At 42.7% G+C, this 72,089-nt stretch overlaps 2 protein-coding genes across 3 annotated transcripts; one reads left to right on the top strand and one right to left on the bottom strand.

Annotated features, from left to right (window-relative positions):
- Nucleotides 1-21,144: 21,144 nt before the first annotated feature.
- SERINC1 (serine incorporator 1) lies at nucleotides 21,145-32,723 on the top strand. The gene is made up of 10 exons (XM_032215004.1): nucleotides 21,145-21,320; nucleotides 24,957-25,118; nucleotides 25,654-25,814; nucleotides 27,431-27,510; nucleotides 27,935-28,072; nucleotides 29,186-29,355; nucleotides 29,457-29,547; nucleotides 30,134-30,275; nucleotides 30,370-30,600; nucleotides 31,030-32,723. Exons 1-10 carry the CDS (start codon nucleotides 21,282-21,284, stop codon nucleotides 31,166-31,168), a joined length of 1,353 nt encoding a protein of 450 aa, XP_032070895.1. The 5' UTR covers nucleotides 21,145-21,281; the 3' UTR covers nucleotides 31,169-32,723.
- Nucleotides 32,122-58,734, bottom strand: HSF2 (heat shock transcription factor 2). Of its 2 annotated transcripts, none has more exons than XM_032215002.1 (13): nucleotides 58,196-58,734; nucleotides 48,821-48,929; nucleotides 46,131-46,258; nucleotides 45,807-45,931; nucleotides 45,485-45,560; nucleotides 44,112-44,173; nucleotides 43,943-44,027; nucleotides 39,156-39,316; nucleotides 38,272-38,535; nucleotides 37,582-37,687; nucleotides 37,281-37,334; nucleotides 35,378-35,462; nucleotides 32,122-35,159 (listed from the first exon to the last, which is right to left on the bottom strand). In XM_032215002.1, exons 1-13 carry the CDS (start codon nucleotides 58,346-58,348, stop codon nucleotides 34,879-34,881), a joined length of 1,689 nt encoding a protein of 562 aa, XP_032070893.1. In that variant the 5' UTR covers nucleotides 58,349-58,734; the 3' UTR covers nucleotides 32,122-34,878. The 2 variants fall into 2 exon arrangements, with proteins under 2 accessions (XP_032070893.1, XP_032070894.1); XM_032215003.1 differs by lacking the exon at nucleotides 58,196-58,734 and adding an exon at nucleotides 58,033-58,159.
- Nucleotides 58,735-72,089: the final 13,355 nt, after the last annotated feature.

Genomic DNA, 72,089 nt, shown 5'->3' with positions numbered 1-72,089 from the left:
GCAAGCGTTCAGTTTTAGCAAAACACTTCATCAGACAAGAGACTTTTAAAACAAGGAAAGCAAATGGAAGGGGAGGGAGTAGTGATTGGTGCTGAAGTCTGTACAGCCCAGAGTCCTGTATGATTCAGATTAAGTAGAAATTGCCTGCAGCTTTACAGATTAAACTCTAAAGCTCACATGCTGGTTTTCAATAAACTAATTTGATCTATCCTATGATTTTTGTATTTTTTTGGCAAAGTTGTCAGTCTAGGAGCAAACAATTATACCCCAAACTAAGCACAATTCATAACTTCAAAGTTCTCCCTTCATTCAATAGGATGACAATCTCACATTCCATTAAGCCATTCTTTGCTCAGCTGTGGTTTTAAATAAACAATAACTGGATTCACATTATGCTGAGGCTAAACAAGCCACAGTTTGGTTTAGCCCACACAAATGTGTTTACATTCATATAAATGCACTAAAGGCTTCCTTGGAGGCTTCCTTTGAAAAAATATATGATGAACACCTGTTGATGTCTAACCTGCATTTAAAATGTTCCCACTGGCTAGAATACATCTTCAATTTAAACACATCCTCTTTCTGTCCAAGATTAACAATATTCAGGTATCCAGACAGGAGGCATGATCACCGAACCCCCAACCGCATCCAGAATCCCAAACATAGGCAGATTGTGGCAGAGATACAGGTAGTCCTCGATTTATGACCACAATTGAGCCCAACATTTCTGTTGTTAAAGGAGACACTTGCACTTGTTAAGTGAAACATTGCAGTTGATGAGTGAATTTGGCTTCCATTGACTTTGCTTGTCAGAAGATTGCAAAAGATGATCATTTGAGGTTGGGACAGGGAAACGGTCATAAGTATGAACCAACTGCCAAGCATCTGAATTTCGATTACACGATGATGGGGGATGCTTGCAAAGGCCAGGGCGTAACTTTGAAAAAGCTTGATAAGTCACATTTTTCAGGGCCCTTCGAGAGGTCAGTAAACGAACTGTTGTTAAGTCGAGGACTACCTGTGTCCTGCTCCTTCAGGGATATGTTCCTTGAGGACAAAGTCGACCCTTTTCAACAACTCCCAACTTGTTCTCCCCCCTCCTGAGTCAGAAAGGACCACATAATAAACGCATAATAAAAGCATAATGAAAGTCAAAGTCCTGAGCTAATGAGAAGCGGGCAAAGGGAAGGAGGGAAGGTAAAGTTGTACACTTCGAAGGCGCTGACGTGTGGCGCTGATTCTTCCAAGCAGAAAGAAATACTGGAGGGAGACGGAGCAGCGTAAGTAGATCTCCACGGTGCCCTGGCTTAGGAGCTTCGACGCCCGCCTCCCTCTCACCACCGCAAAACTTTAGGGTTTGCCCCAGCCTTAAGCGGGCAAACCCTTCTCCGAGACTTACCACTTTGTCGTTTCAAGGGAAAAAAAGGGGGGGGGGGAGGAAGCTGAGGGAGCAGACGCCAGCTGCCCCGAGACGGGATCCCGCCACAGCACTCCCCGGCCCGCCTTCGTTCTGCGTGCACGATCTCCAGCGTCCACAACTCGCCGCCTGGGTAGGCAGCCTCGAAACTAACAACCAGGAAGGAGGCGGTCAAACATTACTAGCGGCTGGCGATAGGAATGAATGAGGAAGAGAAGGAGGCGGGCGCTCGATCTGGGTGGCTTCTGAGTGGATCCCTTTAAAACCTTTCTGCCGGCTTCTCTCTCTCACACACACACACACACACTCCCCATTATCTTACCCCAGGGGGAAGGGATTTCCGCCTGGTACAGAAGCTGGACCTGGGGAAACAGCAGGACAGAGGGGAGGAAATTCAGAGCCCCTTTTTGTTAGAACGGTTCTTTAAAAATCTAAAATTGGCTCTGTTTTCTAGTATTGGGGAATCTGGATGCGTTCTGGAAAAGGGTAAGGAGCAATTGGGTGAAGATCCACTCTGATCTTTTATTCTCTGAAATGTCAGCCCGTTGGCAGATCTCAACTAATTTCTTTGAAATCTTACACAGGGCTAAATCCCACTGAAATCAGCTGGACTCACTTCAATCATTCTGAAGGTGTACCATAGTGGCAATTCTACCGCTCTGTATGCGTATTGTGGCAGAAAAAGCTGTTTGAAACCACAGCCATGTACAATAATGAGTCTTGTGTACCATGTAGTCTACAAGAGAAGCACCTTGATGGCAGTTTGAAAAGCTCTGCTCTTTGTTGGCATCCACCTCCTACAGATGAGATATCTGTAGGATGCCTGTTGGAATGGTTACGGGGCATGGCACAGTAACTACAGTCGTGTTTTGGGACCACTTCCTTCCTCTGGTGTCTGGGATGCCTGCAGGATATGGTCAAAAAATTCCCCTCACAGGCTGATTCTGACAGCTGGCTAGGAGGCCTTCTCTGTTCATTACAAATTCATGTACAGCTTTCATGACCTCATTGCTCTATGGGTAATCCTCGACTTCTGACCACAATTGGTGCAAGAATTTCCATTGCTAAGCAAAATGGTTGTTAAGTAACACCTGTTTTACAACCTATTTGCCATGGTTGTTAAGTGAATCACGTGCAATTATTAAGAGAATGTGGTCACTCTTAATGTGGTCATTAAATAAGTCTGGCTTCCCTCAATGAGTTTGCTTATTAAAACCAGCTGGGAAAGTCATAAATGGCAATCCTATGATCCTGGGATACTGCAGCCATTGTAAATACATGTTGGTTGCTAAGCACCCAAATTTTGATCAGATAACTGTGGGAAGCTGGGATAATTGTAAGTGCAAAGACTGGTTGCAAGCCACTTTTTACAGTACCATTGTAACTTTGAATGGTTACTTGTAAGTTAAGGACTACCTGTAGTGACTGAATGCCGTCTGCCCCATATCCCAAAACTCATGGCAGACAGCCACCAGTCATACCACATACTGGATTGTGGGCAGTGCTTGAATAAGCCTGCCTATCAAACTGAAGCTGCCCTAGTCTAGAAGACATGGTCACCATGGCATGAGTTCCCACCAACCCAGACCCCATGGTCCCAAGTAGAACAATATACAATGTGCACAGTGCTGTTTTCCTTCTTGGTCTGGAAGGATGTTAATTCTGGCGACAGGAAAGTTCGTGCAGGCAAGGAAATGCTAGCCAAGTAGCTGCAGAGTAAGTAACCAAAGACTTGGCCTGAGAGATCCACAAAATGTTGCTGTTAAACCCTCTCCACAGAAAGGACAGGCAGAAGGGAAGCTCTTATGCTTTGACCTCCCATTCCATATTTGGCTTTGCCTCAGCCTCCCTTCAAAGCAGTGGCGAAATTCTTTTTTTTTTTACTACCAGTTCTGTGGGTGTGGCTTGGTGGGTGTGGCAGGGGAAGGATACTGCAAAATCTCCATTCCCACCCCACTCCAGGGGAAGGCTATTGCAAAATCTCCATTCCTGCCTCACTTTGGGCCCAGCCAGAGGTGGTTTTCCGAACTAATCAAGGTTTCAGCTACCGGTTCTCCAGAACCTGCTGAATTTCACTCCTGCTTCAAAGTCTAGATCTCTTTTGTTCCCTAAAATGTTCCCCAAAGTGGTCAGTATCAATGAGACTATTCAAGATGTCAGTGTTATTGTTATTCATAGTTCTATTAGTTAACATAGTTTCACATAATATCTGGGAATGGATGAACAGTCTGAAAATTCATGAAGTTGAGCTAAAGTGTTTGGGGACTCCTTACCTAAAAGGAAGATAAGCGCTAGAGCCCCTGACTTGATTTCTCTTCCCACTGAGCTTCACTTCCCAGAGAGAAAACCAACCACCTGTTCTTTTCTTCATTGTGCATTGAGCCAGGACTTGGTGAATATAGGCAGGTGATTTGAACTGGAGAGGTTAGCCAGTTGCCCAACTCACTGCGCACAAGTATGAAGAAAGAATTGCCAGGAGAATTGGGCACTGTCTCCTACTTTAGCCCACCTACCTATCCCCCCCATCCCCCACAATGACCTGTTAGGCTAACCAGTGCAGTGGAGGGAGAAAAATGGGAAGGACCAATGGATAATGAGTGAGCATTAGCTTCCACTGATGTTGTGGGGAAAGGATAAAGCTGGCAGTAGCCAGCGGTGGTCAGCACTATTGAGAAGCTACCGGTGGCACAGAATTGGCAAAAATTGAATCAGCTCTGCTCCAAGTAATAAAAACAGTGAAAAGTAGGACCATGCAAAAGAGTAAAAGAGAATTTTGCTGAATGCTCCCTTGGCTTGTGATTGATCTGATTGATTTTTTTCACAAGATGCCTTGAAAGGAAATGAATAGAAAAAGTGAAAGAAAAACCCCTCCAAACAGACTTCCCTATGACTGGAAAAATGGAAGTTGAAGCTGATAGGAATTTTTTCCCCTTTCCTTGCTGTTCATACTGAAGTCACTTCTGTGTCTTCATAGATGGCTCTTTTTATTGTTGCTGCTGCCTGCAAATTCTTCTTTTAATATTTTGTGACTTCTCTGAAATAAAACTGCACATCAGGCACAATTATTCTGTTTTGAAAACATTGCATTTTGACTACAAGAATGATAATCCCTTCCTCTAGTAAATTTTCTCTTCTTCAGCAGATGCTGAAGAATAATTTGTATTATTATTATGAAGAATTAATTTGTAGTGAATTCGTAATTAATTTGTAATTTAATAAATTTATATGTCGCCCAATCCCGTAGGACTCCGGGCGGCTTACTAATACGAGAATAAAACAAAAAATAAAAATAGGGAAAAGACAAGAACAGGTTTAAAAGGGACACAACATACCCTCAACTTAGATGGGGGCTGCACCTTATACATGGGTCAACAGCCCCAGGCTTGCCAGAACAGCCAGGTTTTGGTGGCTTTCTGGAAGACCGAGAGAGTAGGGAGGGTCCGGATCTCTGCGGGTAGATCGTTCCACAGGGCCAGAGCAGCTACAGAGAAGGCCCTCCCCTGAGGGGCCGCCAGCAAGCATTGTCCGGTCAACGGCACCCGGAGGAGGCCCAGCCTGTGAGTTCTTATGGGCCATTGGGAGATTGCGCATGAGCGAGAAAGATGGCTGCCGGGTTTGCCGCTCGGCTTCTGCACTGACAAAAATTTTGCAAAGAGGAGGATTTGGCATTCTGGAATTGACCCAAGGCGAGGCGAGGCTGCCGGAACATCTAGTGGTCCTGGGGCTGGCAGCAGCAGCGGAGAATTGATCCCTCCGAGCTGCCAGCTCGGAAAGACGCCGAGCTCTAGAAAGCGCCGAGAGACATCGTCATCGCTGGCCGCCGAAGCTGCTGGCCACAGACACCGCCCGTCTCTTTCTATCTAGGCCGCCTAACATCGCGGCTCGAACGAAACGAAATAAACGTTGGGAAGCGTTGCGGATGGCGGAGATTGAATCAAATAAAAAGAGAGCTGGTGAGAGGGGGAGTTTGGGAAGCGTTGCGGACGCCGAGGGACGCTGTTTGTTGCTGGCCGCCGACATTGCCGGCTGCGGATGCCATCTGACGCCGCCTAACATCGCGGCTTGAACGGAAGAAGCCTGTGGAGACTGTGGAGATTAAAAGAGAACAAAGGGAGAGCTGGTGAGGGGGAAATTGGCCCCTGGGACCGAGTTGAGGGAGTGGGGGAGCGTCCTGTGATTTGGAGCTGGCAGCGGATCGGTAAACCTCAATTCTCCGAGCTGCCAGCCTCGATGGACGCCAACATTGTTGGCTATTGACACTGACCACCTTTGGACTTGTTTCTCTGACACGTTGGGCCCTTAAGAACGCTGGGCCCGGTCATTGAATGGAGCGTCCCCCCCCTCCCCTTCCATCGGAGACAAGCTTCCTTCCCTCCCTCTTTTGACTCTTTTGATCCTTGGAAATGACATTAAGAGAAGCTGTTGAAATGAACGTACCCATCAGACTTCTTTCTATCATGGTTAACTTCCCGGTTCTCATTATTGCAGTTGACTCTCGAACTCACTCTACCCCCCAGCCCCTCCCCTCCTTGGACTATACTGAACTTTTCAGAAGAGCCCCCCTCAAGGTGTGGCCCTCCCTTAGGAGAGGGCGGAAGACACCTTTGGACCACCATAAGCTTAGTACAGTTTTTGTGAGCCTGCGCAATTTTTAATTTTTTTACTTTTAATATGGTATGCTGAGTGCATGGGATTGCCTGGGATGATATGAATGATCTCACTTTTATTACTATCATTGCTGTAATTTTGTGTTTTAATTATTCTGTGAGGACTGTTTGAGTGAGAGCTTGGGTATGACTGATTCGGAGGACCTGCCGGGGTATGCGGGGGTCACCGGGGTGGTTGGGGGGACTACAACCACGGGAGAGGGTCGGAGCATTGCAGTCATAACAGGGAGAGGCAGATATGGCGGGGACTTTAGGGCTGGCCATTATCGGGGAAGGAGGGCTCACTACATCACAGAGATCCCTCCTTCCGGCCCTATGAGTCCCACTCCAAGGTCAGATGGCGCGAGTAATCGGGACCCTGGTCTCAGGCTGCTGTCGCTAAATGCCAGGTCTGTTGTTCACAAGGCTCCCCTCGTCCGGGACTTAATTTTAGACGAGAGGGCAGACCTGGCATGTATTACTGAGACATGGCTGGGCACGGAGGGAGGAGTCCCCCTCGTAGAAATGTGCCCAGACGGATTTCAGGTGCTTCATCAGCCGAGAGCCCAGGGAAGAGGTGGCGGTGTGGCTATTGTTGTCTGGGAGTCTTTAGCACCTCGTAGGATCCCTGCTCCGGAGCTTGTCGGGTGTGAGTCCCTACTGGTGAAGCTGGACCTCAAGGGTCAAGTGGGTCTGCTGCTAACGTACCTGCCTCCCAACTGCGTTGCAGCAGCCCTCCCCTCGCTCCTCAAGTCGGTAGCCGAGCTAGCAATTGAGTTTCCTAGGCTTATGGTTCTGGGGGACTTCAATTTGCCTTCGCTCGGCGAACACTCTGATGGAGCGCAGGAGTTCATGGCCTCCATGACAGCCATGGGCTTGACCCAAGTAATTCGAGGCCCAACCCACTCAGCGGGTCACACACTCGACCACGTATTCCTCTCGGAGCAGTGGATTTGTGATCTTGGTCTGAGGGGTAACGAGATCATACCCCTGTCATGGTCAGACCACTGCCTACCGAGGCTAGACTTCCGGAGGCCAAACCCCCACCTTGGGGAGGAGGAACCGACCAGGTGGTTCCGCCCCAGGCGACTTATGGACCCTTTAAGGTTCCAGATGGAGCTTGGGGTTATTCCTGATACTCTCGCCCACAGTTCGGCGGAGACCCTTGTTGCTGCCTGGCACTCGGCAGCATCAGAGTCTCTTGACCGGATTGCGCCACAACGGCCCCTCTGGGCCGGCAGATCCCGGAGGCCCCCTTGGTTTACCGAGGAGCTCCGGGAGATGAAGCGCCGGAGGAGACGCCTAGAGCACTTGTGGAGGTCCGATAGGTCCGAATCGAACCGAGCACTTTTGACAGCATGCACCAAGGAATACATCAGGGCATTAAGGACAACTAAAAAAACACACATTGCCACCTTGGTTGCGTCCGCCGAGTCCCGCCCAGCCACCCTGTTTAGGATAACCCGCTCCCTCCTAAATAGGAGGGAGGCGGGGGACCCCTTACAGGGTAAGGCTGAGGAGTATGTCCAGTTCTTGGCGGACAAAGTTGCTCGGTTTCGGTCGGACCTGGACTCCACTCCCGCAGATCCAGCCGAGACACAAGGGAATAGCTTGGCAGACCATCTCTGGGTTGAGTTTCAGGATGTTGCCTCCGGGGATGTGGACAAGGCTATGCGAGCTGTGAGCGCCTCCACCTGTATACTGGACCTGTGTCCCTCCTGGCTGGTTGCCAACAGCAGTGAGGTGACACGAGGCTGGATCCACGCGGTTGTTACCGCTTCCCTTCGGGAGGGGCACTTCCCCGCCGCACTTAAAGCGGCGGTGGTGAGACCCCTCCTGAAGAAACCATCCTTGGATCCAGCCGTTCTTAATAACTATCGTCCAGTCTCCAACCTTCCCTTTGTTGGGAAGGTTGTTGAGAAAGTGGTGGCCTTCCAGCTTCAGCGTACCTTGGAGGAAGCTAACTATCTTGACCCCTTCCAGTCCGGCTTCAGGCCCGGCTACAGCACAGAAACCGCTCTGGTCGCATTGACCGATGATCTCTGGAGAGCCAGAGATGGAGGCCATGCGTCCATCCTGGTTCTCCTTGACCTCTCAGCGGCTTTCGATACCATCGACCATGGTATCCTTCTGCGACGACTGCGGGAGGTGGGAGTGGGAGGCACTGTTCTGCGGTGGTTCTCCTCCTACCTCTCGGACAGGTCGCAGTCGGTGTTGGGGGGGGGGCAGAGATCGTCCCCGAGGCCCCTAACTTATGGGGTGCTGCAGGGTTCGGTCTTATCCCCCCTACTATTCAACATATACATGAAACCGCTGGGCGAGATCATTCGGAGGCACGGGATAAAATACCATCAATACGCGGACGATACACAGCTGTATCTGTCCGCCCCGTGCCAACTCAATGAAGCGGTGGACGTGATGAGCCGGGGTCTTGAGGCCGTTAAGGACTGGATGAGAGCTAACAAACTGGTACTCAACCCAGACAAGACCGAGTGGCTGTTGTGTTTCCCTCCCAACAATTTGGCCAACGTTCCATCAATCAGGCTGGGGGGTCAAAATTTATACCCCTCAGACAGGGTCCGCAACTTGGGAGTCCTCCTGGACCCACAGCTGACTTTTGAACACCATTTGTCAGCTGTGACCAGGGGGGCATTTGCCCAGGTTCGCCTGGTACGCCAGTTGCGGCCCTACCTGAACCGGGAGGCTCTCACAACAGTCACTCGAGCCCTTGTGATCTCTAGGCTGGAATACTGCAATGTGCTCTACATGGGGCTGCCCTTGAAGAGCATCCGGCGACTTCAGCTAGTCCAGAATGCAGCCGCGCGAGTGATTGTGGGCGCACTGCGGTTCGCCCACATAACACCGATCCTCCGTGAGCTGCGCTGGCTACCTGTTGATCTCCGGGTGCGCTTCAAGGTGCTACTCACCATTCATAAAGCCCTTCATGGTAGTGGATCTGACTATTTGAGAGACCGCCTTCTGCCAATTACCTCCCTTCGTCCCATCAGATCGCATAGAGTAGGCCTCCTCCAAATTCCATCCGCCAGTCAGTGCCGACTGGCGACTACGCGGAGGAAATCCTTCTCGGTTGCAGCTCCGACGCTTTGGAACGATCTCCCCGTGGAGATTTGCACCCTCACCACCGTCCAAACCTTCCGCACAGCCCTCAAGATCTGGCTATCCCGTCAGGCCTGGGGATAAGATCCTAATCTTGCCCCGCCGAATGCCGAATGAATGTTGTGTTTTATTGGTTATTTTTCTTTATTCACATTTCTTTTGTGTCCTGTCTTACACTCCCCTCCTATGAAATGTAAGCCGCCCTGAGTCCCCTTAGGGAAAAGGGCGGCCTATAAATGTCAATAAAATGAAAATGAAAAAAAATGAAATGTGGCAGGAGGCGGTCTCGCAGATATCCAGGTCCTAGGCCATGTAGGGCTTTAAAGGTAATAACCAGCACCTTGAAGCGTATCCGGAGACCAATAGGGAGCCAGTGCAGCTCGCGGAGGATAGGTGTAACATGGGTGTATCTAGGTACACCCGATATCGCTCGTGCGGCTGCATTCTGGACCAACTGTAGTCTCCGAACACTCTTCAGGGGCAGCCCCATGTAGAGCGCGTTGTAGTAGTTGAGCCTTGAGGTGACGAGGGCATGAGTGACCATTCGAAGTGCCCTCCCAGTCCAGGTAGGGCCGCAACTGGTGCACCAGGCGAACCTGGGCAAAAGCCCCCCTAGTCACAGCCGACAAATGGTGTTCTAATGTCAGCTGCGAATCCAGGAGGACACCCAAGATGCGGACCCTCTCTGAGACTTTCACCCCCTAGGCTAATGGATGGCAAATCTGGACTATCCTTGGGGGGCAACATCAATAGCCACTCGGTCTTGTCTGGATTGAGTGCCAGCTTGTTTACTCCCATCCAGACCCTAACAGCCTCCAGGCACTGGCACATCACTTCCACCGCTTCGCTGAGTTGGCACAGGGCGGACAGATACAACTGTGTATCGTCTGCATATTAATGGTATTTAATCCCGTGCCGGCGAATGATCTCCCCCAGCGGTTTCATGTAGATGTTAAATAGGAGGGAGGACAGGACCGAGCCCTGCGGCACCCCGTATTTAAGGGGCCTAGGGGTCGACCTCTGTCCTCCAACCAACATCGACTGCAACCTGTCTGAGAGATAAGAGGAGAACAACTGTAAAACAGTGCCTCCCACTCCCACCTCCCCCAGACGTCGCAGAAGGATACCATGGTCGATGGTATTGAAGGCCGCTGAGAAGCACCAGGATAGAGGAATGTCCTCTATCCCTGGCCCGCCAGAGATCATCAGTGGAGTAACCAGGCCTGAAACCCGACTGAAAGGGATCTAGATAGTGGAAGGTTGCAGTCATAAAAAACTTTTTTCCAGAGTACAAAAAATAATTTATTTATAGGTATTTGTGTGTCTGTGTTTGTGTGCGTTTGTGTGTGTAGGAGGGAGAGGGGGGAGGGAGAGGGAGGGAGAGAGAGAGGGAGATTTCCAGGTAGAGAACATTTTTTAAAAAACATCTTGAAAACTCAGTAATGCTTTCCAAATTTAATATTAATTTATCCATTGCCATTTCTTTTCTAAAATATTTTAGATCTCAATTCAGCTTCAGTTAGTCATGAATTACAGCTACAATCCCCCCTTACCTGAAAATTAGGTCTCTCTGAAAATATATAGTATTATACTGCATTCTCTATCAACATGATAATTTAATGTGACTGCTGATACAAAATGAGAGCCAAATTGGTGTAGTCATAATTAAGGCATCAGATTAGAAACCAGAAGATTATGAGTTCTAGCCCTGCCTTAAGCACAAACCCAGCTGGGTGACGTTGGGCCAGTCACCCTTTCTCTGCCCTAGGAAACAGACAATGGGAAACTACTTCTGAAAAATCTTGCCAACAAAACTGCAGGGTCTTGTCCACCATGAGGCAACCCTGACTCAAAACACACCCCAAAACAAAAAATTGAACATGAAAGTCTGGAACATCCGAGATGGCAGCAAAAATGTACCAAAAACTAATTTTGCTTCTGTCTAGTGTCTTAATTTTTGCAGTCCTAATTTGCCAGCAGTATAATTTAGTAGTTTCTAATGAAAATTTACGATGGCTATTTTATAACTGGGATAGAGCCTGAAGCATAATAATTATTTACTGCATGAATGTATTCCTAAACTAGATGAGGGCATGTGTTAGCAGTTGCCATTTCATCACGTTGTCTTATCTATACATAAGCATGCTTCCAACAGTGAGCAGGCAATTATAGTGTCATTTGGAACTACAATTATAGATAAAGATGTGCATTATAAGTGACTACCATGATGAAAAACCAAGCAGATCCTTTGATAATTAAAATAATCATCATCTCAAATCAATCGTACTGACAGAATGAGGATGTCATAAAAAGGGGAAGGTTCCCCCCCTTTTATTTCTAATTTATTCAATTCTGATGAATATAAAACCAACTGGGATTAATTAGTTGCAAGTGGAGCTCTACTAGCTGAGTACATTATTAAAAATGGCTGTGTTTGGCTCATTCTTCTTGATAATAAGGAATGTGTCAAATAGTTTGAGAAAAATGTATTTAAATATATTCATGAGCCTCTTATCAAATTGGCAGGGGAAAATTATGAAATGTCAATTTAATAAATGTATGTGATTGCTAGATGTGTATCTCCCTGATTATTTTGTAACATACATAAAAGATAAGAAAATATAGAGGCTTAATTGTTATCATTGCTTAAATATCTATTCTACGGCTAAAGGGCCATAAAATTAAATGCTGTTAAGTATTAATACATGGAAAAGCAAAATAAAATCTTATTCTTTCCATCGTATCAAAGTGAGATAGTACAAAATAGAGAGCTATCTCAGATGTTAAAATAGGCTTAGAGAAAGCAAATTGGAAACTTCAAATATGTTACAATTCCACATTTCACAGACATAGAACAGGATAATAATTATTGGATTCACACATTGCATTAAACCATAATGTATAACCCCAATTAGTTTGTAAGATGACTTCCGTTAATTGGTAGAGTTTTTTATACCTTAGTAAGTTATGCAAATTGTGTTTTCTTCTTTTAATCATAGTTAATTAAATCATAGCTTGGTGCAATTTGCAAACCAGATTCAACTGAAAGTTATTTGAATTTCATCATAAAAATCAGAATACCTTTCATTTTGTACAAGATCTGATAAAGAAGTGATTAAAAAAAAATCAGATTGTTGTAATGAATGACCAATGATCAAAATGCAGAAGAAATATAAATTTCTGATCTAATAATAGAACAAAAAATGTCAGTTTTAAATTATGAAATTTCTAAAATAAGAATACAATAAAATGCATGCTTTACTCATTTAGGATGTGCTTCCTCAGAAACAATTGTACAAATATTGTATTTTTTTTAAAGATCTGGGTTAGATCTGGAAGAAAGACGTAAGATATTGTTCTTGATTTCTTTTATTACCTTCCTCATGTGAGATTTGGTCCTTTTGCAAACAGGTATAGGAAGTTCTTTCTTGCAGCGTGGAAAAATAATCACAATTTGAATGTTAGGGCATTTATGATTTTAACATCTTTGTATTGATTTAACAGACTCCTCAGTAATGCTGATACTTTTCCCTAAGCTATGAAATACCCCATTCCACTATGTGCCTGCAGGTAGAAATATATTGACCCAAGATTAATGATCTAATCAGAACAATTACAGCTGGAATACAGAGTATCTGACTAACTGTGAGTAGTAGCTGGATCATAAATGTTGTGGTTTCAACATTCAAGAATGGTTAAATGTATTATATGTTAAAAATCCCAGTGAGAGTTAATCTAACTGAAGTCAATCAAAATTACTTCTAAATGTTCAGGCACTGAATTATAATTAAAATTCCTCTCCTTTAAAATAGTTCATCCTGCAATTTCCTTGATTATGAATGTTCTTTTCCCTTTATAAGTGTCTCTTTCCTAATTCTCCATTTGATATTGTGAACTTCAACTAAATATTCTTTCTGTCATCCCTGAATCAAGCATGATTCTTCTTTCCAACAAATTCAGCAAAATTCAAGGAAACAGAGATCTGGACCCAGACAAAATGCAAGTAAGCACAAATCCAAGGAGGGTCTGAATATGGTTTTAACAGTACAGAGAAGCTCAGACTGGCACCCAGATTCCATGAATAACATACCAAAACATTGCTAGCCAAAGGGCCCAAACAGGAGTCTTTTTAAATCAGCTTTCAAAGACAAATATCACAGGACTTTGTGGATCACAGGATCCATCACTGAGGATTCAAAATATCTCTTATGAGCTTTTTAGATTTTATTACATAACAAAGTACAGTAGACCATAAAAGTTTCTATTTTCAGTTTTGGCCATCATTCCATTTTAAGATTGATTTACAATCAGAGGGAAACATTTCACCACCTACTCTCTTCATCCAGCTGGAAAATAGGTGGCAAATAGCAAGTGAGTAATTGAATCAAAGGCCATGAGATCTCTTGCTACTCACCAGTGGTGAGTTACGACCAGTATGCCCTGGTATGGGTGTACTGGTGCTTTCTGGGAGCACCAGGTACCATTCTGGTACGATGCTCCGGAGGGCCCACCCACCCACGCTCCTTACTGGTATTTGAAGTTTTTAGTGCTTCCGTGCACGCGCACAGAGTGTAGGGCACCTGTGTGACGCTCTGCTGAGCAGCAGGAGCATTGTGGAGGCATCGCAGAGCGTCGCAGGCGGTAAGTACACATGTGCGCACTGCGCGTGTTCATGTGGTGGATGCCTGGCCCCGTTGCACTGTACCTGTTGCACTGAGATCCAGAACCCACCATTGCTATTCACCCATGCAATAAAGAGGCGTTCACTACAGCCTTGCATTGAATCCACTCTGCTACATTCCACCATAAATAATTATTTTAAACAACTAAAACAATGTAATAAATCCCACTATATGTTGTTATGATTGATATATAATTTATATCTTACTTTTCCTCCAGAAACTCAGGATGGGGGTGGAAAGGAAAATCTCCCTTAATTTTATCCCAGGTACATGCTGTGAAGTAGATTGTTGGAGAGTTGCTACAGTTGTTGATATTCTTATTTATAGTTTTTATTATATGTATTTCATTGCACATATGTATGATCCCCAATGGCTCTGGGTTTGCTTACAAAAATCTAATTTGCGAATGAGCTACTGTTGTAAGAACACACAAAACACTTTTGCTTTTATGCATTTGATCCAATAAATTCCCTTAGCTACAAGTCTGCCTTTTATGAGTTATCGGAAAGTACAGTGATATAAGCTGCACTTTGACTGCTTTTCCTTTGTCTGCAGAAACATCAGGCTCCTCGGGATGCATAATGCTTGTTTCAATGAAAAAAAATTAAGAAAGAAAGAAATAATATTAACTAAAAACAGAATATCTGTGTTCTAACAATAATTTATTCGTGCAAAAGAAGCTTTGTTAATCCTTTCAACAAGTAGGAAAATAAACTGATTTCACTTTCAGGACATCTTATTTTCAGTCCAAGATCGAGCTTCTGTCTTTCTTTAAATGTTACCAACCAAGATTCCGTCTGAAAAGCCAGAATATTCCAAAACTTTTCTAGAACCAACCAACCAAGCATTGCCTCTATTATAATGTGTGATACAATATTTTGTGTTACTATGAGCATGATTAATATAACATATTTTAAGCAATTTAACACTTACTGTAGCTCCCTTTCCTCCCAGACTTTCATCACCTCTCTCTCTTGCTTCCTGTTTGCTCTCATATATCACCCCTCTCTACTAAATCATTGCTTTTCTTTTGATAACTAGTTATATACAGGGTCCTCTGTTTTCATGCTGCCAATTGATCCCAAAATCGTAAGACCTTCACTCTGTATCGTTGGATCCCAATGCAATGGAGGAGCAAATAGCAACATTCCCATCCAGTTTTTTTCATGGACTACATAAGTAACTCCTGATGTGCTGTTTAATGGTACTTACTGCATGTAAGGTGGTCCCGATACATCAGCTGAATGCTCGATTGGAAGCATTCTTCTTTAGAGGACCACTATTTCAAGCTTCTTTTGGTCTCTAATATGTAGGTTTTTTTCCAGGAGGAACTTCTGAGAAGTGACACTCTCATAATTCATTTTTGGTCAGGAAACTGATTAAATGCTCCAGCAATAGGTTTGTAGAGATCAATTGACTTCTCAAAGTCTTCTTCTGAAAGAACAAAAGTGTGGTGTATAGGCATAATTTGTTTCTACCATCAGAATCTACACTGCAGCAACAGATACTTTGGTGATAATGGTAACATACCTCTTCATTCATTCATTCCATTCCATTCATTCATTCATTCACTCAATGACTATCAATCAGGGGATCATACAATCTGTCACCATCACATTTACTGAAGTGTAAAGAAAAAAGTGCTCTAATACTATCAGCATACTCTGGAGGATTCCAGAATAGCAGTGAAGTGGAAAAGCAATTTTTAATATTCTTAGTTTAGTTTTATTTGGTTTTAATTTAATTGGCTCACCAAAGAAAACAAATGGCAATAAATATAAATGTCATATTCAGTGCTACCCAAAAAGCAATAGCAATAGCACTTGGACCATTTCATAGTGCTTTACAGCCCTCTTTAAGTGGTCAGCATATTGCCCCTAACAATATGGCTCCTCATTTTACTGACCTCAGATGGATGGAAGACTGAGTCAACCTTGAACCAGTAGGGATCGAATTCCTGGCAGTGAGCAGTGAGTTAGCCTGCAATATTGCATTCTAACCACTACCTTCACAGCTGTAATTATCTAATTATCAAGTATTAGAATAACATGTTTTAATAATTAAAAAGCTTGTTGTCTGGTGTTTTTTATAGAAAAAATCCTGGGATTGTGTGTTATAGGCACAAGAATTATCGAACTGTTCTAAAGTCCTTTGCCAATTTGCCAAAAAGGCTTATTTAAGCACTGATGAACAATATAATCACAATCCACTGTTAAGACCAAGTGGAATTTATCTTTCCTGTGTAATTATTTTGCATGCCCAACTTGGATAATCTGTTGCAAAATGGGAATGATATTTAAAATTAAATGGTATTGCCTGTAGCCTGATCTATTAAGCCATCATCCAAAACAACAATAGCAGAAATATCTTCCTGCAGCCTAGTTATCATCTGTTCTCCCATTAATTCCATTTTTTCCATTTCACCCCCAATGTGTTAAAGATGAATTGCTTCCTACACCTATTTATTGCTTTACAGCATTAAAAGCTACTTGCCTGGATACCCTCATATGAAGTTGTTAGGTAGCTTCTGAAAGCAGAATCTAATATCAAAATAAGCACCTATCTCAATCAGAATAACACAAATTGAATTATACCCTTTGGCCTCATTATGAGGAATTATTTTCTGTCGTTTGAGACAACTGAGAATTTTGAATTTATAAATCTTGCAAGATAATACAACCCTATGCCTTTTCAAACTGAACTTGTCCTTTCTATAAAGTATTCTTAAAGCTATCATTGCTAAAATCAAATTATTCAACCATATAAAATATGTTCTAGTTTAAATGTTTTCAACTGCATTATACTTGTCCGCATCCTAGATAGCATGATTAATGATAAAATAATATCAGTATTGATGATGATTCCTATTCTGCCTGCAAGTACAATTCCTGTAAATATGATCGTATTGCTTGTACTGCAGTTAGAAGCAAGCAAGAAAAAAGGCTAAATCTCACAATAATTTAATTGTGGGATCTTGGCTCTGTCTGTATTTGTATTTGTATTTATTAATATTTGTATGCCGCCCTTTTCCCCAAGGGGACTCAGGGCGGCTCACAATTCAAGGGGAGGGGGAGACAAACCGAGTTACATATAGGATAATACATCATTAAAAGCACAACATTCATACAATTCGGGTACGGTGAAGGTCTTTAGCCCCAGGTCTGTCGGGACAGCCAGGTTTTAAGTGCTATGCGGAAGGTCTGGAGGGTGGTGAGGGTACGAATCTCCACGGGGAGTTCGTTCCATAGGGTCGGAGCTGTCACAGAGAAGGCTCTCCTCCGCGTAGTTGCCAGTCGACATTGACTGGCTGATGGAACTCGGAGGAAGCCTAACCTGTGGGATCTAATTGGTCGAGTGGAGGTAATTGGCAGTAGGCGGTCTCTCAAGTACCCAGATCCAATACCATGAAGGGCTTTATAGGTGACAACTAGCACCTTGAAGCGTATCCGGAGATCAACAGGTAGCCAGTGCAGCTCGCGGAGGATAAGTGTTATGTGGGTGAAACGAGGTGCACCCACAATCGCTCGCGCGGCCGCATTCTGGACTAGCTGAAGTCGCCGAATACTCTTCAAGGGCAGCCCCATGTAGAGCACATTGCAGTATTCCAGCCTAGAGGTCACAAGGGCACGAGTGACTGTTGTGAGAGCCTCCCGGTTCAGGTAGGGACGCAACTGGTGCACCAGGCGAACCTGGGCAAATGCCCCCCTGGTCACAGCTGACAAATGGTGTTCAAAAGTCAGCTGTGGGTTCAGGAGGACTCCCAAGTTGCGGACCCTGTCTGAGGGGCATAGTATTTGACCCCCCAGTCTGAGAGATGGAACACTTGGCCAATTAGTGGGAGGGAAGCACAGCAGCCACTCGGTCTTATCCGGATTGAGCACAAGCTTGTTAACCCCCATCCAGTCTCTAACAGCCTCAAGGCCCTGACTCATCACGTCCATCGCTTCATTGAGTTGGCACGGGGCGGACAGATACAACTGAGTATCGTCCGCATACTGGTGGTATTTTATCCTGTGCCGTCGAATGATCTCGCCCAGCGGTTTCATGTAGATATTAAAGAGTAGCGGGGACAGGACCGAGCCCTGCGGCACCCCATATGTTAGGGGCCTAGGGGTCGATCTCTGCCCTCTGACTAACACCGACTGCGACCTGTCTGAGAGGTAAGAGGAGAACCACCGTAGAACAGTGCCTCCCACCCCCACCTCCCACAGTCGCCGCAGAAGGATACCATGGTCGATGGTATCAAAAGCCGCCGAGAGGTCCAGGAGTACCAGGATGGAGGCATAGCCTCCATCCCTGGCTCTCCAGAGATCATCGGTCAATGCAACCAAAGCGGTTTCTGTGCTGTAGCCGGGCCTGAAGCCAGACTGGAATGGATCAAGATAACTAGCTTCCTCCAAGGACCGCTGGAGCTGAAAGGCCACCACCTTCTCAACAACCTTCCCCACAAAGGGTTGTATATACTGTGGAAAGTCTCATCTTAACTGTCTGGGCTATTAAACATTTTCTGGAGTCCCTAACAGCCTGAACACTAAGACTAAAGTCATATCAAGGAATAATATAATCAGGAAATTGATAAATTACACATGGGGAGTCCAACCATCTACATTGCACACATTGGCTTTGGCCTTGCACATCTCTGAGCTGAGTATGCTGCTCCAATGTGGGGCTCATCTGCACATGCAAAACAAGTTGATATCACCATCAATGACAGTGATGTCTCAAACCCACACCAATTTAGAAAAATTATCCTTTCACTTGGCATTGCCCCACCTAAGATTAGGAGAGAAATAGCAGCAGACACTGAAGAAACTAAGCAAGAGAATGATCCTTGACATCCTCTGTACAGACATATGGCCCAAGCTCGACAACTCAGATCTAGGAACAGATTTATGGCAAGAACAAACATTCTCGAGGATACACAGGAACAAATCAAATTAAAAGATGGAAGAAGGAGACCATTGAGCAAGGAATAACATTAAAGGAGGATATGGCTGAAGAATCCGACCTCCCTTATACTACTTGGAGGACCTTGAATAGGTTGAGAGTTGGAGTGCTTGAGTGCGAAAACCCATATGCTCAAGTGAAGGCAGAAAACAACATGCTGCATAACTCTGGAGAGATACAGAGCTGGTATCTGCTGATATGTCGACGACAATCAGAAACGTACTTATTTTTGGCCAGTGACAAAGTCGAGAAGGTGGCTTCATTCTGAGAGTTTAAAGTTCAATCTTGACACAGAAGAAGAATCAATAGCTCATATTTTAAACAATAAAAGAGACTATTTTAAAGCATTAAAATAAATAAGCCAATCCCTTTCTCAAAGCTATTTCACTGTTCAGATTGTTTCCTATAGAATATACAGTATATGAACTCATTTACTTTTCAAACAATGATTGTATGGCTTCATTTATACACTTGACAGGAAAATCTAGTTTGACAGTGTAATCCTATGCATCTGTTAATCATCAGTAAACTCTAATTTAATCAGATTTAGTTTATTCCCAGATAAGTGTATCCAGGCTGTTGCCTTAGAATCCTTATCTTCATTTTACAAAAGGAACAAAGCAAGGTACAGTTGTCATGGAAGTCATTCTAGTGTTGATAAAGCTGACAATCACCTTTACTCTGTTAGAAAAGTGGTTTCAATGTGAATAGTATTTATATCAATAGGGAACTATGCCCACACAACTGAACCCTAGTTATTAACAGAAATACTGAGGCAAATGTCTTTTGAAATTGATACTTTGAATGAAAAAAAATCTGTTTCAGGCATTGAAAGGAAACTATTTCTTGTCCAATACTGACCTCTGGGTAGAAGGGCAGAATTGCATTTTCTTAAGTAGCGAGCCATAGACCATTACATTTTATACTGTTTAATAAAATTTGTTAATCAGAAAAAGTGCTATCAAGTCCTGATGCTTGGTACTCTAAGGAATTTTGGGATTGCCTTCTAAAGAACAGGCAGAACTAGTAGGAAGAATTAAACCTGAAAGTATTGTTATATGAACATAACCAAGATGCACATTAAAAGGTCAAGAGTATAAATCTGTTTATCAATCTATATGATGTGGTCAATGCACAGAGTGCTTTGTAAATCATTTTGAGTATTGTTTCTAACCATATATATTTTCCACTGCCATTGCAATGAAATTATAGTTCTTTTTCACACTTCCTCTTTCCAGTAAGCAGCAACCTATACTTGTACTAGGAAAGAGTAATAGAAGTTTTATTTTTAATCAGATGTTCTTTGGGAAACTCTTTAATGTGTAAAATGAAGCAGGCGTTACCAATTTCCGATGACAATGTAGTTCTTATCCATATGCAATTTGGGAAGTAACTGGATAGCCTGCCTTTATTCTGTTGGGCAAGCTACTACAGTACAGTACAGATCAGATTAGAGAATAGATGGCTAGCCAAAAGCACATCGCACAAAGCTCCTTCGATTTGCAGCAATGGATGAACATCCAGACATTTCTATCAAATGCCTCATACTCCCAATGCGGGTTTTCAACTGCGTTTGTCTTTCATGCCTTGCGTTGCCTTAAGGGGATTATCAGGCCTGAGGAAAGGGTGTGTGTGTGCAGCCAGTACATTGTTCTGGGGCCCATAGAACTCAAAGGAGCCCATGAAGGGGATTAAAAAAAATTTTTTTAGAAAACCAAATTTTTAGAAAGAAAAACAATATTGAATATATACTTCAAACTCTATACTTTTGTGTGTATAGCAGAACCACCTTGCAGCCTTGTTTGACATCATCTTTATTAATCTGAAACTCAGTGAACAGTTATTTATGTAATTTATTGAATTTTAATTTCATTACTTATTTAAGTTTGCAAGTTTTGTTTCATTTCGTTTATGAATATATATTATACTTCACTTCAGTTTATGGTTATGAAATGTCATCTCAAAAATCTGGAGCTCAAAAACGCTGAACATTGTAAATGTACAATTATATTATTGATTTATGTGTCCACGTGTAATGAGGGGCCCCATTATAATCTTGTTCCAGCACTTAATAATCCTCTTGGCGGCCGTGGGGATTATCGCTTTTTGCTTTTATCCGAGACCGGCTGCTGTTGCTGCTATTGCTGCATTTCTGTATCGTTTTCCTACAGACAAACAGCTTCCACTTCTTCCGGGAAGGAGTGATGGTGCGGAAAAGGACAGGGTGGAGGGGTTGGGACCCGGTTAACAAGAACCCGGAAGATCAATTCCTCTCTCTGTCTTTCTGTCAGTTCAGACATTGACTCCGAGCCCGAGGAGGCGGCGACAGGGCGTTTCTTTCTCCGTCGACCTGGAAATGACGCTCAGCCGCGATCGCTGCTGCTAGAAAGACGGGCTGGAGAGTAAACAAGCCCCAGCTGATCCGTCTCGCCGTCTCCATCTTTGAAGGGCCGTCGCACTGCGAGGAGCAAGATGGGGGCGGTTCTGGGCTTGTGTTCCTTGTCCAGCTGGGTAAGGAAGTGTTGGGTTATACCCCCCACTTTTCCCCTCCGTCCTCTCTTTCCCGGGGTCGGTAGATCTCGGGGCGCGGGCTCTCTGGAGGCGCAGGCGCGCTGCGGGGCTGGGTTCCCTCTGCCCCTCTCCCCCCTTCACTCTCGGGCACCCTCCCTTCTTTGTTAAAATAAAACAAGCTCTTTTGGCGTTTCTTCGTTATTGGGTTCTCTCGTTTTGGGGGCATTCCATCTCTTGTCAAGTTAGAACTTAATAGCGTTCTTCATGCCTGGCTAATGTCATAATAAAAGTCTAGTAATGGAAAAGGTGGGCGCAGTCCGCTTCTTCCGCCTCTGCGGTACCTTGGCATTCCTTTCTGCCGGGCTTTGTTGTGAACGAGATACGCTGTGGGTTTTATTTGTTCCTGCTTGCCCGTCCGCCCGAAATACCGATTATTATTATTTTTTTACTTTTCTGATGGTGTGGCTAGAGTGAGGGGAGAAAAATCCTAAAAGACCTTTAAAAACGCTTTAAAAATTCAGTGTACAAATTTACTGATCGGTTGAAATCGTTCCTGACAGATGTACGCAATTCGCACATCCTAGTATGATATTTTTAAGAAAATGCTGTAGTCAGGATCTTCAAGCTGCTTCCATTTTCTGTGCCATTCCCATATCCTTTAGAAGCCATATAAAAGCAGTTACATTTTCCTCTTTTAATCGACTCTCATCAGAATGCAAAGAACAAGGAGTAAAAATCATTATAATCCTTGACTTCCTTAGGTCTTTCCATCACAAGACTCCTCTTATCCCTACGCTTCACTAAAGAGAAATTGTTAGATTTTCCAGCCACTAATTTATTTCTTACTGCATGCCTTTGTACTGTATGCGTTTGTCTGGTTATACACACAAAAATGTATATTGATTTTATTCACAAAAATAAATAAAAATCCAACAGTTTCTTGGAAGGGGAACGGAACAAGAAATTAAGTCAGATTCCCTTGGAAGATCTGAAGCTTGAAGGCTGGGAGGTGGGACGAAGCCTGTGTTCCTGCAGAGAACAGATTACACACTGGTTCTATAGGGAGCAGCAAAGGAGTTTGTACTGCTTTGAAGATATCACAGTTAAGCGATGGAATAAATCATTGCAGCACTTTGGCTCAAAGAGATCTAGAATTGTTTTTGAATTGATGTGGAGACTATGTATGGAAAGGCCTGCGGTCTGTTAAAAGTTGAATTATTTTTTTTTTGGTCCCAAATATAGTTTGGCAACATACTCTATTGTCAGATGTGATAGGATTATTGTAGGCAGGCCTTCTCTTTAGAAAAAGGGAGAAAAAAGGACTTGCCTGTTCTCAGGATAATCTCTGGCCATTTCCTACTCTTTGTTGATTAACATTTGGATGTCAGATGTGGAATGACTCTTTAGTGGACATCCAGCTCAATCCCAACTCTGTAGTAGTTTAAATATCCCATCATGATCACACCCTAATACTGTATATGCACGAAGGTTGGGATGAGAAGTTAAATCAATAACTTTTGATAAAGACTAAGTATAGAGCCATCCATTTATATCTTAAAGTTAAATATAGACAATTTGTGGTATTGAGGGAAGGAACATAACCTAGGACAGTAATTGTTTGCCTAAACTGTGTTATAATATATTCTTGTTTTCTGAAGTTAAGATAAAAGGATAAGATTGGGAAATTTAATAGAATGTTCCTTCAGTTTTTGTTCACATCTGGAAAATTGCTTGTGTTAGGATGAGGGCTTTTCTTAGACAGAAAATTCTCTCAAATATGTTTACTATAGACATAGTATCTAGTTGTATTCAAATATTGAAGTACAGGTAGTCCTCGATTTACGACCACTATTGAGCGCAAAATGTATGTTGCTAAGCAAAACATTTATTAAGTGAATGTTACCCCATTTTATGACCTTTCTTTCTGCAGTTGTTAAGAGAAACACTGCAGTTAAATTAGTAATATGGTTGTTAAGTGAATTTGGTTTCCCCTTTGACTTTGCTTGTTAAAGGGCCCACAAAAGTGATCACATGATCCTGGGACATTGCAAGCATCAAAAATATGAGTCAGTTGTCAAGCATTTGAATTTTTATCATGTCACCATGGGGATACTGAAGTGATTGTAAGTGTGAAAAATGATCATGTCACTTTTTTCAATGCCGTTGTAACTTTGAACGGTCACTAAATGATCTGTTGTAACTTGAGGACTACCGGTAATAGTTTCATGGAGTAAAAGATAGAAAACAGGCTATACCTGGCATGCAAACAGGATTATTTGAGTTGAATTAGATTTAAGTCAAAATAAACATTACCAAGGCTTCCTAAGGATTTCCCTCCAAAGACTCTTCAACATGTAAAATTTGTAAATCCGATTATTTCTTTCAAACCCAGCATAAAATATACATATCATTAATATTTATTTTACAATCCACTCTGAGCAATCTATAATTTCCATGTTGAAGCAATCCAACATTCACCGCATGAAAATGGTACTTGCTCCCTAGTTGAGATTCTGCTTTTTGTTGACTCTGGTGGGTACTCTTAGTGAGGAGAACTTTTAAGAGCTTTTTGTGAGTACTCCCTTCCCTGTGAATTGGCAGGCATAGAAACACATAAGAACTAATATTGCAACATCAACTCTGCTGTTTCTTGCTTGTGACTTAATGCTCAAAGAGGCCAATAAACACCTGCTCAAATTTCATATTTCTAGTACATAAACATAGTTCTTCTAGGAACAAACTGAAATATCTTAGGATAACTGCACAATAAGGTGCCTATCAGATATATTGGATCACAACTCCCATTACTCTCAGTTACCATATTGTGAAGCACATCCAGATAGTTGTAGATGGGAAAGACTGATTTAAGATCGCTGGTCACAAATTATAGTTACTGTATATACTCGAGTATAGGCCTAGTTTTTCAGCCCACTTTTTGGGCTGAAAAAAGCCGCCTCGGCTTATACTCGAGTCAGTGAAAAATTTGCCCGAAATGGAGGAGAAAAAGGGGCGGGGCCATGCCACTGGGTGACACTCGTGAATGGCCCAGTGCCCCTGTGAGTTTCCCCTCCCTCTGTGTCAGTTTGCCACGCAGCGCGCACCGCACCATCCCCCCTCCTCACGTTCTAATGTAATGCAGGGCTGTCTTACGATTCCCCTTCCTCCCCCTCCTGCCGCTCTGCAACGATGTCCCACCTCCTCCTTGTTATGGCAAGCAGCCACATAGCGATGTCCCACCTCCTCTGGTACAGTGATCCAATGATAGGAATCACTGTGCCGTGTGTCATAGGAGGCGGGACATCGCTCCCGCGGCTGCACGGGACATCATCATCATAGCGGGACATCAGCATCATGAGGTGAGTGAAGTATTTCATTGAATACACCGCTAGTTTACTGTTTTTCTTTGAAATAAATATTCAAAAACATTATTGGTATCTATTTTTATTTTTGAAATTTACCGGTAGCTGCTGCATTTCCCACCCTAGGCTTATACTCGAGTCAATAACTTTTCCAGTTTTTTGTGGTAAAATTGGGTGCCTCGGCTTATATTCGGGTCGGCCTATACTCGAGTATATACGGTAATTATTTTCAAATATTGTGAAATCAGCAAGTCTTCTTCCTTTTTTCTTTTATCAGATACCATGTTTGTGTGGTAGTGCCCCCTGCCTGCTGTGTGGATGTTGTCCCAGTGGAAATAACTCCACTATAACAAGATTGATATATGCATTCTTCTTGCTTCTTGGAGTCAGTGTTGCCTGTGTGATGTTAATGCCAGGAATGGAAGAACAACTGAAAAAGGTCAGTTCATTACTGAAACAAGTCTGCTAAAATTATTTTGGTATAAACCCTGGTGTCTTGGGTCTATTTCTTGTGAAGAATTCTTGCTCTAAGTAGTATGATATATTATTGATCAAACCTGAGCCATATCTTTAGTAGTATAATAAAGGCCATAATGCTTATGTTATGTTTAGGAGAAGAAAGCTTACGTTTAGAGTGATAAGGAGAAGCTCAAGCTAAACAGGAAATCTTAAAATGGGAAAGAGGTAGTATCACAGCCCTGCTGAAGAAAGCACTCAATTCCTGGAAATGTTGTGATTTTCAAAGCCTGATTGCAAATGTGTGCTTATACATGGCTTTAGAAAACAGAACAGTTATTTATTTGATGTGCAGTTTTAATATTATAAAATTTGTGGAATGAATCTATTCATGTTGGAAGATCTCCAGTTTCTTTAGAGGAAACAGAAAACAGTCATTGAGACTTTCTTATTACAAAGCAGACATTTCACATTTTCTGTGAATTCATTTTAATACTTTTTATGCTTCTTCATTACAGATACCTGGGTTCTGTGATGGCCAGGTGAATTGTGATGTTCTGGTAGGGTATAAAGCAGTGTATCGTGTATGCTTTGGTTTGGCCATGTTCTTCCTCTTGTTTTCCCTGTTGATGATCAAGGTAAAGAGCAGCAGTGATCCAAGGGCATCAGTCCACAATGGGTAAGAAAGAAATAATTACTTGTCTAATTTGTACTCTCTCTGTTTCACTTGGTACTTTCCAAGTACTGTACATTCCAGAATCATGGTGATTGGAAATTTTGAGAATTGCAATCCCAACACAAATGGATTGTATGATGTTGGACAGAACTGCCATGTCATAACTTGACACATATAGTCACAGATTTAAAACAATTAGAGATTATAACATGTTCCTACAATAATGATCCAACATAAATGTGGTAGAAGCAAAACACTTCCAACAGTGTTAATCGTTTTGCTCTATAAATTCAGTGAATAAAATGGTCAGGTGAAATTACTTAATAATATTATTGCTCTGTAATTGATTAATTTTTAAAATCTGTCTAAAAAACTAGAACTCAACAATTATGTAATTTTCAAAATACAGAAAACCTATGTTTTCACTTACTGAATTATGGTTATGTATTATGACTGCACAAATGCATGGATCATTAAGTGTTTCTGTAAATTTAAACTTCTTGAGACAAAGGAAAGGAATTGCTATCAGTCTATACCAGGATAAGTAATTTTCTAGGCCAGGCAGCTCCCTAGAACCTAAAGAAAAAAAAAGATGAGGGGAGTGCATGAGAAATAGCAATGGGAATCATTCAATCCCCAATTTCAAAATCTTTGAAAACAGACCAAAATCATAACATTTAAATTTGCTAGTACAATTCTCAGATTAAAGGAACAAAGTAAAAAATGGATATGACAGAAAAGAACCTTCTCGTATGTCTTTCCCTGTCTCCCCGCAGCTGAAAAATAAACAAGTAATTTCAGTAGGCTATTGCTATGCTTTCTCTGATCCGTCGGAAGATGCATCTGCTATCCAAAAAGAATTGATTGTTTGCATGCATCTATTCATCTATCATGGGGACAGTAAAACCAAGTCACTTAATCTGAACTTGAATGGTAATTCTTGTATTTTCACAGCACTGAATGCTTGTTTCCAATAACCAGCCAAATCTTTAGTGCTGGGCCTAGCTTAACTGTAGCATTCAATGTAGCTCACTCTTTGTTGTATACATTGGATCAGTCACACTTTCTTTCAGTCTAACCCAAAACACAGAGTGGCTGGATGGCGGTTGCAGGAAAAATTGGAGGAGGGAAGGCAATGTATACCACTTTGATATGCTTTATAAAAGTCAGGATAAATCTAATAAAAGAGTAGATTTTACATTATATATCCTGTACCTTGTTGATGTAAGCATTTTCTCTAGGGCTATGATTGTTTAGATAAGTTTCTTTTATAGAAAACCCACAGTTGTGATTTTTCTTTACCACGACTCTGTAACTTTGAAACCATGGATACGACAGGGAATAGTATATAATGTCTTTTTATTTGGAAAATTCTGTTCTGGAGCTCAACTCCTTGGAGGAATACATTATAAAAGTTAGACTTTATCCACTATACTGCTGGCTACTGAATTTACATGTGGTTGGTTATAGTCTTATAGCATTTTCTACCCTGTATAAGTAATGTTGTTGCTGTTGTATCAAATATAATGGAATTGATAACCTAAATATTTCTTGGATATTATGCATTTAAAAATATTAAGTATTACTGTCACTTATATTGGATATGATGATTCTTTCAGATTCTGGTTTTTCAAGTTTATCACAGCAGTTGCAATTACTGTGGGAGCATTTTTTATTCCAGAAGGACCTTTCACAACTGGTAAGGTTACATCTTTAATCTTTTCTGCAAAAGTGTTTCCTGAGGCTTTCTTAGATATAGAAACCTTATTTAATCATTGTTCTATTCTGAACTGTTTTGTTGATGAATGAATGGACCATTTGGCTGAACCCTGTTTCTCATTCCTAATTAAGCTACTTAGAAACATGTGTAACTGTTTTTTCCCCGGTATGTCTCCTACTATTTTGGTCTCTCTCTTAACCCTCTTCCTCCTGTTTCAGTTTGTGTTTTCCCTAAGGTCCATGAAGGGTATACTTAACTATTTCTTAGCTTCTTAAGTCTACAGACTTAAGGTACATTGATTGCTCTGAATTAGACAGTGATTGCTCTGAATTAGACAATAATAATGTTTTGATACTAAAAATAATCCTAATGTAAAATTAATATTCTTTATTATTATTTTTAGTATGGTTTTATGTAGGTATGGCCGGAGCCTTCTGCTTCATTCTTATTCAGCTGGTTTTACTTATTGATTTTGCCCACTCTTGGAATGAATCGTGGGTTGAGAAAATGGAGGAAGGAAATTCAAGATGCTGGTATGCAGGTATGGAACAGTTTGTTGTTAAATATGACAGGATTGGTTTCTTTGGTCTCAAAACTGAAATGTAAGATGCCATAATCTTAGTTTTAGGAGTTATGAGCTCAATAAAGTGTGAGGGGTCCTTGGTGCTATCTGAACTTGCTTGTTTTCTTGTAGACATTTCATTTCTCTAACCTGGTACAACCCTAATTTGGTAATTCACAACCTTAAGTAGGTAACATCATCAGTGCTAGTAAGGAGTGCTGTTTGCTGTCAGTTTATATTTTGTTATCTTGCCTGTGAGTTGGGATGGTTTAGAGATTCTTTGGTTGGGCTGTTTACTGATGGCTCTTTGGCAGTTTCTTGATTGGGGTATTGCTTACTTGATTATTGGTCTTAGCTACAAATATTCTCCTTTATTGGTCAGAAAAGTGTGCTCTTGGTTTTCATATTATTGTTTTGGTTTGTTCCTTTGGGTCTGGACACATTCCTGCAGTTTTCTTGGCAAAATGTCAGAAGTGCTTTTCCCTTTTTCTGCTTCCTAGGGATGAAAAAGTTAACTGGCCCAAGGTCACCCAGCTAGATTTGTGCCTAAGTTAAACCAGAACTCATGGTCTCCTGGTTTCTAGCCTTGGCTCCCTACCCCAAGCTGACTCTACTTTCGTATCCCAGTTACCTGCAAAATAATAACATCCACCCATCACCAATCCAAAATAAGGATTTTGCATTTTTCACAAGCCTCATGATACCTGATACAGGAAAATGGTAGGAATGCATTTTAGCCCAAATAGTATAAGAGATTTCCTCCCACGTACCAGTTGTCATGTATGAATTTTCTCCTCCTGCAAATTTTACAAAAGGCCACATGCTGAATATATACATTACTAATCATGAAGATCAGATATCATTTTGCTAACCATTCCAGACTAGCATTCTTCAGCCTGGTGTCTTCTAAGCTGTATTATGCTTAAAATTCCCAATCATTATGGGAAAAATGTGAAGGCACCAGATTTTCTTGGGAATTCATCAGTTATAATAGTAGTGTAGTTTCGCTTTTCTTTTTAAAGCAGCCCAGTCATGAATTTTTTAGAGATGCTAATACAATCTGAATCCCCTTTTATGTTTTGTTTTAAACAGCATTGCTGTCTGCTACAGCCCTAAACTATCTCCTGTCTCTGGTGGCAGTTGTCTTATTTTATATCTACTATACACATCCAGATGGCTGTTCTGAAAATAAGGCCTTTATCAGTGTCAACATGATGCTGTGTATTGGAGCATCTGTAATGTCAATTTTACCCAAAATACAGGTATGGATTTAGTTTTTTTTTAAATACTTGGTGAATGTTTGATTTTTTTTAAAGCAATCTTTTCCCAAAGTCCTAATTGGTCTCTTTCTCTCTGTATATAGGAATCACAACCAAGATCTGGCTTGTTGCAATCATCTGTGATCACAGTTTATACAATGTATCTTACTTGGGCAGCGATGACCAATGAGCCAGGTAAGAAGACTAAACAATTTGGTAAACATATTCTCTATACAGTTTTGGAATAAAATGACTCTAGCAGGGGCTTTTTGTTTATTGCTTTTAAAGATACTTGAGGTATTATACATGTTTCTGAGAAGTTGGCTTTAGACAGATTTCATAATAGAGATTAATTTAATTTGTACCTCATAGCAATAGCACTTAATAGTGCTTTACAGTGCTTTCTCTGAGTGGTTTACAAATGTCAGCACATTGTTCCCAACAATTATTTTACCTCATTTTACCAACTAGGAAGGATGGAAGGCTGAGTTAACGTTGAGTTGGTCAGGATTGAATTCCTGGCTGTGGGCAGAATTAGCCTACAATATTGCATTCTAACCACTGCGCCACCACAGCTCATCATTCTCTTATTCTCCTCCTTTATATATAATGTAAATCTACATATTGTCCATCTTTAGAAGGAGGTTCAAAAGCATGACTCTATATTGTTTGTGCATTATTCACATGAAGAAGTATGACTGTTTTAAATACTGATTCAAATTGAATGAGAAATTTATATTGGATTAATAGTTTAGAATGTCAATTTCTTATATTCAACTAGACAGACAGTGCAATCCAAGTTTGCTGAACATAATTGGATATAATACCACAAGCCCTCCAAGCAAGGGTCAGCTGGTACATTGGTGGGATGCCCAAGGAATTGTGGGGCTCATCCTGTTCTTACTGTGTGTTCTGTATTCAAGGTTAGTGGAACTTTAAGAAAACTCTTCCACAAAGCTAACTATTAAACTCTGCATTAGCTGAGTATTTAATAACTGCCCATTTTTCCATTTGCAGTATCCGAACATCTAATAACAGTCAAGTAAACAAACTTACTCTGACTAGTGATGAGACAACACTGATAGAAGATGGACTTCCTCGGAGTGAAGTCTCCCTAGATGATGGAGATGATTTACACCGTGCTGTTGACAATGAGAAAGATGGAGTTACTTACAGCTATTCTTTCTTTCACTTCATGCTTTTTCTTGCTTCCCTTTATATCATGATGACATTAACTAATTGGTACAGGTAAGTCGGTTTATGGAAAATTGCAGAAAGATAACATTTTTTGTGCCATACACATTTTATTTTACATATCCCCACTACTCTTGGTTTTGAAAGTGCTTTTCATTTATGAAGCTTGAAATGAGGCAGATCACATATTAGACTCCAGAATTATGCATGTAGAATAAGCAGAGAGATTGTTTTGTGCTTCCTATTCTAGCCTGTCCTCCATCCATTTCCTCTGCTGCCCAGCCTCACCCCAATCTCTCTCTCTGGAAAATCAGAGAACCTTGTATAGTTTGGTTGTGGGGGATCAATAAAGTGGAAGTGGATTGACCCCTGACAAGAGATGGAGGGGAATATCTGTAACCTATGTAAATTCTGTTAAGAAAACTGATTTCCTTCTTTGCACAAGAGAATCTAAAAAACCCTTTCTGCATTTATTTTTTTCAGTCCTGACCCTGCCTCTGCACAAATGACCAGTAAATGGCCTTCTGTCTGGGTGAAGATTTCTTCCAGCTGGATTGGTATCATTCTGTATGTGTGGACTCTGTTGGCTCCACTTGTTCTAACGAATCGTGAATTTGACTAAGCTTAGTTCCCCCCCCCCCCCAAGGCTTTTATTTTTTAGTTGCTTATTTGATGCTAATGCTATTCTGTACTAAGAAATAATTGTAAATATGTGTTTGTGTACTTATTACTAGTATAGGTTATCCTGACTTTATTATGCATGGCCAATTTTAAATCAGGTTATCATTACCATGACTTTTCCTACTTGAGCTTGATTATGATTGCTGCTAGATTCAGGGCCAAACTAGAAATGTCAGCAGCAGTTCCACAGGTTTTATTCCACAAAATACAAGTGAGAAACAAAATAGGAAGATTGCTGCATTCCTCCAGCATATTGTTGTATATTCTGTTAGCAGTAGTTAAGGTGTTTGTGAAGCAACTTGCACTTATTTAGAGTAATTAAGGTGTAACGAGTTGCCAAAGTGCTACAGCAAGCACATGCAAAATCGAAGTATTTGACATTACTTGCAAGAGGTAGAAGTTCAGCAAGTAGCAGCTGTAGTGTTTTAATTTTAAAAAAATGTTTAAGAAGTGAGCTCACTTCCTTTTAAAAGCAAAATGGATGTGTGGGGATTCACCTGCTTACCATTTATTTCTCCTTTGGAACCTTTAGTTCTAGAACAGTTGTGATATTTGAATATGTCTAAGAGGCAGAATGCAGGGGGAGGATCTAAGAGGTTTGTAGCAGAAGCATTTAATTTCCTCATCTTTGTGTTTGTTTTTAAAATGGGAATGCAGACTGATTCCACATGATTTATTTTTAAACATGGTGGGGGTAATAGTTTCATCTGTATTGGCAATTTTATGATCTATGAGGACTCTGCTAAGGGAGAAAATTAGGAGTAGAAAAGAAATAGAGGGATCAGAGCAGTTTAGTCACCTACAATATTGCTAGGATATTTAGTGCAGTCTTTGTCCTCTTGATTGAATGAATGAGGATTGGAAGTTAGTAATCAGTTTACATTTGTTATCTTAAAATAGCTGAAGGCATTTAAAGTTTAAAGGCATTAATTTGTTGGATTATCCTTGCCTTTCCTTTGAAACTGTTGTGCAGAGGGATTAACTTTACTTTTACAGGGAAAAGAACAAAGCAAGGATAACCAATAGATTGATTGCATTTATAATTCAGAAGCTATTTTCACTGAAGTTATTCCTTTTAAACTTTCTGCACCAATAGCCATCCTATTTAGGACTTGATACATTTGTCACACAAGCATCTAAGAAATTAATTTTTTGCTTCTTGCAGAGTGTTTCTCTGTAAAGTTTAATTTAATTACCACTTATTTTAAAAGAATCTATAATATTCATAGTTTTACTTAAAATGGATGGAAAAACTTGAATTTTCCAATCATGAAGTCGTTGCATTTTTGTACACATTGTCTTTGAAGTGGGCGCTGCATCAATTGTATTAGTCAACTGCATGTCACTGAAGTTATTTTTAAATCCACTGAGTTTAAAACACACTATATTTAAAGGTATTATTAGGCCGCTGGAAAGCAATTCAAACCACTAAGACTGTCAAGTTTTTCTTTGCTAGTAATGAACATAATATAGGAAATGCTGATAAAATATTAAAATAGGACAAAACAGGTAGGAACACTACTCTTTTTGGCTTAGTGATCATTAGATTGCAAGTAAATGAAACTCCTTTTAATAGCAGTTCCCTGGATGTATTGGCAGATATTATCCTGAAAAACATTTGCATTAAGAAGCTGAGCGTTTTACAGTGATGCCATGTTTTTTTTTGCATAGGACATTGAAGAACTTTTAAGTATTTTTATGTCACCTCTTGCTACTAGTCCCGTTGGGTGCAGTGCAGGCAGTCTTTACAAGTGCAAAATTTTAGGGCTGTATACTTAGAAACTATTGGTCCTGCTTTGCAAAGTACTTTGAAATACTCAGCTTCTGTTTTTTGTTTGTTTGAAGTGTAAATACATTACCCATTGCTCCCAATGTCAGATTTCTCTAGTTCAGTTTCAACTGCAGGTATCTTCTCGAAATTCCTGAGCATTTGTAATTGTTTAAATTTATCCACTGTAATACACAGGCTGATGAAGTTCAACTTAAATGCAATTACTGCTTAGTCATTTTGAGTGTATATGCTGTAGCTATAAATAAAACATTCATACTGGCTATTTAAACTCGATACCGCTTTTAATGTGAACCTTTCGGATTACTTTAATGTAACTGTAAGCACCATGGTACAAAAGACTCTTCCTGGGCTCTGCCAGATGGCACTCTCTCATAGTTGGGACCTGGATCATTTTGCTTCTGCTGGATCTCACAGGACAGATACACACTACTGGGGATAGATGCCCCCAAGCAATAGAAAGGCTTTAAAGGTATCCATCAGCACCTTGAATTTCACTAGAAGTATGTTGGATAGGATACTTTTAAATAATATAATACTCCATACTTACTTTTTATACTACAAAGTCTCAGAAATGAAAACTTAAGTGTGCATTATTAACATATATTTTAGTTTTTAAGTCACTTTGCAGGTGCAATGCTATAATAGCTCTATTCACAATCTTCCTAAACAGTTTAACAATGTAACTTGAACTTTTATTAAAAGGTGAAAATTCATTCTCATTGGAAAAAGGGGCATAAAAACTAAATTGCATTGATTGCTCCTTCTGTATTACAAGCACAACTGTCCTCACTGCGTACATAAGGAATTCACTGCAATCATAGTTTATTTAGTGGAGAGTGTGCCAAGTACCTCGCTACCGTGTTTTCCCCAAAATAAGACCTGGGTCTTATTTTGTGTCCCAAAATAAGCACTGGGGCTTATTTTCTGGGGGTGTCTTTATTTCCACCTCCCATGTAGTTTAATAATACCAGTACATGGGAGACCCACTTCTGCTTGCTCATGGTGGTGCAGGCAGCCACATGGTGCACTAGTGCCATCGCCCAAGGCAGAGGCAGTGGAGCTGCCCCACGCACTGGCTTACCTTAGGGCCCCCGAATTCAGGCCATTCACGCCCCGACATCTGCCTCATGATAGTGGCTCAAACTTTCCAGTAGCAGGGCTTTAATGAAATGGGAAGATGATCCACTAAGAAATGGCTTTCACTTATGATATAGATATTGGTACAGCTGAGGTTAAAATCTATTTTTTTAGACTAGGTTGATCCTCTATCCTACAACCAGAAGTATCTTCATGCAGAACTCCTTTCTGTTGAAAAGGTTAACCCACTCTGGGAATCAGTCATTCTCTTTCCCCAATCTCTTTCCTTTGTATTCTAGCATCCCTAAAATATACATAATGCTTAAATAAAAGATATGAAGTTAAGTGACATATTACATTAAGTTCTCGTCCCCCTAACAGTTTTATTTAAACAAGGTTGTAAAAAATAAAAAAATAATGAATAGAACTTGGAAATCTATAACCTCCATCAAAAAGTAAAAAAAATAATAATATGCATCAGTCATACATTAGGACCAAAAGTGAACAAGAGATACTATAGTGGTTAATACAGAGCATCTGATTATACGTATTCAGAAGATAGTTGGTACTTCAAAGTACAACGGCACTAGAATATAATGAATTAGTGTGTGTGAATTGTTATTTTGTGTAAATATTTATAAACTGCTCTGATTTTGTAGAAGCAATAGAATCTTTTCAAGTCCCCATTAGCTGTTTTCACAAAAAAATGTTTACAAAAGATAGACACCCCCCCCCCCCAACACAACCTAAATAAATAGTTTGTCTTATTGTAACATATTGGGTTAGTTGTTCAACAATGGCATATCAGTGTCCATTGGCACAGGAGCAAGTTCACACAAATAAAATAAGGTAGCTTCACTGGCTTCTGCTTCTGTTAGAGGTTCCAGACGAACAAGTTTACTTTGGGTTGGTTGAGGATCCAAACTACTTTCGAGGAGTTCATCCACTTCTATTGATTTATCTACAGAAGATGTGGTTTCTTGTGTACTCTCTGTTGCTGTGCTTGGGTTTCCATCAAACAGTGCAAGGAGAGGGAAAGCAGTATATTGAATGAGCTGTTTATCTATAGTAGAAGAAAACAAGTCAAACAAAGGCATTATTTTACACAAAAACAATTTATGTATTTTTACAAAATGAAAGTGAAAAAAAAATAGAACTCATTCAATATACTGTAGAGGATTACAGGTATGCATTTATTGCATCTTAATCGTATCTAAAAAATAATTTCCATAAATTGTGAATACTGGAGTAGCAAACAATTTTACAGTATGAAAAATTCACCTGTTTCAGGGTTTGAATTAGGCACATTTTGTGAGTCTTCTTGTGGACTATTACTTTTCATTGTTTCAATTCCCTTTGCTTCCATCTGTATAAAAGATGAGATGAAGAAAATGTTATACTACGGAACAGAGCCTATCATAATAAAATACAAGTAATAATCTTTTGTTCTATGATCAAAGTTACAATGTCATTGGACAAATGGTACTTTCACCTGGACCTGGAAGTTATGATGTAAGGGCTCTGTGATCACATGATCATAATCTAGGTGCTTGGTAACCTATCTGCATTTATAACTGCAGGGTGCACTTAAATTTCCCCAAGCCCATCTATCTCCCCACTCCCATTTCTACCCTTATACCTGTCCTGCATTTCACCGTCCCTGCCTCCCTGTGCTCTGCTATTCCCAGCTGACCTTTGCCATTTCCTTCACTGCTGATGAGTGTGCCAGTCTGGCTCTTTGTGAGGCAGGTGCTGGCCACGTGATGCTTTTTCCGAAGGCCACATGCAGCCTTCCTGAAGTCACATATAGCCAGCATCTGCCTTGTGAGGGGAGAAAGAAGACAGCAAAAGTGAATTGGGGATGGCAAGGGCAATGCAGTGTAAGGATGCAAGTGGGCTCTTCGGCCCCTGGTGGCAGCCCCCTCTTCTCGGCCAAGCTGTATTTGTGTTTGGTCATAGCAGTTACTTAGTTGCACACTGCCCTACTTGAAAGCCACTGACTTGTTGGTTGGAAGCCAGGAGAAAGTTGCAAGGAGGTTCTTGCTTAAAAGCCCAGGATTCTCACTTAATGAAGGCAAGGGGATTACCAGAACCACCATAGCTAAGCGATGTCATATGACTGTGCTTTATGACTGCATTGCCTAGTGATGGAAATTTCAGTCTCGGTTACTGTAATTAACAGAGAACTATTCTGCAGCAGTATTTAAAAACATGTGAGATGCTATCACCAGAACAAACAATAATAGTATTCAGAAAAACACAAGCTAATATTTTGCCATGTACCATGAAGTAATTTTTTGGAACTTTAGAAACCTTTATTTGTATTTTCTCTACATATATGAAAATGAGACTGGGGACATTAATACTGTAATATAAAAATTGTAATATCATTACTACCGCATACATATTTTACAATAGTATGTGGAAAGCATTTGGTGCTCAGATCAGCTCCTTTTGGAAGGTTTGGTCGTGAACCAAAACATACATATTTGGTATATTTCAATACACCCATGGAACAAAATGGAGCTGTTTTGATATTGGCAGAAATGGTTGAAAGGACTGAGGATGGAAAAGGCCAAGATGTCAGCAGATGAGGAAAGGCAAGGAAAAAAGGAAAGTTATTGGAAGGTTAGGAGATATGGATCAGTCAGTGGAATATGTTGTGGCTTGAAGGGAGGGAAAAGAAAAAAAAGATCCTGAAAAAATGGGGGGAAAGAAGGCTGGTGGGATTTGCACACTTGGGAACAGTTAAGGAAAGGTGCAGGGAAAGGAACTTTGCCCAATTTTCCTATCCAGATTTTGTTTCATCTGAAGCTTGAAACCTCAACCATATTCCAAGTTTTCAGTATTGCTAAACTGCCCCCCCCCCCCCGGAAATTGTTTAGCAAACTTGTTGCAGGTTCAAACCAAAATAATTTCCCCATTTTACAAACATCCATATTTTGATTGTTCTAAAAGCACTAATATGAAATTATAGTGCATTCCTGTAAAGATGTACTAGATAAGAAACAAAACATGGAAACTAGTAAGCTGTGAAAAGAGGTTGAGTTCAATACTAGAAAGCATGACAATTCAAACAAATAGAACTAGCCTTAAATTATGACCTTGCTAAAATTCAGAGTTTTAAAAATATGAACATGTGATGTTTTAATACATTTCATTGATATGCCAATATAAAACTTACTTTTGTACTACTGATATGACTTGTAGGGTTCATCTGTACGGAACTTGAAAAAAGCTGAAAAAAATCAAAATGTCACATTTTAAAAAGAAGATTATAAAAAATAAAGTTGGCTATTTTTAAACTGCACCAATGTTTTGTTTATGAACATATCAACATTAAAAAATATTCTTCAGAAAAATACTCTGAACATTTTTTTTGTTTTTTTCTGAAACTTTAAAGTTTGCAATTGCCATTAATATAGCACCTTGATGAAATATTTTAAAAGAGAAAACAGGTTTGTAAAATTAAAGCAAATATTTACATCCACCAGAAGATCTGGATCTATGCTGAACTGCCGTCCTGACAGCATGGCCTGAAAGTCCTCTAAACTGCAATCAATGCTCTCAAGGTAATCCAGGAGTTCCACCCTAAGGGAAAAAGAATACCCTCTAGTTTTTTGAGCAGTAACCTGTTCCCTGCTTGCCACTTTGGACTTCTAAAATAAAATCAAGAAAAATACACTCTTCTTTTTCATGTACTGTAAAAATATTTGAGTATTTTTCTCTATAAAGGGTGTCAGCTGGTACAAAGTATGAAATCCAAGGACAGCAACATAAAATAAAATTACATAAAGTCCTGAATACAACCACATAGGCTATCTGAAATTCATCTGTAAGTGATCCTTAATATTTATCAAGAATGGAGACACACATTGCCCATGGAAATTGATTTGACAGAAAAACCAACTTATTTAGGAATTTAAAGACTTAGAGTACATGTGTTATTGTGGGTTCAAATAAGCACCCAATTACTCTAAAACCACTGAATTCAAAATTCAATATTCTACAGTAAGCATAGTGGAATCTCCTGTTCCTAACAGAAAAACAGCTAATCAGCACATTTAAAACATATGTGCAATGTAAAATGCATGTGCAGTTAAAAGAGGAAGAGAATAAGATGGTACATAAATTTTAAAGTTAAAAATAACATGAGAAAGTAATGCATGACTTACTTTCCCAAAAGGTTGATATTTTGTGAGATCACTCCATTTTCACTAAGAATAGAATCCATCATTGACACTGGATCCTCTGCTGTTAAAGTCGATTGGTTGTTTAACTGAACAGCACTAGACATTAATGGGTTTGCACCATTAGAGGAAGGACTCATCGATTCATCAGAGGAAATACCAACTGGTTCAGTGTTTGTATTTTCTTGAATTATAGGTGTATATTCATCCTCATTATCATCTTCTACTATTACAATGTCAGGGCTATAGCTGCAATGCAAATGTAAGATTAACGAAAAGAAAGCCTTTCTTTTGTAATTTGATTGGAAGTAAAACTCTGAAACCATTTTCTTCAGCTTTGCTCAGACAGCATTTCTGTTTCTGTATTTCCCTTTGAATAATTAGAAGTTCAATAACTTTGGGGGGGGGGGTAAAAGAAGGGGGGACAAGAGATTTACACAACAGAATCCTACACATTCCACATGCACATGTTCTTAAGCTGAATAATGTATTTTAAAATTTAACTAGTGTATATTTGCATAGGCTTAAAAAAAAACAAATCACAATCCATTTCCCTAAATCCACAAAGTATTTGCAACACTACATTTATTATACATTTAGAACTTTTGCTTTTAACCCCCTCCCCCAAACAGCTGCTCTAAATTGGCTTTTTAAAGCAAGCCAGGATTATTAATAATTTTACTATAGTTATTTGCTACTAGTCCTTATGGTGATACAATCTGAACCAGGTCTTGCCAGATCTAAGCACTACTATCTTAATGAAAATATTTTGATTCTGCTAACTTATCTATAGAATTAAAACTGCAGGCAACAATGCAAGATTGCCCAAAATTGCTATTATGATTATTACACATATTAATGTTTCTTACTTTGAATCTGAAACCGTATCTTCACTGGTTTCTGGAGTAACAGGTGCCTTTTCTTCATCCCCACTTTCATCAGTGACGTCATAAATAATAATGTCATCTGACAGTTGGTCTCTTTGCTTTAAACCATCACTCCTGTTATGTGAAACCTGTCCATTTACAAGCTGCAATAACATAATTGCATAATAAAGATAAAACAGGAATAAGGATAGAAATGTCTTCAAAGTGAATGAGAAACAAAGTGCTACCTTCAGAATGCATTTTAAATGGATTTACAAATCATTTAATTCCATAGCTATGGAATTAAAATATAATTTCTAACAGGATAATCATTAAATGTAAGAGTAATATCTTGACTAAAAGTAGTAGAGGCAATCCTCAACTTACAATAGTGATTGCTCAAAGTTACAATGACTGAAAAAAGTGACTTATGACCATTTTTCCCACTTAGGACCACATGGCCGCATGATCAAAATTCAGACTCACAGCAAATGACTCATATTTATCACAGTTACAGTGTCTTAGGGTCATATGATCACCCTTTGATAAACAAAGTCAATGGGGAAATCAGATTCACTTAACAACTGTGTCACTAACTTTTTTTTAATTTAGATTTAGATTTTATTTGTGATTTATAGGCCGCCCTTTTCCCTGAGGGGACTCAGGGCGGCTTACAATTCATGGGAGGGGGAGTGCAAGACAAAACATAAGACAATACGTGAATGAGAAAAAAATAAACAGGTAGCCAGCGCAGCTCGCGGAGGATAGGTGTTATGTGGGCGAACCGCGGTGCGCCCACGATCACTCGCGCGGCCGCATTCTGGACTAGCTGAAGTCGCCGGATGCTCTTCAAGGGCAGCCCCATGTAGAGCACATTGCAGTATTCCAGCCTAGCAGGAATACAACTGCAGTGATTCACTTAACAACTGTTAAGTGGCAAGGTCATAAAATGGGGAAAAACTCGCTTATTTGGGCTCAATTGTTGTAAATTGAGGATTGTAATACAGAGGTTCTTACTCAATTTAAGAGAAAGAAATGAACACACTTGAACCTAATCTCAGCCATAAATGAAGGATATTACATTATTCAAATGGTGTTTATTAGTAGTTCTCACTTCTGTTCTAGAGACATTAATTTAAGCCTTCATGGGATGATTCTGTCTTTTATCTCTTCCATCATCCAGCTACAATCCAGTGTTGACTCTTTCTTCACATCTGAGTGACATTAATTATGAAACTCTTAAGGAGTGGGATGCCAGTTCAGGTTTAAAACAAGGTTTCACTAATTTAAGAGGCTCTTCTGAGTTTTCTGCCTTTTGACCTGATGCTGCAACCATCAAAATTAATTAGTCTATCAATAACTCCATTTTGTAAAGATGGTGCAGTTTTGATTACTGTAATTTAACATTTTACTAGATATAAAACTGCCTTCCTGATACTCTCGCCCACAATCCGGTAGAGACTCTGGTTGCTGCCTGGCACTCGGCAGCATCGGAGTCCCTCGACCGGATTGCGCCACTATAGCCACTCCGAGGTGGTGGATCCCGGAGGCCTCCTTGGTTTACCGAGGAGCTCCGGGAGAGGAAACGCCGAAGGAGACGCCTAGAGCACCTGTGGAGGTCCGATAGATCCGAATCGAACCGAGCACTTTTAACAACCTGCACCAAGGAATACATCAGGGCACTTAGGGCAACAAAAAGAGCATATACTGCCTCCTTGGTTGCGTCCGCCGAGTCCCGTCCAGCCGCCCTGTTTAGGTTAACCTGTTCCCTCTTAAATAAGAGGGATACGGGGGACGGACCCCTTGCAGGGTAGGGCTGAAGACTATGCCCAGTTCTTGGCGGACAAAGTTGCTCGGTTTCGGTCGGATCTGGACTCCACCTTTGCAGATCCAGCCGAGGCACGAGTGGACGACCTGGTAGACCATCGCTGGGTTGAGTTTCAAGATGTTACCCCCGGGGACGTGGACAAGGCCATGAGGGCTGTGAGTGCCTCCACCTGTGCACTGGACCCGTGTCCCTCCTGGCTGGTTGCTAACAGCAGGGAGGTGACACGGGGCTGGATCCAAGCGGTTATTACCGCCTCACTTCGGGAGGGGCACTTCCCCGCCGCACTTAAAACGGCGGTGGTGAGACCCCTCCTGAAGAAACCATCTTTGGATCCAGCCGTACTTAACAACTACCGTCCAGTCTCCAACCTCCCCTTTATTGGGAAGGTTGTTGAGAAGGTGGTGGCCTACCAGCTTCAGCGGTCCTTGGAGGAAGCCGATTACCTGGACCCCTTCCAGTCCGGCTTCAGACCTGGTTACAGCACAGAAACCGCTTTGGTCGCATTGACCGATGATCTCTGGAGAGCCAGGGATGGAGGCCACGCCTCCATCTTGGTTCTTCTTGACCTCTCGGCGGCTTTCGATACCATCGACCATGGTATCCTTCTGCGACGACTGCGGGAGGTGGGGGTGGGAGGCACTGTTTTGCAGTGGTTCTCCTCCTACCTCTCGGACAGGTCGCAGTCGGTGTTGGTGGGGGGACAGAGATCGACCACGAGGCCCCTAACATATGGGGTGCCGCAGGGGTCGGTCCTGTCCCCCGTACTATTTAACATCTACATGAAACCGCTGGGCGAGATCATTCGGAGGCACGGGATAAGATACCATCAATATGCGGACGATACGCAGCTGTATCTGTCCGCCCCGTGCCAACTCAATGAAGCGGTGGACGTGATGAACCGGGGTCTTGAGACCGTTAGAGACTGGATGCGGGCTAACAAGCTTGTACTCAACCCGGAAAAGACCGAGTGGCTGTTGTGTTTCCCTCCCAATAATTTGGTTAGCGTTCCACCACTCAGGCTGGGGGGCCAAATTTTACACCCCTCAGACAGGGTTCGCAACTTGGGAGTCCTCCTGGACCCACAGCTGACCTTTGATCACCACCTGTCGGCTGTTACCAGGGGGGCATTCGCCCAGGTTCGCCTGGTGCGCCAGTTGCGACCCTACCTGAATCGGGAGGCCCTCACAACAGTCACTCGCGCCCTCGTGACCTCTAGGCTGGAATACTGCAACGTGCTCTACATGGGGCTGCCCTTGAAGAGCATCCGGCGACTTCAGCTAGTCCAGAACGCGGCCGCGCGAGTGATTGTGGGTGCACCTCGGTTCACCCACATAACACCTATCCTCCGCGAGCTGCGCTGGCTACCTGTTGATCTCCGTGTGCGCTTCAAGGTGCTTCTTACCACCTATAAAGCCCTTCATGGTAGTGGATCTGGGTACTTGAGAGACCGCCTCCTGCCGATTACCTCCTCGAGACCTATTAGATCTCATAGATTAGGCCTCCTCCGAGTGCCATCTGCCAGCCAGTGCCGGCTGGCCACTACGCGGAGTAGAGCCTTTTGAGTGGCAGCTCCGACCCTCTGGAATGATCTCCCCGTGGAGATTCGTACCCTCACCACCCTTCAGACCTTCCGCGTAGCCCTCAAGAGCTGGCTATCCCGCCAGGCCTGGGGGTAAAGATTTGATCCGCCCCCACCCGAATGTTGAATGAATGTTGTTTATTTTTTAATTATGTGTTATGTTATATGTTACTGTTTGTATCCCCTCCCTATAAGTTGTTAGCCGCCCTGAGTCCCCTCAGGGAAAAGGGCGGCCTATAAATAAACTTATTCCTATTCCTATTCCTATTCCTTTTTGTCTTTTAAACTACAAAAAAATAATTTTTAACCAAAGAATTTAAGGGAAAAATGCAACCCACAAAGAAATTAAAAATCTTAGTTAGGAATTGGAAATATGCCACAAACACAAGAATAATTAAACTTTGTAATTTTCTTTTTACTGGAACACAGACATTTGCACTGCATTGTAAAGTTTGGTTTAATGTAAACCATTATTTAATGTCTTTGTATTTGAAGTCATTATAGCTGAAGGAGAGGTGTTATATTCAACAGAGGAAATAAATGTTATTCTCTTAAAAACAAAATAATGGGCACAAATATGGACCAGCCATGTTTACTAAAAAATGGAATGGTTCAGAAAAGAAATGTAATGGGTAGAATAACTGGCAAGTTTATTCCAGTGGAAACCATTTTTACTAATCAAACTATGGGAGGGTGATGGCCTTTATTTCCTGCATCTTGAAAAACACTCAAGAAAGAGACTCAAAGTTTAAGAGCTGACTTAAGGGAGAATGTGGAACAATTTTCTACAAGGGTAGAAAAAGTACATCTGTGGAAAGTGACTTGCGGTTGCACAATTTTGATTCTGCCGTACAGGTAGTCCTCGACTTATGACCACAACTGAGCCCAAAGTTTCTGTTGCTAAATGAGTCATTTGTTAAGTGAGTTTTGCCCCATCTCACAACCTTTCCTGCCACATTTGTTAAGTGAATCACTGCAGTTGTTAAGATATACAGTTGTTGAGTGAATGCAGTTTCCCTGTTTCCCTTGTCAGAAGGTCACAAATATGATCCCATGGCCCCAGTTAACAAGTGTCTCAATTTTGATCACATGACCATGAGGATGCTGCAATGATCCAAGTGTGAAAAATGTTCATGTGATTTTTTTCATTGCCATTGTAACTTCGAATGATCACTAAATGAACTGTTATAGTTTGAGGATTACCTGAAATCTATAGGTCTACAGCCACAGTGAAAATTGTTGGAAGTCTCTGCTTAGAACTGAAATCACTAATCTCATATTAAACAAAACTTCATTTACACTGTTTTTCATCTGTATTTCTAGCATCCATATTAAGATAGTTCTCTGAAGGTTACTGTTAAATATGTTTTAAAATTAACTCACATGATGTTTGTTTTCTGATGAGTCTTTGACTATCTGCTGAAATAAGTTAGACTTTGAAGCCCCATTAGTATTCAGAAGCAGTGGGCTAAATCAGAAAAAAATATTGTAAATCAGTTGTAAAGATTACATTAACACCCCCCACCCACGGAACTCTGAAAAATAAGTTTACCGTTTACGTTTCAGACTCACAAGCTGATTATTCTGAACGAGAGTAACAATGAACTGCACAATCTGCAGAAAAAAGACAGAATGTTTTATTGCATTTCAATCTCAAAACAAAATTATATACCTCTGTTGAAATAAGTCTGAACTTAACAGAATGTGTTAATTTACATTGGAAATTAAGTTTCTTGTTCCTAAGAGAACAAATTGTTAGCCAAGTTGCACAAACACAAAAGAAGTTAATAATTTATTTGGATTTCTTCAGCAAATTCTCAAACATAAAAGCCTATATTTCAAGATTTATTCCAACTTTCCAACTGAAATAACATAGATAGAGTGCACGAGCACTATCACTTTGGGATCATGTCATTCTTAGATGCTTCAGATGTCTTGGGCATGTGAGAAGAGCAGGTTAGGGAAACTATCAACACCTCTGTGGTTCCTTGATACCTCTAGGAGATATTGATGCACTCCGTTCTGAAGAAATGTTCCCTAAAATAACCAATATTAGGCAACTATTGCCCTGCTTCTAATCTTGTCCTTTGAGGAAAGTTGTTGAGAAAATAATGTGGTTCCAGAGGCAGATGCTCTAGATTTAACAGATTATATGGATCTTTTTGAGCAATCCTAAAAATAAACAAAATGGGATTGGTTGTTTTAGTAGATGACCTTTGACACAGCTGTCTTGATCCTCCCTGACCTCTGAGGAACTTTCTAGACTGCCTACTATAGGCAGGTTGGGAATTCAAGACACTGTTATACAGTGTTCCACTCCTTCCAAAACAGTTCCAGTCAATGGCAATGGGGGAAGAAAAGGCTGGTTCCATGGAAGTTCTCTTGTCAGCTTCTACTGGGATTAAATATCTTGCTCCTGTTGTTTGACATGTACATGAGGCTGCTGGGAAAGATCTCCAGATAGTCTGGGTGAGGTATATTTTGCTCCTTGGAGTAAACAAGGAACACTCTTTTCCATATTCATTATAGTTTTTAGAAAGTTATCTGTATTAGTATAATATATTTTCTTAGTAACATCAATATTCACAAATAAAGCACTTACATTAGTAACTTGAGCTAGGATTTCTCCAATGAGGACAACTGATGGATAGCCAATAAAAGTATTTGAAATAATTCCTACATTACAATGTAGCCTAAAGCATCAAGTATTATATAAAAGGATTTCTGTAGAAGTAATAAGACTTTGCCATATATATTCCGTATCTGCCCTGATTAATTTTAGAGATTCTGATTTTGGAAAAAAATTTACTCTCCAATTGCTATCAGGAAAAATTATTTAATCTATCAATTTGTATTATATTCATTAAAGCCATTTTCTTTTCCTTCACATAGATTATGTATGAAAGTGAATCTCAGAAAAATTACCTTTCGAATAACTTGTTGCTGCTGTAGATGTTTTGCTCTCAATTCTGCTACCTCTCGCCAAAGAGATTCATTTTCTCTGTTTCAAGACATTCATAGTTAATGCAAAGATTAAAATGTTTGCATGTGAACATTAGAAATATATTCTGAAAAACAATATTAATAATCAATAATATGACACAGATAATCTCTTCTATTGGTATGAGACATATAATTTTTAAGGTTACAGTAGAAATTTTCATGTTAAAATGTTTGATATTAAAAGGCGAGTTTTCTGAATTTTGATAAACAATAGTTACATCACATTGACTAAAGTGTATTTTACCTCTTAAGTGCAGAAAGTCTGGATTCAATGGTTTCTTGTTTAATTTGAACCTTCTGAGCACTGCTTATAATTTTAGACAGATCTTCTTGGCGAATTTTATTTTCTTCAGGCTTTGTGGAAGAAACCTGTAAAAAAAATCATTCCAGATATAAATGAGTAATAATATACAAGTTGATAATAGCTTGAAATAGGTGTTCTGTGATAAGAGAAAGTGAAATTTGTTTTGGAAATGAATTCCAAAATATTATGATGCCTATGCTGTATGCATAATATAGGTGAATTTCAGCAAAATGTGTCCAAAGTTCTATACAATTTTTCACTAACCTTTCTTTTAATATGTTCCAGTAAGTCTTCCCGTCCTTGTTTGAAATAGGGATGTTGGAACTCAACAGGACCATCTCTTTCCAATTTAACAATACCAGAATCCACATGGACCACTTTACGGAAACCATCTAAAAAATTATACCCACAATGCAAAAATCAACAGGAATATTCAAAGGCTTCATTCAACAAAGTGAAGATTTCCATACTTATACCATTATCAAAACTGCAATTCTTATGTAAACAGTTTCACTAATGCACAACTGTCTTTTACTATCACCAAAATCCATTCTGTTAATTTCTACAGAAGCCATATATATAAAACAAAAAATTTCATTTCATTTCATTTTCCTTTATTTGTATGCCGCCCTTTTCCTTGGGGGGGACTCAGGACGGCTCACAATTCAAAAAGGGAGGGGGGGGGAAGACAAACAGTATTCAAATATGGAAACAATACAACATATTAAAAGAGAGAACAACAGTCACACAATTCGGGTGGGGTTGGAATCTTAACCCCAGGCAAGCCGGGATAGCCAGATCTTCAAAGCGGCGCGGAAGGATTGGAGGTTGGTGAGGGTCCGAATCTCCATGGGGAGTTCGTTCCAGAGGGTCGGAGCAGCCACCGAGAAGGCTCTCCTCCGGGTAGTTGCCAGTTTGCACTGGCTAGTAGATGGAATTCGGAGGAGGCCTAATCGATGCGATCGTATCGGTCTAGTGGAGGTAATTGGCAGTAGGCGGTCTCTCAAATACCCAGGCCCACTACCATGAAGGGCTTTATAGGTGATAAGTAGCACCTTGAAGCGCACCCGGAGATCGACAGGCAGCCAAAAAATCAACATAGGAAACAGTGCCTGATTATTTAGTTCTCCTTCTAGCGTCACAGATATTGCTGTATTTCTGGGAAGTACAGGGCAATTGTATATGCAACAGTTTTATTACTATACTGCTTGATACGTATAAAAAATACTACCACATTTCCCTGAAAATTTGACATGTACTGAAAATAAGGCCATGCCATATTTTCCGGGTAGGCAAAAATATAAGCCCTCCCCCCAAAATAAGCCCCCTGGATAACCCCCCCCCCCTTTAGGCAGGCAGAGTGCCACTCACCAACCTAGCAGTATCCCAAAGGTGCCAAGCCACGGGAGCCGGGGGGGGAAGGCGTTCACGTTGCTTGGCATCTTCGGGATATCACTAGGTTGATGAGTGGTGTTCCACCTGGCCGGAGGGAAGGGGTGTTGCTGGGTAGCTGCTTTCTTGCGAACGGGCTCCCAAAGAGCCGGACAAAACCTCAGTGGCGAACGGCTATGTTGCACTGTTGCACCAGCGCAACACAGCAGCCATGAGGTGACCACGCTCACGAGCAGCCACCCAGTAAATCCCCTTTCCAGCCAGGCACAGCGCCATTCACTGACTTACGGATATCCCAAAGGCACCAAGCCATGTGGCGCTTTGCCTGCCCCCTAGCTCCCACGGCTTGGCGGCTTCGGAATACTCCTAGGTCAGTGAATGGCGCTCTGAACGGCTGGAGAGTGGGGTTGCACGAGCGCCTGTTCCACCCCCAGCTCGCGTGCCTCCCAGCCTCACCATGCCCTGGCCCAGCTCTCCTTGCAGGGTCAGGGCACCACCACCACCGCCGCTCTCCCAGCATGGCTTCTCCGGCTTCCAAACTCTGGAGATCGGCTGCTGAGTCTTCCGGCAGCAGCCGCTCTGAGAGTTCACTCTATGGTTGTGGGCAAGCTGCTGAGAGTCTTCCATAGCCATATTTTGGGGATCAATAAAACTCTGTCTTATTTCGGGGAAACACGGTATAAAAGTACAGTTCACCACTTCTTCTGGATCTGAGCCAGATAGTTTAAATCTGGAAGCAAAACTAAGAAAAACACTATATCTTAACTAGTCCTAGACTACAGGAACACATGCTCTAAATACGTTTAACAAATACATGCTACTATCCTAATATGGTATAACACTGTATTTTTCTAAGAAAACTGCACTGATATGTTTACTACTATGATTTTCATTTGAAATTTTAGCCAACCAGAACTTTCTCCCCAAAGAATTTCTCTCAGCAAACTAATACCCATGAAAAGCAAACAAAAATAATTTTAATCTATTCCATTCTCTCATCACCTTTCTCTACATGCGAAAGAATGCCATAACCATCTAGAATAGATTTTGTAGACTTTTGGGTACAAAAGATTGCAAGGATAGAAGGAAATCCGCAGAAACTGCCTCCTTTCCAAGTCAACTAATGGGAATGTTCTACTGTAGCAAACATTTCCCCTTGTTGGAAAGTGTTCTTCCAACTTGCAGGAAGACTACAATGAATTCAAGCTATAATGTATAAACAAGATTTCCTTCCCAAAATTGGGAGATAAATTGATATAATATTCAATAATGATACACAGCATGAAAAAAGTATTAACTATCCTTCATGGGTTTTAGTGTTTCAGAGGACCCTGTCACTTGGCATTGAACATTTCAGCAAATGCAATTCCTAAAATATAGCAACTATATTCCTTAGAAAATTGTTTATGTTCATGATCAAAATTAAATCTGAATGACTGACAGAATGTGCTAGTGTAAACAAAAAAAATGAAACTACTTCAAGATTAATAGTATAAAATGTTCTATATTTTAAGTGTAGATCTAAATATATAATAGTGCATATTACTAAAAAAAATCCTTACACATATTTAGCTGCCTCACAAAGCTTGCCATGTTGTTGTGCTTGAAGTACTTTGGAAGAATCTCTTTGGCAAACCTTTGTTCATCCAATACGAGGAAACTCTGGCCATTCTGAAATTAAAAAGTCACACACAATTATGATCAGAATCTACATAAAATGAAAAACATTTTGATATATATTTGAAACTAACTTCTCACTGAAGCATTCTTTAATGCAAATATAACCTCCAATTAAAAAATATATAGTTAATAACAAAATTATAAGAGCTTTCACTGAAAATAGTAATGATTATGAAAAAGATTAACACAGAAGAGGCAAGTCATGAATACATTAATGACAGTAACTCAGATCAAATTACAGGACAGTTTAATATTATGCTTGACCATATAAGAACTGTCTAATAAGTGAATTTTAGTTACAGGTTATTTGGTTGGTTCTAAAACACACAATTTTTATTACTTCTACTTTTAAGAGCCATAGTGGCACAGTGGTTAGAATGCAGTATTGCAGGCTAACTCACTGCTCACTGCCAGGACTTTGATCCTCATCTGCTCAAGGTTGACTCAGCCTTCTATCCTTCCAAGGTTGGTGAAATTAGGAGTTAGATTGTTGAGGGCAATATGCTGACTCTGTAAACTGCTTAGAGAGGGCTGTAAAAGCACTGTGAAACTGTATATAGGTCTTAACTGCTATTGCTATTGTTTTGCTGCTATGACATATCCTTGGAAAAAATGTAAAGAATAATAGTTTTGGCACAGTAATCACAAGGAAATAAGCTAGAAAAGATGTTCTTCCTTTTTATTTATTTATTCATCTGGGGAAATATCAATTGCCTAGTGAAATAAGTAACACAAACTATCAGGGAATATGGTTCTTACATTCTATGAAAAAAGGGAATATTCAAATAAATAAATTATGAAGAAAATTTAACTTTGAAATGGAAGAATAAAACCAAAATATAAAAGATATAGGCAATGTGTCTAAACAAAAATGCAGTCTAATTAATAGACTAACAGAACAGCAAATTGATTAAGAACCCAGAGGATGTAATAGGAAATTATTCATTAGAACAGCAGGTTAAGAAACAAAATCATTGCAAGACTCAGACATATTTTTTTGGTGTAAAAAGACTGAAAAGAAAAAAGAAAAAGGAGGTAGAAGCAGACCTTGCACATAAAGCAATATAGTCAGACTGGGCCCTTGATAGATACTGCCATAGCTTGGCATATGTGACATAAACATATTATTTTAACTACTAATTTAAAATAGTAGCTGTAGTATCTCTAGCATATTGAGCCACAGTGGTGCAGTGGTTAGAGTGCGGTACAATAGGCTATTTATTCTGACTGCCGGCTGACTGCAATTTGGCAGTTCAAATCTCACCAGGCTCAAGGTTGACACAGCCTTCCATCCTTCCAAGGTGGGGACATGAGTACGCAAATTGGGGGGGGGGGGCAATATGCTGACTCTGTAAAACCGCTTAGAGAGGGCTATAAAGTACTAAAGTAGTATATAAGGCAGTGATGGCGAACCTATGACACGCGTGTCAGTGCTGACACGCGTAGCCATTTGGGGTGAGACGCACAGGATTTCATGCGATTCATCCTCGGCTCCTGCACGGCCGCCGAGGATGAAAGAATCTGTGCTGGAGGAACGGGGGGGCGGGACGTGTGATCTCCCCCGCCCACACTCACTGTATCGCCGCCGCCCCTTTCTGAGCGCAGGGGCTGCTGGTAAGGCTGTGCGTGCCGTGCGCACACACGTCATCAGCGCGGCGAGGGAGGACCCGCAGGAGAGGAGCGCAGGAACAGTGCGCGCCTCTCTCCAGTCAGGCCGGCACAGAGAGTCTACTCCTGGGACTGTCGGTTACGACCGCACCACAGCAGGGAACAGCGGAGTGCCAACGGGAACTGTGAGCGCCATTAGCAGCAACTATTGGGGTGCCATGGACTTGTAATTGCCCACAATAACTGAGATAAGTGAGGGGGAGGTTGTGTTAGCTTGTTAGGGTAGTTAACGTCCTCATCAACATGCCGCTCCGGCCCGCCCCCGCTATAAATATTCATATTCTTCGCCCTCGCGTCACTAGGAATATTCATAGCAGGGGCGGGCTGGAGCGGCATGTTGATGAGGACGTGGAGCTGGAAGCAGCCGACTCCACAGCCCTGGTTCACGGCACCCCAAACAAGTTCAATAATATCAAGGGCAACATACGAAATCGACTGATGAACAAAGAAGTTACTAAGCAGGTATGTTAAATAATTTGTTTTTGGTTTATTAAATACAATTATATATTGCAATTATACATTTTTGTAGTTTAAACTATAAATTGCGCAAAATTATGTTTTTGTCGAAGTGACACACAACGCGAGTTATGCTCGATTTTTTGCCGATTTTTGACACACCACGCCAAAAAGGTTGCCCATCACTGATATAAGGGCTATATTACCAGATATCATTTTTATATAGATTTTATTATATGTATGTGAACCAGTTTTGTGTAGTGGTTAAAGTACTAGATTAGAAAGTAGAGGATCCTGAGTTCTAGTCCTGCCTTATGCACAAAGCTAGTAGGGTGACCTTGGATAACTCAGGCTTTCTCAGCTATAGGAAGAAGGTGGCAACGGCAAACCAATCCCAAAGTCTTGCCAATCACATTGTAGGGACATGTTCAGGCTGTCAGGAGTCAACCCTAGCTTTAAGACACTCCCCCCTCCACCCACAAAAGTGTGGGTATATGTTTAAATAGTTTTATATACTATCAAAATTAGGACTAGAATCTCAGTCACTGAGTGAAGCACTAAGCAAGATGTCATGCGACTACTTTGCTCAACAACCACAATCCTGGCAATCATGGTTGTGATTAAGTGGTCTTGTGGATCACACAGAGTTGTAGGTAAGGAGAATGAGTTCCCTGGGGGAGGCTTCTCTCAGGAGCTGAAAGTCCTCCCTGCCAAAAATCAAAGCAGCATTTTCAGCCCTGAGCAGATACTCCTTCACATTCTGTGATGGGCCTCCATCATCAACCACCTGAGATCCTCTGCCCTTTTTCCATATCACACTGCATCTCCATTCTCTCCTTAGATTTCAGCTTCCTCTCATCTTTGGGGGTGGCTGAAAAAGCTGACAAAGAAAAGAATTCAGCTTACCTCTTTATACAGAAGGAAACTCCTTCAGGAGGGTGCAGGAATGGAGCTCAAATCTTCAGCGTTTGAGTTCCATTTTGGCACTCTCCTGGAGTTCAGTTTCTTTCTGTATGCGGAAAAGAAAATGTCCAGTAAGATGCAGGAATACAGCCCAAATATTGAAGATTTGACCTCTGTTCCTGCACCCTGCCAAAGGACATCAGTTACCATTAATGGGAAGGTGCAGCAGGATGCAGTAATGAAGCAAAATTTTGTATTTGTATTTGTTTATTATTTATAGGCCGCCCTTTTCCCTCAGGGGACTCAGGGCGGCTTACAATTTATGGGGAGGGGAATACAAGACAAGACATGAGACAATACATAAGTAAAAATAGAACACAACATTCATTCATCATTCGGGTGGGGACGGATTAGAATCTTTATCCCCAGGCCTGACGGGATAGCCAGGTCTTGAGGGCTGTGCGGAAGGTCTGGACAGTGGTGAGGGTGCGAATCTCCACGGGGAGGTCGTTCCAAAGGGTCGGAGCTACTACTGAAAAAGCTCTCCTCCGCGTAGTTGCCAGTCGACACTGACTGGCGGATGGAACTCGGAGGAGGCCTAATCTGTGTGATCTAATAGGTCGTAGGGAGGTAATTGGCAGGAGGCGGTCTCTCAAGTACTCAGATCCACTCCCATGGAGGGCTTTATGGGTGGTAAGTAGCACCTTGAAGCGCACCCGGAGATCAACAGGTAGCCAGCGCAGCTCGCGGAGGATAGGTGTTATGTGGGTGAACCGCGGTGCGCCCACAATCACTCGCGCGGCCGCATTCTGGACTAGCTGAAGTCGCCAGATGCTCTTCAAGGGCAGCCCCATGTAGAGCACGTTGCAGTATTCCAGCCTAGAGGTCACAAGGGCCCGAGTGACCGTTGTGAGAGCCTCCCGGTTCAGGTAGGGTCGCAACTGGCGCACCAGGCGAACCTGGGCAAATGCCCCCCTGGTCACAGCCGACAGGTGGTGGTCAAAGGTCAGCTGTAGGTCCAGGAGGACTCCCAAGTTGCGAACCCTGTCTGAGGGGTGTAAAATTTGGCCCCCCAGCCTGAGTGATGGAACACTAGCCAAATTATTGGGAGGGAAACACAACAGCCACTCGGTCTTGTCCGGGTTGAGTACCAGTTTGTTAGCTCTCATCCAGTCCCTAACGGCTTCGAGACCTCCGTTCATCACGTCCACCGCTTCATTGAGTTGGCACGGGGCAGACAGATACAACTGGGTATCATCCGCGTATTGGTGGTATCTTATCCCGTGCCTCCGAATGATCTCACCCAGCGGTTTCATGTAGATGTTAAATAGTAGGGGGGATAAGACCGAGCCCTGCGGCACCCCATATGTTAGGGGCCTAGGGGTCGATCTCTGCCCCCCAACCAACACCGACTGCGACCTGTCCGAGAGGTAGGAGGAGAACCACTGCAAAACAGTGCCTCCCACCCCCACCTCCCACAGTCGTCGCAGAAGGATACCATGGTCGATGGTATCGAAAGCTGCCGAGAGGTCAAGGAGAACCAGGATGGATGCATGGCCTCCATCCCTGGCTCTCCAGAGATCATCAGTCAATGCGACCAAAGCGGTTTCTGTGCTGTAACCAGGTCTGAAGCCGAACTGGAAAGGGTCAAGGTAACTAGCTTCCTCCAAGGACCGTTGAAGCTGGAAGGCCACCACCTTCTCAACAACCTTCCCAACAAAGGGGAGGTTGGAGACTGGACGGTAATTGTTGAGAACGGCTAGATCCAAAGATGGTTTCTTCAGGAGGGGTCTCACCACCGCCGCTTTAAGTGCGGAGGGGAAGTGCCCCTCCCAAAGGGAGGCGGTAACGACCGCCTGGATCCAGCCTGGACCGCCTGGATCCAATCTTTAGGATTCAAGCTGTTTCTGCACTTGAGTTCAGCTCCCCTTGGCAGGCAGCTTTTCAGCCACCCTCCAGAGACAGGAAGCAGTTCTCTCAGCAAGAAGCAGCAGCTTGAAACTTTCCCTGCCAGCTTCCCCTCTGACTTTCTTGATACGTTGGCAAAGATTGCAAACAGCTATCATTATAATCATTGGATTATTGGCTATCCCCTTGTAAGTGCGAATAGATTGCCAAATACCAGATTGTGATCCTGTGACTATAAGCATAGTGGTGCAATGTTTTGTGATGGCTAAAGTGCTTTACCGGCTATAAAGCATCATTTCCAGTGTACTAATATTAAATGAATGGTCATAGGTTGAGCACTTCCTGTATATTAATTTATTTCTTGTAAGAGGCTTATAACATAACTGAATATTATGTATATAATTCAAATAACAAACCAAACATTATGGCTTTCCCAAATTAAGTCAGTATTTGAACTTGAGATTTTTCTGGTCATCTCTCTAAATTATATATTTTAGGGAGATTAATCTTAAATATAGTTGTGATCCTTAATAGCCCCAGCTACAAAATCAAACACATGACAATGGTTGCAAAAGGAGTCAGTATGAGATAATCTGCCTATCATTCTGTCATTATAAAAGAATAACAATTATTACTCTATCTCCTTCATATATGAGACAAGATGATCATTTTACTTTTAAACCAGAGATACCCGGCCAGTATGGTAGCTACTTGCTAATAGCATCAACATAAAATCACACTGATATAGATTTAATACACCAGTGTATCATGGGATCTTCCAGAAAATGGGATTTAGAAACAATTATATTCTTGAAGACTAGAATTTATAGACCTATTTTTATATCATTAAGATAACCTAATTGCCTACTTTACCTACTACTGATTGATCCAAAATTAAACATTAGAATAAAGAACAATTAAATACCCAACTTATCATATGTTAAAAATAAAAAGGCACATGCAAGTGGACACTGCATAAAGACAATGTAAATTGTATGATAATTGATCGCCCTAGTTTTCAATTCCTCGGTTGCAACCTGTACAGAATCAAAAAATAATCTTAAAAGTAACAAAACAAATACTATTCCCTGTGCCAGCAAAAATAGAAAGTGGTATAAGATAATTTCATATTTTTTTCTAATATTATATTCCTCTGAGGAAAAAAAACAACTTTGAAATCGTAACAAGGAAACAGATTTTTTACAACAGTTACACCATCTCTCCATCTCCAAATATAAGTATTTGGAACAAGAACAGAGGTGGTAAATTCTTTCACCTTCACGTCTAATATTTTTGTAAGCAGTTTCCTCAGCATAAAAGAGTAACTTAACTGTTACAGTGTATTCTGTGTAATATTTTGAAACCAAATACTGATCTATGGAGCAACTATATCTCCCAGTACTGTATTAGGCTATATTTGCACTATTTCCATGTATTAAATCAGACTCAAGACCAAGGACATGCATATGCTGAAAATACTCCAATATCTATAGGGAGGTCTACCAAAATAAGCCATATTAATGACATTTGAATCTAATGATATTATACAAAGCTTCTCCCCCCCCCCACAAAAACTTGGAACTTATGAAGTCATCTGGTTACTAATAGGTAAATGATAGTATTATTACCACAAATTGTGACAAACAGAAAAGCAGTTTGACTACCCTACCATCAGTTAATAATTAACCCCTAATTGGATTTGCTTATGTTTTCCTTTCCATTATATTTGAACTCAATCATTTATGGGATTGATATTACTATATTTGACCATCTTTTATTTAGACTAAGAAAATGTATGAATTTACTCTTGCTAGAGCAAAGCAAAATAGATAGTCAGGACTCTTCTGTTGACATTCCTGATCATTTCTAAACCTATTTAAATGTTAATAGTCAACAGACCAGAGCTAAGGTAGTTAACAATAAAAAGAACAGATAGACCAGTGATGGCGAACCTATGACACGCGTGTCAGTGCTGACACGCGTAGCCATTTGGGGTGAGACGCACAGGATTTCATGCGATTCATCCTCGGCTCCTGCACGGCCGCCGAGGATGAAAGAATCTGTGCTGGAGGAACGGGGGGGGGCGGGACGTGTGATCTCCCCCGCCCACACTCACTTACTGTATCGCCGCCGCCCCTTTCTGAGCGAAGGGGCTGCTGGTAAGGCGTGCGTGCCGTGCGCACACACGTCATCAGCACGGCGAGGGAGGACCCGCAGGAGAGGAGCGCGGGAACAGTGCGCGCCTCTCTCCAGTCAGGCCGGCACAGAGAGTCTACTCCTGGGACTGTCGGTTACGACCGCACCACACTTATCTCAGTTCACAGCAGGGCTGTGGAGTCTGCTGCTTCCAGCTCCACGTCCTCATCAACATGCCACTCCGGCCCACCCCCGCTATGAATATTCATATTCTTCGCCCTCGCGTCACTAGGAATATTCATAGCAGGGGCGGGCTGGAGCGGCATGTTGATGAGGACGTGGAGCTGGAAGCAGCCGACTCCACAGCCCTGGTTCACGGCACCCCAAACAAGTTCAATAATATCAAGGGCAACATACGAAATCGACTGATGAACAAAGAAGTTACTAAGCAGGTATGTTAAATAATTTGTTTTTGGTTTATTAAATACAATTATATATTGCAATTATACATTTTTGTAGTTTAAACTATAAATTGCGCAAAATTATGTTTTTGTCGAAGTGACACACAACGCGAGTTATGCTCGATTTTTTGCCGATTTTTGACACACCATGCCAAAAAGGTTGCCCATCACTGAGATAGACTGTGAAAACAATACACAAATACATCACAATAGTGTCCTAAGTACTATTCTAAACCAGTGTTTTTCAACCTTTTTTGTGCAAAGGCACACTTTTTTAATGAAAAAAATCACGAGGCACACCACCATTAGAAAATGTTAAAAAAATTTAACTCTGTGCCTATATTGACTATATATAAAGTAATTTTCCCACGGCACACCTTACACTATGTCACGGCACACTAGTGTGCCGCGGCACAGTGGTTGAAAAACACTGTTCTAAACAACACTCCTGTTAGTAGATTGCTTCCTACTTCTAACAGCCACTGACAGAAAATTAGCTACCAAGAAGAGATTTTAAAATTTTATCTTCCAGCAAATATTTAATTAGTGGATCTTTCTGAATTGAACTACAGTCAATACAGTTATAACCTATCAATGGTGGGCTCCAGTTTAAAAATTGCAGAAGAATGTGGGGCACAAACACCACTTCCTGTTTATTAAAAGGACAAACCCTCCAACACAAACACTTTTCTTGCAAAAACCTTGAGGCAAGTACATACAGAAAAACTTTTCAAATAAAATGCCAAACTTGACTTGCTGAACAAGAAAAATAAAATAATCTGAGACAGCCAGAAGACACTTATGGAAAATGCAGATTTGCATCCAACTTGAGAACGAACCGGTGACAGCCCAATATAAAAGTGAATTCTTCCAGTTACTAGTGGCCAACCATAAGGAGACAGACCAATTACTGCATTTTGGGATCCTGAAGAAGACAATTTCCTGAGGTGCAGGAGCAAGGAGGCTGGTAGTGTGGCTTTCATTTTTGAGGTTATTACTAACTCAAGCGTGAGGCAACCATATCAATTATTTAAATAAGTAGTTCAGGGCATAGAATCAGTATGAACATTAATTGATGAGTGCATTTCAACACACTCTTTTGTGTACAAAATTAACACTATCAGGAAGCACCACATACACAAAGTCAAGACTATTCCATGCACGTTTCCTTAGGCGCAGGAACAGTTTGATTTCGAGCAGAGATGTCAAGAGGATGGTTAACTAGCTAACAGCTATCAGCTTCCTCAACCAGGGCTAACTGGGCATGTTTCAGGATTCCCACTAGCGGCACCAAGGAATCTCTCTCCAGTTCTGCATACATCCCAGAGATCTCCCCCCCCCCCCGGTGCCGGTATCGGTCCAGGCCCTTCTGGATCCCTCGGCGGCCTTGCAGTCCGCCATGTGACAGTTGAGGCCTCCCGACGGCCTCGTCTCCGGGAAGGACGGGGGGCGCGACATGGGCCCGGAGGAAACGACCGATACGGGGGCGGGAAGTGACAGGATCCGAAGACCGTCGGTGATCTCGGGACAAACCTTCACCCGGGGAAAAAAACGTGACTCACGCCGGATCACGCCCCCTTCCTCGTACACCGCCTCCTGCCGGGCCTTTTGTCGCGCCCGAGGGGGCCGTACGGGCGAGACCGCGAAAGTAAGGCTCCGGGGCGGCAGTCGGGAGGAAAAGGCCGGTCCCCCACTTCGCGGCTGGCCTCTCTCAAGAACGCCTACCTGGCTCCAGGTGATGAGCTGGTTACTGGGCGCGTCGCCCACCAGAGCCCAAAGTTTACTTAGAAAGGCCGGGACTGCCGTGGCCGCGGCGGCGGCGGTGGCAGCGGCGCCCGTACTGGCCGCCGACATGACTGGCTGCTGCTGCTGCTTCATGACGGCTCGAAGAAGAGGGGGCGAGAGCGGGGGGCAATCCGGACCGCTGTCCTTCTTCCTCACGGCGCGGCGGCGGCGCCGGTCGTTCCTTGAACTGGCGCGCCTGCGCAGGCTCGCGAGACACGCGCGAGGCCGGGAGCCGCTTCTTCACCCTACCTTTTACATAACGGGACCACGTGCGCGGCCCTCGCGAACCACAACAGCCAGAAGCCTCGGCTACCATTGGATGAGGGGCTCGCGGGCTTGCCATTGGCTTGGCGCGGCGGGAGACGGAAATTTCCACCGACTGGAATGCAAAAGAGCGACTCGAGGCAGCCAATGAGAGAAGCGTTCGCCTAATAAGAATGAAAGAATCGCGCGCGCGTCAGGTGAAAAGAACGGGGGGGGGGGGTGTAATGCTGGAGTTGCGGAGGGAAAGTTACCATAGCAACAGAGGGACAGCAACCACAGCAACTTTGGAGAAAACATATCGGCGCTTAATTGAAGATTAACTTTCACTCCGCTGTTCCTCTGTTTACATGTTCACTCCTATACGCCTCTAATCCGCAGCAATTAAATTGGACCGACTCAGCCTTTGTCTGTAAAAGTCAATTAGGATTCAGGAATGAAGTATCAACAGTGAAATATTTTAAGTTTATTCCCAGGGAACTAATATATATTAGTATATTATAAGAGCTGTTTCCTTATCTGGTATAGCAGTTGTATTCGTGCTGCAGAACCTTTTACTGAAGTATGTTCCTGAATAAATCTTAATTCGTTGTTATAAAGACCAGCAGAAAAGAACTGACGTGGACAAAAATAAGATACCCAGATCTGAAGTTGGGATGGAACGTTATTTGGATCTGGCAGGCACACAACTGATTGTTTCCAGATAGGTTTTGGAAACGAACCTAAAAGTTGCTCATATTAGATCAGTGGCTACAGTTTGCTTGGGCCTGATGTAGGAATTGTAATAATACTCATCCAATTTATTTAACTTGGATTTTATTGCATTCAGGGCCATTGTGTAATCCCACTAGAAAGAATTCACTGCCAGAAAGAATGATTAATCAATTAAGAGCTGGACAATAATCTTAATTAAAAGATTTAAATTATGCATTGATTTTTTTTCTTTGTTGTGCCTTCTATAAAGTGCCTGCCACCGCACAAAAGCGGGGAGGTCCTCTGGGCGTGTGCAGAGTACTGCCTTCATTAAACCCAAGCCGGGCCGAGTTTCCTTTTTTTTTTACAACGTGAAGCGGTTTAACGGGATGGAGTGGCTGCACTGAATTGTGAGGGTGCACAATGGCCAGCGCGGCAGCATGCACTTTAAAGACAGCGGTGTGTGCGCGCCCTCACGATTCAGTGCAGCCACTCCGTGCCGTTAAACCGCCTCACAGTTAAAAAAAAAAGGAAACTCGGCCCGACTTGGGTTTAATGAAGGCGGCACTCTGCACACGCCCAGAGGACCTCCCCGCTTTTGCAACCAAGGAGGCACGCTGGAGTGGGAGCGGCAAGCGGGCTCGTCGTCACATGACAGCTTTCTCTTTCACTGCCAGCCGGTCCCTTTAAACCCTCTTTTCGCCATGCGAGTTGGGAGGAGACGGACGGAGGGAGGCTGGAAGGCAGCGGGGGCAACCCTTGTGCCGATGCTTCTCGGAGCGCTGTGCGTGGCTTGCTCGCCTGAGTCTCTCCGGCCATCCTTCTGCCCTGACTCAGAGGCCGCTGAGGGAGGAGGACTGAGCCGGGAGTCCCCCACCTCACCGTCCATGCCTCTCCAAGCCGGGTAAGAAGTGCTGCGCTCCGCTCTTCTCTGTCCCCTCGCTTTCTCTTTAACCCCCTCAAACCGCCTTTGGGTCTGGCTCTGCTTTCCCCACTTTTGCTTCAACTTCGCCTTTTTGCAAAGGGGGAAGTGTGTGGCCGGGGGCGCCCGTGTATGAGCGGACTGCTTAGCCGCGGGTTTCCCCTTCTTTCTCCCCCCCGCCGAAGCCGCCCCCGAAGCCCCGACGCGGGCGGCTGGCGCTGGCAGACATAGGGCGGCTTTTGTCCGCTTGCTTCACCAGCTGTGAACCTCACCGCACATCACTGGTCTGCAACCTTAAACACTCAAAGAGCCATTTGGCCCCATTTCCCATAGAAAAGAAACCACCGGGAGCCACAAAACCTGAGTGGGTATGACCTTATTGATGTCACTCACTCCCACCAAGTCATGACCCCCTAGCCATGCCTACCCAGCTGGTCATTAGGGCAGAGAACCAGCTCTTAAACACAGGGAGCCACAAAATCCTTTTGACATCTCAAATGATGTCCCCCTTTCTCTGTATTTTATACATACATATATACATACATACATGCATACATACATATATATCCCTTCCTATCTCTCTCTACCTCTCTCTCTGTATCTCCCCATCTCTCAGTATCTCTTTGTGTGTGTGTGTCTGTCTGTCTGTCTGCCTGCCTGTCTGTCTCTCCCCTTCTCTGTATCTCTCTCCCCTTCTCTCCCTCCCTTCCAACTCTCCATGTATCTCCCCCCCTCTTTCCCCCTCTGTCTTGTCTCCTACTCTCTCTCCCCTCTTTCTGTATCTCCTCCTCCCTCCTTCTGTCCCCCTCTCTCCATGTATCTCTCTCCCCTCTCCTTCTCCCTCTCCCCCTCCCCTCACCCCCTCTCTCTGTATCTCTCTCTCTTTGTCTGTTTCTCTCTTCCTCTCTCTGTATCTCTCCCCCTCTCTCCATGTATCTCTCCTCCCTCTCTTTTCTCTTTCTTGCTCTCTCTTTCTCTCCCTCTCCCTCTCTCTCTCTGTATCTCCCTCCCCCCTCTCTCTGTATCTCCCTCTCTCTGTATCCCCCTCTCTCCCTCCCCCTCTCCATTTATCTCTCTCCCCTCTTCTCTCTGTTTCTCTCTCTCTCTCCCTTCTCTCTGTATATTCCTCTTCCCCTCCCTCTCTCTGTATCTCTCTCTTCTCACCTCTCCTTTCTCCCTCACTTTTCCTCTCTGATTCTGATTCTCCAGTGTCTCATCTAGGGGTCTCACTGCCTGACAGACTGAAGCAGGAAATGGTGGGCGGCTACTTCCAGCCTTTGTTGATGCTAGTCACTATTCAGACACTCAGGGAGGTGCACTAAATTTAACTGTGCTGCACAAGGCACTGTGAGAGCAGCAGGAAGGCCACAAGGCAGAGGCCATGAGGCATCGGGTAGGCCATGAGGCGTTCTCGCAGCGCTTTGCACAGCATAGCAAAATTTAGCACACTTTACAATGTGGGAGACAGGTTCTCTCCTCCCAGGATCCATTACGATGTGGAGCCACAATGCGACCCACTCGCTCCTAGCAATAAGATGAGCGTGGCAGGCCCAGAGTGAGTCTCTTCTCAAGTCAAGTGAGTACTGACTGGGAGGGGAGGGGCAATGACCGGGGCCAGCCAGTGGTGAGATCAGCTGGAATTGCTGAAAAACTTAATTACTGGCAGTGCGACAGAACCTCAAGAGAGCAGCCGCATGTGGCTCGGGAATCCCAGGTTGCCAACATCCAGTATAGACTTTCCTGCTTTGATTTTGATTTGATTTTGATTTTGATTTTATTAATATTTGTAGGCCGCCCTTTTCCCTGAGGGGACTCAGGGCGGCTCACATAAAATCAGGGAGGGGGAATACAGACATTGACATAGTGACATATAATAAAATAGTAAGCAACATACACTCATCATTCGGGAGGGGCGGCTATCCTTATCCCCAGGCCTGACGGGCTAGCCAGTTCTTAAGGGCTGTGCGGAAGGCCTGGACGGTGGAGAGGGTACGAATCTCCACGGGGAGCTCGTTCCAAAGGGTCGGGGCTACTACTGAGAAGGCCCTCCTCCTTGTAGTTGCCAGCCGGCACTGGCTGGCCGATGGAATACGGAGGAGGCCTAATCTATGTGATCTTATTGGTCGCAGGGAGGTAATTGGCAGGAGGCGGTCTCTCAAGTATCCGGATCCACTACCATGTAGGGCTTTATGGGTGACTAATAACACCTTGAAGCGCATCCGGAGACCGACAGGCAGCCAGCGCAGCTCGCGGAGGATAGGTGTTATGTGGGTGAACCGAGGTGCACCCACAATCACTCGCGCGGCCGCGTTCTGTACTAGCTGAAGTCGCCGGATGCTCTTCAAGGGCAGCCCCATGTAGAGCACATTGCAGTATTCCAGCCTAGAGGTCACAAGGGCCCGGGTGACTGTTGTGAGAGCCTCCCGATTCAGGTAGGGCCGCAACTGGCGCACCAGGCGAACCTGGGCGAATGCCCCCCTGGTCACAGCCGTCAAGTGGTGGTCGAACGATAGCTGTGGGTCCAGGAGGACTCCCAAGTTGCGAACCCTCTCTGAGGGGTATAGAATTTGACCCCCCAGCCTGAGAGATGGAATATTGGTGGAATCTTTGGGAGGGAAACACAACAGCCACTCGGTCTTTTCTGGGTTGAGCACAAGCTTGTTAACCCTCATCCAGTCCATAACGGCTTCAAGGCCTCGGTTCATCACGTCTGCCGCTTCATTGAGTTGGCACGGGGCGGACAGATACAGTTGAGTATCGTCCGCATATTGATGGTATCTGATCCCGTGCCTGCGGATGATCTCTCCCAGCGGTTTCATGTAGATGTTGAATAGTAGGGGGGATAAGACCGAGCCCTGAGGCACCCCATAAGTTAGGGGCCTAGGGGACGATCTCTGCCCCCCCACTAACACCGACTGCGACCTGTCCGAGAGGTAGGAGGAGAACCACCGCAACACGGTGCCTCCCACTCCCACCTCCCGCAGTCGTCGCAGAAGGATACCATGGTCGATGGTATCGAAAGCCGCTGAGAGGTCAAGGAGGACCAGGATGGAGGAATGTCCTCCATCTCTGGCCCTCCAGAGATCATCGGTCAATGCGACCAAAGCGGTTTCAGTGCTGTAACCGGGTCTGAAGCCTGACTGGAAGGGGTCGAGATAGTTTGCTTCCTCCAAGGACCGTTGGAGCTGGAAGGCCACCACCTTCTCAACAACCTTCCCAAGGAAGGGAAGGTTGGAGACTGGGCGATAGTTATTAAGAACAGCTGGATCCAGAGATGGCTTCTTTAGGAGGGGTCTCACCACCGCCGCTTTCAGAGCGGCGGGGAAGTTCCCCTCCCGAAGAGAGGCGGTCACAACCGCCTGGATCCAGCCTCGTGTCACCTCACTGCTGTTAGTAACCAGCCATGAGGGACACGGGTCCAGTACGCAGGTGGAGGCACTTACAGCCCTCATGGCCTTGTCCACATCCCCGGGGGTAACATCCTGAAACTCAACCCAGAGATGTTCCACCTGATCCTCTTGTGCCTCGGCTGGAACTGCGGGGATGGAGTCCAAGTCCGACCGAAACTGAGCAATTTTGTCCGCTAAGAATTGGGCATAATCCTCAGCTCTGCCCTGCAAGGGTTCCCCCGCTTCCCTTTTATTTAATAGGGAGCGGGTTATCCTAAACAGGGCGGCTGGGCGGGACTCAGCGGACGCAACCAAGGTGGCTATGTGAGATCTTTTCGCTGCCCTAAGTGCCCTGGTGTATTCCTTGGTGCAGGTGGTTACCATTGCTCGGTTCGATTCGGACTTATCGGACCTCCATCGGTGCTCTAGGCATCTCCTCCGCCGCTTCATCTCCCGGAGTTCCTCGGTGAACCAAGGAGGTCTCCGGGATCCGCCGCCTCGGAGGGGCCGTAGTGGCGCAATCCGGTCGAGGGCCTCTGATGCCGCCGAATGCCAAGCGGCAACCAGAGTCTCTACCGGACTGTGGGTGAAAATATCAGGAATGACCCCAAGCTCTGTCTGGAACCTTAACGGTTCCATAAGTCGCCTGGGGCGGAACCACCTGGTCGGTTCCTCCTCCCTACAGTGGGGGTTTGGTCTCCGGAAGTCGAGCCTCAGTAGGCAGTGGTCTGACCACGACAGGGGTATGATGTCGTTACCCCTCAGACCAAGGTCACAAATCCACTGCTCCGAGAGGAATACGAGGTCAAGCGTGTGACCTGCCGAATGGGTTGGGCCCCGAATTACTTGGGTCAAGCCCATGGCTGTCATGGAAGCCATGAACTCCTGCGCCCCATCAGAGTTTTCACCGAGCGAAGGCAAATTAAAGTCCCCCAGGACCATCAACCTAGGGAACTCAATTGCCAGCTCGGCTACCGACTCGAGGAGCGAGGGGAGGGCTGCTGCAACGCTGTTGGGAGGCAGGTACGTTAACAGCAGACCCACTTGACCCTTGAGGTCCAACTTTATCAGCAGAGACTCACACCCGACAAGCTCCGGAGCAGGGACCCTACGAGGAGCTAACGACTCCCGGATAACAACGGCCACACCCCCACCCCTTCCCTGGGCTCTCGGCTGGTGCAGCACCTGAAATCCTTCTGGGCACAGTTCTACAAGGGGGACTCCTCCCTCTGGGCCCAGCCAGGTTTCAGTAATACATGCCAGGTCTGCCCTCTCGTCTAAAATTAAGTCCCGGACGAGAGGAGCTTTATGTACCACAGACCTGGCATTTAGCGACAGCAGCCTGAGTCCAGGGTCCTGACTACTTCCGCCATCTGGTCTCGGAGTGGGACTCATAGGGCCGGAAGGAGGGATCTCTGTGATGTAGCGAACCCTCCTTCCCCGGTAATGGCCTGCCCTAAAGTCCCCGCCATATCTGCCCCTCCCTGTTACGACCGTAATACCCCGACCCTCTCCCGTGTCTCTAGTCCCCTCAACCACCCCCATGGCCCCCGCTTCTCCCGGCAGGTCCTCCGAATCAGGCATACTCATTCACTCACCCAAACAGTCCCCACAGAAAAGTTAAAACACATAAAATACAATGATAATGAATAATAAAAGTGGGATCATTCACTCAACCACATACAATCCCATACACTCATCATACCAGATAAAAATTGCGCGGATGAGCAGTTGTGCGAATTGGTGAAGGCAAGATCTTAAAAATTGGACTTCTCGTTAACAAGTCTAGTGGGAGTCCAATAAGAAGCTGTATAAGGTCCAGAAAAGTATATGGCCAGAAAGAAGTACCAATAGTGGCCACTGGAGGGAGTCCAAGTTCTTGGCACACTGCCTCTCTGATGTAATAGTGCTTGATGATAATAAGGGTATTTGATGGTCCAAGAAAAAAATAAAAAATACCCGTAATGGCCACTAGAGGGAGTCCAAGTTCCCAGCCAACACAGCACTCCTGAGGCAGTGATGATTGCAATGGTGGCAGCTGATGGTAATGGCTGCCGCAGGGAGCCCGTAATTGAGTTCTTACAGCTTTGCTTTTGAGCCAAGCAGGCAGATGGTCAAGCCGTTCAAAGTTCTGCAGGAACAGCGGCGAGATCGCAGTAAAACGCCGCTTCAAAGTGCAGGGGGGGAAATCAGTGAAGCTATAGTGGAGACAGGAAACCAGTTCCTCTGCCTCCCGGTCCCAGTCCCAGTCCAGTCCAAACATCTCTCCTGGACCTCCCACCCCCTCTTCGGGGCATAAACCAGCCCCACGATATTGTTCAGTCAGTGAGGGGGTTCGGCACCCCTCCAAACAGCGGGGCCAAAGCCTCCGCCTCTCGCACAGAGCCGTCGCCGCCGCTTCCCAGCTGTTTAAAAAGGCCGATGTAGAAAGCCACGCCAGGGGGGATATCGTTGTTCCGGAGCTGTTTCTGGAGCCGCTCAAAGGCGGCCCCCTCCCCAAACAACCACCACCCTGGGAAGGCTGAGGCTGGCGCCTCTCTGCTTGAGCAGAGAGTTGGACTAGATGACCTCCAAGGTCCCTTCCAAGTCTGTTATTCTGTTTTATGAGAATCACCATGGCTTAACAAAAATTATTTTTGGTGCATAGCATAGAACTTTGCCCAATGTGTTTTGTAATCATTTTTCATTCAGTTTGATATAAAGAAGTTACTTTCTAAATTGTTTCATTGAAGAAACTCTCAGAGGAGGAATGTGGCATTCTAGTGCTTATTTAATTATAGGAATGGCCAAGTGGCTTATTAAGATCATAGACCACAATATAAATAAAAGTGAATGAATCAATAAAAGTATAATTAAATTTAAAACAGTGAGTACTGTAATTTATTTCAGCCTTAAACTAAAAATGCCATCACTAGGTAAATTGTTGTCCCTAATGAGCAAACCTTTGCAGGCATACTTGCTACATCTATTGGACAGAAAATAATTATTGTAAAATAATTTTGGCAGTCTGGCAGAGGTGGGTTCCTACCGATTCGCACCAGTTTGATAGAACCGGTTCATCAAATCTACCGAACTAGTTAGAAGAGGTTCCACCAGAGGACCCGGAAAGCAGGCCACACTTACAGAAGAGGTTCCAAATTTTTTTGAAACCCACCACTGCAGTCTGGAAGTGAAGGTCAGGGTAGGGGCAGACTTAACCTAGACCAACTATCAGTCAAAAGATATGAAAACTTCATAATCTCAAAACGTATGTATAGATTCAACCACATTTTCAACTGAGAATTGTGAACATCCTAGAACAGGGGTGGGCAATTAATTTTCCCGAGAGGACCCATGAGAAATTGGGTCTGTTATAGAGGGCCACTGAAAATAATAAAATATTGGATTATCTAATTTCTCAGCATTAAGAATAGTTAACTGAATCTGTGCACCATATGATGAACAAAATTTTTTTTGTTTTTTTGTTTTTTTGTGGGTTTTTTGGGGTTTTTTTTTTTGTTTTTCCCCCCTATATTTTCCTATATTGATGATGAAAACAATAAAATATTGGATTATCTAATTTCTCAGCATTAAGAATAGTTAACTAAATATGTGCACCATATGATGAACAAAATTAGTTTTTTTTTGTTTGTTTTTCTTGTGGGTTTTGGGGTTTTTTCCCCCCCCCATATTTTCCTATATTGATGATGAAAACAATAAAATATTGGATTATCTAATTTCTCAGCATTAAGAATAGTTAACTAAATATGTGCACCATATGATGAACAAAATTAGTTTTTTTTTTTGTGGGGTTTTTGGGTTTTTTTTTTTCCCTATATTTTCCTATATTGATCATGAAAACAATAAAATATTGGATTATCTAATTTTTCTAATAATGCTGATTCTAATAATGCTAATATTCATTAATCCTAAATACTAATAGTACTACTATTGCTATTTCCTCTCTTATGACGGTAAATTGCTAACTTCATCTTTAGCAAATATCACATCATTGCTCTTTCTGTGGGGAAGTCTTTCCAGAGTCTTTCAATGATGTAGAAGTTTTATTTTCTTCAGTTGGATTCAATGTAGCTGTGCTCTTAAGCTACTCTTCTAATCATTAGCGTCATCCAAATCCTCCACCACCAACTCATCTTCTTTTTTGTGAGAGGCAGAAGGCACATATCTCAACTGCTCTTCCTCATCACCAATGAAGTCATCTAAAAAAACACCCCATCTTCTTTTCTATGAGGAAAGCGCTCCAACTGTTTAGAGTCTGACCTTTCCCTTTTCATTAATAGTTCTGGCACGGTTAGCTCTTGTCCAGGCTTTACCCCAGTTGCAATTTCAGCTTCTTCTTCATCTCCTTCATACTCATCTAAGAAAGCCACCCGATCTTGTTTTCTGTGAGGAAAACGCTCCAATTGTTTAGAGTCTGACCTTTCCCTTTTCATTAATAGTTCTGGCACGGTTAGCTCTTGTCCAGGCTTTATCCCAGTTGCAATTTCAGCTTCTTCTTCATCTCCTTCATACTCATCTAAGAAAGCCACCCCATGTTGTTTTCTGTGAGGAAAACGCTCCAATTGTTTAGAGTCTGACCTTTCCCTTTTCATGAATAGTTCTGGCACGGTTAGCTCTTGTCCAGGCTTTACCCCAGTTGCAATTTCAGCTTCTTCTTCATCTCCTTCATACTCATCTAAGAAAGCCACCCGATCTTGTTTTCTGTGAGGAAAACGCTCCAATTGTTTAGAGTCTGACCTTTCCCTTTTCATTAATAGTTCTGGCACGGTTAGCTCTTATGTGCAGACCTTATTGTGTCCTGCCACTCTGTTCTGGGTGGGCATGTGTCCTTCTGGGCTCCTGAGCAGCTAAGAGGGGTTAAGAGGGGCTCAGAGAACCAAGTGGACGCTGGCCTTGTTGCAGAACCAGTGGAAATACCTAGCAAGGAATATTTCCGTTATCTGAACAGGAATGGACCTGTCTGACCAGAGGAAACGGACAGGGTCTTTGGGGCTGTAAGCTCAGCCCCGTTCTTTAGATCCATGTCCCTCTTTGCTGATTAAACTGGTTCAGGGGATTATGTGAGTAGGTTTTAGCGATGGTCAGTTTGCCTCACCTGCTCCTCAAGAAGCCAGGCAAGCGTGAGATGGGGGTGAGGCATCCATCCTTGCCCTGTTTGACCTCTCTGCAGTTTTTGATACCATTGACCATGGAGTCCTTCTGGATTGAGTTTGATTGAGGGTGGGCGATAAGAGTGCTGCTCCAGTTCACTTCCTTTCTCCGGGGCTGATTCCAGGTGAGAGTAGTTGGGGAAGAGAGATCTGAGGGACTGCTTCTTCCTCATTATATGTGCTTGTCCTACCAGAGAAAGCAGGCTGCATGTCCCAACTATTAGGGAATTAAACTTGGGTCTCAGAAGGCAGACTGTCTTTGGTGTGGCACTCCCATTTTGAGATATTTTACCCAGAAGTGAGGCAAAGTCCATCCTGTTCAATATTCAAGTCCCTCAGGACCTGGCTGTACCATCAGACCTGGGGGTCCTAGCAGACTGGGGAAATCCTGTGATGCTATTGTCAGGTCTGCAGCCGATTCCTTTTAGGATCTTTGGCCTGCCACACTAATATTCTTTTCTACTATGCTGTTTCATTAGTAGGGAATTGGGAGGGGGAATAGTTAGAAGTAGAATGTATTGTTATCAAAATAAAATTCCTTTCTAGGAAGCCAAGGTCATCTTTTGTTCTCTACCTCTCTGAGCCTGACCGGAACTGGATGGGTGAAACTGCCAGCATGGCAGTGGAATATTGGACCATGTGATGAACTTGTGGGTGTGGAGGCAAGATTGTGAACTTTCAACTGGGTGCGGAAACCCAGGAAGCTTTCAGATTCAGGTTTCTACATATGTGCCAACATGTCTCTCTTAATAAATTGGAACTTTGAGGAATATTCTGCCTTGGACTCTGATTTAATTTTGGATGATATTTGGAATGCTGACAGCTATCTTACTGTGGCTCATATCATTCCCCTTGCTTGGGTGCCCTTTTATTGTTTTGAAACATGACTGTTTTTAAATATTTATTGGTTTTTCTTTTTAATTCACTGCTGTATGCCATATTTGTGAGATTTGCAGGCATACAAATATAATAAGCAAATAAATACTCGGGCAGGCCTTGGGAAGAGTCAGTTCTTGGACACATTAGCAATATAGTTTTCTCCAGGCTCAGTGTTTTTTACAGACAAATCGCATTAACTGGTTTACCTGCAAAGGGTGGACCAAAACAGCTAATTGCATTGACAGCCATCATAAATCCCCATGCAACAGGCATTTTTTCTTCTCCCATCAAATCAAATGTAAGGATAGGTAGGAGAACATAGTTTCCTGTGTCGAAAAATCCCAAAAAGGAGCAAACTACTACAAGAGCGGTAAAAGATGTGCAATAAGGAATAATAGAGTAGACCACACCTGAAAAATAAAACATGAAGGACACAGATTTCAATATGAACCAAATGTATTTATTTACTCTATAATGAAAACTAAGATAAAACAGCACTCATCAGGCTTTGCCACTGCTAATTTCCAATATTTTAGTTCTGCTTACCAAAAATTTTGTTTCTCAAGTATGATAGTAATGCATCTTCTGTGCCTCATATTAAGGAACCTATGCATTGGCTCCAAGTGCCCAAGTGTCTTCTGCTAGAGTGCCATAAAGAAATTACTGTATTTTTCAGAGTATAAGACGCACCAAAGTATAAGACGCACCAAGGTTTTGAAGAGGCAAATTAAAAAAAAAGTTTTTGCACTCTGCAAACCTCCCAAAAATGGCCCATTTTTCACAAAAACAGGCCTGTTTTTTTTTTTTAAAACAGGAGGCTTGTAGAGTGTTCCTGGGGAGTGGGTCGGGGGCAAAAAATGAGCAAAAAACAGCCCATTTCTTGTGAAAACAGGCCCTTTCCCCCCCAAAAAAACGGCATTAGAAAGCTTATAGAGTGCTCCTGGGGGCTGGGAGGGCAAAAATGTGCATAAAATGGCTCATTTTTTGCTCATTTCTGCCCTCCCCATCCCTCAGGAGCTCTCTGAAAGCCTCCTACAAGCTATGCACGACCATTTTGGTGAAAGGGGTGGGGTTTCAGGTGGCAAAAAATGCTGTATTCAGTGTATAAGACACACCCAGATTTTCAGCCTCTTGTTTTGAGGGAAAAGGGTGCATCTTATACTCCAAAAAATACAGTAGGTTCTCCCATGAGAACCCACCTCATGTGTCAGATTCCATTCTCCTAATTCCTAATTTCTACTCATCATGTTCCAGTGAGAACTGGAATTCAAGCCATCACACCAATGGCCTCAAGAAGATTTGGCAATAATTAACTTAAGGCACAGTGTTAACTTGTAGTTGTGCTGATATAACTCATATGTGCAAGAAATGACACTCTAGATGTTTCTAGGTCTAAAACCATAATTTCTCAGGCAAAAAACATTCAGAAGCTTACTGTGTAACTTACCAACACATAATATGGATGTCTGGTTCACATAAAGTCGGTCAACACTTTTAATATCACAAATCTTTCCAAATAGAAGACAACTAATCATGCTGCTTACTCCAAGTCCCACCATAATGTAGGATGCTTTTTCCATAGGAATACCTAAATCATCTGCATGTTTCATCTGCAAAAAAGAAAATGAAGCACGATTTTTAACATGTCGGCTTTAAAGTATTCTGTTTAGTGAACACTAGTCATAATTAAGCTAACCTAGTAATTAAATATAGCCGCAAATTCATTCATACTTGTTTAAAGATTTATGCAAATAGTTAGCAAAAAAAAAAAAAAGATGTAACTGACTGACAATTCAAACATTTCATACTCCTCTCCTGATAAGTCTATCTTCATTGGATACATTAGTGTTCTCCAATTTGGTGCCTCCATAATGCATTGCCAAAAATCAAACTGACAGGGGACTATGGGATTTAATCCAATATATGAAGGTGGCACCAAATTTAGATCCTTTGGCAATGACACGATGTTTTCTTCAAAAATTATTCCTCAAAAGTAATTGACCAAGTATTATTCAAGTTTTGAAAGTTAGTACAGTCAAGACTGCAGTTGGTGTATCTGACACTATTGAAATAAATGTACACTTGTTCTCAGTGACCACTTACCTACTATGGACAAACAACAATCTTACAGCTACTAAAAATAAATCAACTTGGCCCAAATTGATGTAGCCCTTCTCCAAAATTGAGTTAAGGATTAAAACTGGTAAAAATTGAATGTTTAGCCACATGTCTTAAAATAGTTAGAATTAGCTGATAAATCGGGGTAGTCTAGGTATGTATTTATCCCAATCCTGTATTGGAGGGAGCCCCTTGTGGAGTACTGTGAAGCCGTTACCATGGCAACTCCACTGTGCTGTACAGTAGAAGCCATTTTAAGGCACAACATCTTTACAGAACTTGAATCCAAAAGGCATACATTCACTGTCAAAAGTACTGTAACTTGACACTATAGATATAATATAACACACTCCATTTGTGCAAGTACCATGCACACATACCTACTGCTCATTTAAAGGGAGCGTGTGTATGTGCTTGGCTGG

This window comes from Thamnophis elegans, chromosome 4, assembly GCF_009769535.1.
Source record: "Thamnophis elegans isolate rThaEle1 chromosome 4, rThaEle1.pri, whole genome shotgun sequence".
Classification (NCBI taxonomy): Eukaryota; Metazoa; Chordata; class Lepidosauria; order Squamata; family Colubridae; genus Thamnophis; species Thamnophis elegans.
The sequence above is the reverse complement of the archived record's forward strand: the minus strand, read 5'-3'. Positions and strand labels throughout refer to the sequence as shown.

Excerpts from the sequence above, each read along its gene's own strand:
- SERINC1 (XM_032215004.1), top strand. The coding sequence starts at position 21,282 with ATGGGGGCGGTTCTGGGCTTGTGTTCCTTGTCCAGCTGG. Across the intron at positions 25,815-27,430 it reads AGGGCATCAGTCCACAATGG|ATTCTGGTTTTTCAAGTTTA; the intron begins GTAAGAAAGAAA and ends TGATTCTTTCAG. Across the intron at positions 28,073-29,185 it reads TTCAAGATGCTGGTATGCAG|CATTGCTGTCTGCTACAGCC; the intron begins GTATGGAACAGT and ends TGTTTTAAACAG.
- HSF2 (XM_032215002.1), bottom strand. The coding sequence starts at position 58,348 with ATGAAGCAGCAGCAGCAGCCAGTCATGTCGGCGGCCAGTACGGGCGCC. Across the intron at positions 48,930-58,195 it reads AGCTCATCACCTGGAGCCAG|AATGGCCAGAGTTTCCTCGT; the intron begins GTAGGCGTTCTT and ends TTTTAATTTCAG. Across the intron at positions 35,160-35,377 it reads TAATTCAAACCCTGAAACAG|ATAAACAGCTCATTCAATAT; the intron begins GTGAATTTTTCA and ends CTTCTACTATAG.